The sequence below is a fragment of the Triticum aestivum genome, chromosome 1A (assembly GCF_018294505.1).
Source record: "Triticum aestivum cultivar Chinese Spring chromosome 1A, IWGSC CS RefSeq v2.1, whole genome shotgun sequence".
Lineage (NCBI taxonomy): Eukaryota > Viridiplantae > Streptophyta > Magnoliopsida > Poales > Poaceae > Triticum > Triticum aestivum.
This window is the reverse complement of record NC_057794.1, coordinates 210,961,549-211,033,637: the sequence shown is the minus strand read 5'-3', so window position 1 is coordinate 211,033,637 and position 72,089 is coordinate 210,961,549. Positions and strand designations below refer to the sequence as shown.

Sequence of the window (72,089 nt, the reverse complement as noted above, 5' to 3'; positions counted from 1 at the left end):
TGATTGCATGTGATGTTTATCTTTTATACATCTTATCTTGCTTTGATTGATGGTAGAATTATAAGATGATCTCTCACTAAATTATCAAGGTATAAGTGTTCTCCCTGAGTATGCACCGTTGCGAAAGTTCTTCGTGCTGAGACACCACGTGATGATCGGGTGTGATAGGGTCTACGTTCAAATACAGCGGATGCAAAACAGTTGCACACGCGGAATACTCAGGTTACTCTTAACAAGCCTAGCATATGCAGATATGGCCTCGGAACACTGAGACCGAAAGGTCGAGCGTGAATCATATAGTAGATATGATCAACTTAGTGATGTTCGCCATTGAAACTACTCCATCTCACATGATGATCGGACATGGTTTAGTTGATTTGGATCACGTGATCACTTAGAGGATTAGAGGGATGTCTATCTAAGTGGGAGTTCTTAAGTAATATGATTAATTGAACTTAGATTTATCATGAACTTAGTCCTGGTAGTATTAGCATATCTATGTTGTAGATCAATAGCTCGCGTTTAGCTCCTCTGTTTTATTTTTGATATGTTCCTATAGAAAACTAAGTTGAAAAATGTTAGTAGACATGATGCGGATTGGATCCGTGATCTGAGGATTATCCTCATTGCTGCACAAAAGAATTATGTCCTTGATGCACCGCTAGGTGACAGACCTATTGCGGGAGCAGATGTAGACGTCATGAATGTTTGGCTAGCTCAGTATGATGACTACTTGATAGTTTAGTGCACCATGCTTAATAGCTTAGAATCGGGACTTCAAAGACGTTTTGAACGTCATGGATCATATGAGATGTTCCAGGAGTTAAAGTTAATATTTCAAGCAAATACCGGAGTTGAGAGATATGAAGTCTCCAACAAGTTCTATAGCTAAAAGATGGAGGAGAATAGCTCAAGCAGTGAGCATGTGTTCAGATTGTCTGGGTACTACAATCACTTGAATCAAGTTGGAGTTAATCTTCCAGATAAAATAGTGATTGACAGAATTCTCTAGTCACCATCATCAAGTTAGTAGAACTTCGTGATGAACTATAGTACGCAAGGGATGACAAAAACGATTCCCGAGCTTTTCATGATGATGAAATCGATGAAGGTACAAATCAAGAAAGAGCATCAAGTGTTGATGATTAACAAGACCACTAGTTTCAAGAAAAGGGCAAAGGGAAAGAAAGGGAACTTCAAGAAGAATGGCAAGCAAGTTGCTGCTCAAGTGAAGAAGCCCAAGTCTGGACCTAAGCCTGAGACTAAATGCTTCTATTGCAAAGGGACTGGTCACTGGAAGCGGAACTGCCCCAAGTATTTGGCGGATAAGAACGATGGCAAACTGAATACTACTATATTTGATATACATGTTATTAATGTGTACATTACTAGTGTTTATAGCAACCCCTCGGTATTTGATAGTGGTACAGTTGCTAAGAGTAGTAACTCGAAACGGGAGTTGCATAATGAACAGAGGCTAGTTAAGGGTGAAGTGACGATGTGTGTTGGAAGTGGTTCCAAGATTGATATGATCATCATCGCACACTCCCTATACTTTCGGGATTAGTGTTAAACCTAAATAAATGTTATTTGGTGTTTGCGTTGAGCATTAATATGATTTGATCATGTTTATTGCAAAATGGTTATTCATTTAAGTTAGAGAATAATTGTTGTTTTGTTTACATTAATAAAACCTTCTATGGTCATACACCCAATGAAAATGTTCATTGGATCTCGATCGTAGTGAAACACATATTCATAATATTGAAGCCAAAAGATGCAAAGTTAATAATGATATTGCAACTTATTTGTGGCACTGTCGTTTAGGTCATATTGGTGTAAAGCGCATGAAGAAACTCCATGCTGATGGGCTTTTGGAATCACTTGATTATGAATCAATTGATGCTTGCGAACCATGCCTTATGGGCAAGATGACTAAGACTCCGTTCTCCGGAACAATGGAGCGAGCAACTGACTTATTGGAAATAATACATACTGATGTATGCAGTCCGATGAATGTAGAGGCTCGTGGCGGGTATCGCTATTTTCTGACCTTCACAGATGATTTGAGCATATATGAGTATATCTACATGATGAAACATAAGTCTGAAACATTTGAAAAGTTCAAAGAACTTCAGACTGAAGTGGAAAATCATCGTGACAAGAAAATAAAGTTTCTACGATCTGATCGCAGAGACAAATATTTGAGTTATGAGTTTGGTCTTCAATTAAAACAATGCGGAATAGTTTCACAAAATCGTGCCACCTAGAACACCACAGCATAATGGTGTGTCCGAATGTCATAATCGTACTATTATTGGATATAGTGCAATCTATGATGTTTCTTACCGATTAACCACTATAGTTTTGGGGTTATGCATTAGAGACAGCTGCATTCACGTTAACAAAGGGCACCATCTAAATCCGTTGAGACGACACCGTATGAACCGTGGTTTGGCAAGAAACCAAAGTTGTCGTTTCTTAAAGTTTGGGGTTACGATGCTTATAAGAAAAAGTTTCATCCTGATAAGTTCAAACCCAAATCGGAGAAACGTGTCTTCATAGGATACCCAAAGGAGACAGTTGGGTACACCTTCTATCACAGATCTGAAGGCAAGACATTCGTTGCTGAGAATGGATCCTTTCTAGAGAAGGAGTTTCTCTCGAAAGAAGTGAGTGGGAGGAATGTAGAACTTGATGAGGTAACTGTACCTGCTCCCTTATTGGAAAGTAGATCATCACATAAATTTGTTTCTGTGACTCCTACACCAATTAGTGAGGAAGCTAATGATGATGATCATGAAACTTTTGATCAAGTTACTACCGAACCTCATAGGTCAACCAGAGTAAGATCCGCACCAGAGTGGTACGGTAATCCTATTCTGGAGGTCATGTTAATTAACCATGACGAACCTACGAACTATGAGGAAGCGATGATGAGCCCAGATTCTGTGAAATGGCTTGAGGCCATGAAACTGAGATTGGATCCATGCATGAGAACAAAGTATGGACTTTAATTGACTTGCCCAATGATCGGTGAGTCATTAAGAATAAATGGATCTTCAAGAGGAAAACGGACGCTGATAGTAGTGTTACTATCTACAAAGCTCGAATTGTCGCAAAGTGTTTTCGACAAGTTCAAGGTGTTGACTACGATGAGATTTTCTCACTCGTATCGATGCTTAAAAGTTTGTCCGAATCATGTTAGCAGTTGTCGTATTTTATGAAATCTGGCAAATGGATGTCAAAACTGTATTCCTTCATGGATTTCTTAAAAAGAAGAGTTGTATATGATGCAACCAGAAGGTTTTGTCGACCCTAAAGGTGCTAACAAAGTGAGCAAGCTCCAGCGATCCATCTATGGACTGGTGCAAGCATCTCGGAGTTGGAATATATCCTTTGATAAAGTGATCAAAGTATATGGTTTTATACATGAAGGAAATATGCCCTAGAGGCAATAATAAAGTTATTATTTATTTCCTTATATCATGATAAATGTTTATTATTCATGCTAGAATTGTATTAACCAGAAACATGATACATGTGTGAATATATAGACAAACAGAGTGTCGCTAGTATGCCTCTACTTGACTAGTTCGTTGATCAAAGATGGTTATGTTTCCTAGCCATAGACAAAGAGTTGTCATTTGATTAACGGGATCACATCATTAGGAGAATGATGTGATTGACTTGACCCATTCCGTTGGCTTAGCACTTGATCGTTTAGTGTGTTGCTATTGCTTTCTTCATGACTTATACATGTTCCTATGACAATGAGATTATGCAACTCCCGTTTACTGGAGGAACACTTTGTGTGCTACCAAATGTCACAATGTAACTGGGTGATTATAAAGGTGCTCTACAGGTGTCTGCGAAGGTATTTGTTGGATTGGCGTATTTCGAGATTAGGATTTGTCACTCCGATTGTCGGAGAGGTATCTCTGGGCCCACTCGGTAAAACACATCACTATAAGCCTTGCAAGCATTGTAACTAATGAGTTAGTTGCGGGATGATGTATTACGAAACGAGTAAAGAGACTTGCCGGTAACGAGATTGAACTAGGTATTGAGATATCGACGATCGAATCTTGGGCAAGTAACATATCGATGACAAAGGGAACAACGTATGTTGTTATGCGGTCTGACCGATAAAGATCTTCGTAGAATATGTGGGAGACAATATGAGCATCCAGGTTTTGCTATTGGTTATTGACTAGAGACGTGTCTCGGTCATGTCTACATAGTTCTTGAACCCGTAGGGTCCGCACGCTTAAAGTTTCGATGACGGTTATATTATGAGTTTTGATGTACCGAAGGCTGTTCGGAGTTCCGGATGTGATCACGGACATGACGAGGAGTCTCAAAATGGTTGAGACATGAAGATTGATATATTGGAAGCCTATGTCTGGATATCGGAAGTGTTCCGGGTGAAATCGGGATTTTACCGGAGTACCAAGGGGTTACCGGAACCCCCCGGGGGATTAATGGGCCATAGTGGGCCTTAGTGGAGAAGAGGAGAGGCGGCCAGGGCAGGGCCGCACGCCCCTCCCCCTAGTCCGAATGGGACAAGGAGAGGGGGGCAGCGCCCCCCCCCCCTTTCCTTCCTCTCTCCCTCCTCTTTCCCCCTTCTCCTAATCCAACAAGGAAGGGAGGGAGTCCTACTCCCGGTGGGAGTAGGACTCCTCCTGGCATGCCTCCTCCTGGCCGGCCGCACCTCCCCCCTTGCTCCTTTATATACGAGGACAGGGGGCACCCCATAGACACAACAATTGATCGTTTGATCTTTTAGCCGTGTGCGGTGCCCCCCTCCACCATAGTCCACCTTGATAATACTGTAGCAGTGCTTAGGCGAAGCCCTGCGTCGGTAGAACATCATCATTGTCACCACGCCATCGTGCTGACGAAACTCTCCCTCAACACTTGGCTGGATCGGAGTTCGAGGGACGTCATCGGGCTGAACGTGTGCTGAACTCGGAGGTGTCGTACGTTTGGTACTTGATCGGTCGGATCGTGAAGACGTACGACTACATCAACCGTGGTGTGCTAACGCTTCCGCTTTCGGTCTACGAGGGTACGTGGACAACACTCCCCCCTCTCGTTGCTATGCATCACCATGATCTTGCGTGTGCGTAGGAAATTTTTTGAAATTACTACGTTCCCCAACAATATAGACTTGCGGTGAAGCCTGTATTTACAAGAAAGTGAGTGGGAGCACTACAACATTTCTGATAAGTATATGTGAATGACATATTGTTGATCGGAAAGAATGTCAAATTTTCTGTAAAGCATAAAGGAGTTTTTGGAAGGAGTTTTTCAAAGAAAGACCTCGATGAAGCTGCTTACACACTGAGCATCAAGATCTATAGAGATAGATCAAGACGCTTGATAAGTTATTTCAATGAGTACATACCTTGACAAGATTTTGAAGTAGTTCAAAATGGAACAGTCAAAGAAGGAGTTCTTGCTTGTGTTGCAAGGTGTGAAGTTGAGTAAATACTCAAAACCCGACCACGGCAGAAAATAGAAAGAGAATGATAAGTCATTCCCTATGCCTCAGTCATAGGTTCTATAAAGTATGCTATGTTGTTTACTAGTAATATTGTATACCTTAGCATCTTTTTGGCAAGGGAGTACAATAATGAAAAAATAGTTCGTCGTAAAGAGTTACGTCGATACAAGCTTTTTACATCGATCTAGATGACTCTAAGTCTCAATCTGGATACATATTGAAAGTGGGAGCAATTAGCTAGAGTGGCTCCGTGCAGAGCATTGTAGACATAGAAATTTGCGAAATACATACGGATCTGAATGTTGCAGACCCATAGACTAAACTTATCTCACAAGCAAAATATGATCACTCTTTGGGTGTTAATCACATAGCGATGTGAACTAGATTATAGACTCTAGTAAACCCTTTGGGTATTAGTCACATGGAGATGTGAACTGATCACATAAAGATGTGAACTAGATTATTGACTCTAGTGCAAGTGGGAGACTGAAGTAAATATTCCCTAGAGGCAATAATAAAGTTATTATTTATTTCCTTATATCATGCTAAATGTTTATTATTCATGCTAGAATTGTATTAACCGGAAACATGATACATGTGTGAATACATCGACAAACAGAGTGCCACTAGTATGCCTCTACTTGACTAGCTCGTTGATCGAAGATGGTTATGTTTCCTAGCCATAGACAAAGAGTTGTCATTTGATTAACGGGATCACATCATTAGGAGAATTATGTGATTGACTTGACCCATTCCGTTAGCTTAGCACTTGATCGTTTAGTTTGTTGCTATTGCTTTCTTCATGACTTATACATGTTCCTGTGACTATGAGATTATGCAACTCCCGTTTACCGGAGGAACACTTTGTGTGCTACCAAACGTCACAACGTAACTGGGTGATTATAAAGGTGCTCTACAGGTGTCTCCAAAAGTACTTGTTGGGTTGGCGTATTTCAAGATTAGGATTTGTCACTCCGATTGTCGGAGAGGTATCTCTGGGCCCACTCGGTAATACACATCACTATAAGCCTTGCAAGCATTGTAACTAATGAGTTAGTTGCGGGATGATGTATTACAGAACGAGTAAAGAGACTTGCCGCTAACGAGATTGAACTAGGTATTGAGATACCGATGATCGAATCTCGGGCAAGTAACATACTGATGACAAAGGGAACAACGTATGTTGTTATGCGGTCTGACCGATAAAGATCTTCGTAGAATATGTGGAAGCCAATATGAGCATACAGGTTCCACTATTGGTTATTGACCGAAGACGTGTCTCGGTCATGTCTACATAGTTCTCGAACTCGTAGGGTCCGCACGCTTAAAGTTTCGATGACGGTTATATTATGAGTTTATGTATTTTGATGTACTGAAGGTTGTTCGGAGTTCCGGATGTGATCACGGACATGACGAGAAGTCTCGAAATGGTCGAGACATGAAGATTGATATATTGGAAGCCTATATTTGGATATCGGAAGTGTTCCGGGTGAAATCGGGATTTTACTGGAGTACCAAGGGGTTACCGAAACCCCCCGGGGGATTAATGGGCCATAGTGGGCCTTAGTGGAGAAGAGGAGAGGCGGCCAGGGCAGGGCCACGCGCCCCTCCCCCTAGTCCGAATAGGACAAGGAGAGGGGGCGGCGCCCCCCCCCCTTCCTTTCTCTCTCCCTCCTCTTTCCCCCTTCTCCTAATCCAACAAGGAAGGGAGGGAGTCCTACTCCCGGTGGGAGTAGGACTCCTCCTGGCGCGCCTCCTCATGGCCGGCCGCACCTCCCCTCTTGGTCCTTTATATACGGGGGCAGGGGCACCCCATAGACACAACAATTGATAGTTTGATCTTTTAGCCGTGTGCGGTTCCCCCCTCCACCATAGTCCACCTCGATAATACTGTAGCAGTGCTTAGGCGAAGCCCTGCGTCGGCAGAACATCATCATCGTCACCATGCCGTCGTGCTGACGAAACTCTCCCTCAACACTCGGCTGGATCAGAGTTCAAGGGACGTCATCGGGCTGAACGTTTGCTGAACTCGGAGGTGTCGTATGTTCGGTACTTGATCGGTCGGATCATGAAGACGTACACTCTCCCCTCTCGTTGCTATGCATCACCATGATCTTGCGTTTGCGTAGGAAATTTTTTGAAATTACTACGTTCCCCAACAGTGGCATGCGAGCCAGGTTTTATGCGTAGATGTTATATGCACGAGTAGAACACAAGTGAGTTGTGGGCGATACAAGTCATACTGCTTACCAGCATGTCACACTTTGGTTCGGCGGTATTGTTGGATGAAGCAGCCCGGACCGACATTACGCGTACGCTTACGCGAGACTGGTTCTACCGATGTGCTTTGCACACAGGTGGTTGGCGGGTGTCAGTTTCTCCAACTTTAGTTGAACCGAGTGTGGCTACGCCCGGTCCTTGAGAAGGTTAAAACAACACTAACTTGATGAACTATCATTGTGGTTTTGATGCGTAGGTAAGAATGGTTCTTGCTCAGCCCGTAGCAGCCACGTAAAACTTGCAACAACAAAGTAGAGGACGTCTAACTTGTTTTTGCAGGGCATGTTGTGATGTGATATGGTCAAGACATGATGCTATATTTTATTGTATGAGATGATCATGTTTTGTAACCGAGTTATCGGCAACTGGCAGGAGCCATATGGTTGATTGTATGCAATGCAATCACCCTGTAAATGCTTTACTTTATCACTAAGCGGTAGCGATAGTCGTAGAAGCATAAGATTGGCGAGATGACAACGATGCTACGATGGAGATCAAGGTGTCGCGCCGATGACGATGGTGATCATGACGGTGCTTCGGACATGGAGATCACAAGCACAAGATGATGATGGCCATATCATATCACTTATATTGATTGCATGTGATGTTTATCTTTTATGCATCTTATCTTGCTTTGATTGAGGGTATCATTATAAGATGATCTCTCACTAAATTTCAAGATAAAAGTGTTCTCCCTGAGTATGCACCGTTGCCAAAGTTCTTCATGCCCAGACACCATGTGATGATCGGGTGTGATAAGCTCTACGTCCATCTACAACGGGTGCAAGCCAGTTTTGCACATGTAGAATACTCAGGTTAAACTTGACGAGCCTAGCATATGCAGATATGGCCTTGGAACACTGAGACCGAAAGGTCGAGCATGAATCATATAGTAGATATGATCAACATAATGATGTTCACCATTGAAAACTACTCCATTTCATGTGATGATCGGTTATGGTTTAGTTGATTTGGATCACGTGATCACTTAGATGATTAGAGAGATGTCTATCTAAGTGGGAGTTCTTAAGTAATATGATTAATTGAACTTTAATTTATCATGAACTTAGTCCTGGTAGTATTAGCATATCTATGTTGCAGATCAATAGCTCGCGTTTAGCTCCTCTGTTTTATTTTTTATATGTTCCTAGAGAAAACTAAGTTGAAAGATGTCAGTAGCAATGATGCGGATTGGATCCGTGATCTGAGGATTATCCTCATTGCTGCACAGAAGAATTGTGTCCTTGATGCACCGCTAGGTGACAGACCTATTGCAGGAGCAGATGCAGACGTTATGAACGTTTGGCTAGCTCAATATGATGACTACTTGATAGTTTAGTGCACCATGCTTAACAGCTTAGAATCGGGACTTCAACGATGTTTTGAACGTCATGGATCATATGAGATGTTCCAGGAGTTGAAGTTAATATTTCAAGCAAATACCCGAGTTGAGAGATATGAAGTATCCAACAAGTTCTATAGCTAAAAGATGGAGGAGAATAGATCAAGCAGTGAGCATGTGCTCAAATTGTCTGGGTTCTACAATCGCTTGAATCAAGTGGGAGTTAATCTTCCAGATAAAATAGTGATTGACAAAATTCTCTAGTCACCATCACCAAGTTAGTAGAACTTCGTGATGAACTATAGTATGCAAGGGGATAACGAAAACGATTCCCGAGCTTTTCATGATGATGAAATTGATGAAGGTACAAATCAAGAAAAAGCATCAAGTGTTGATGATTAACAAGACCACTAGTTTCAAGAAAAGGGCAAAGGGAAAGAAAGGGAACTTCAAGAAGAATGGCAAGCAAGTTGCTGCTCAAGTGAAGAAGCCCAAGTCTGGACCTAAGCCTGAGACTAAGTGCTTCTACTGCAAAGGGACTGGTCATTGGAAGCGGAACTGCCCCAAGTATTTGGCGGATAAGAAGGATGGCAAAGTGAACAATGCTATATTTGATATACATGTTATTAATGTGTACTTTACTAGTGTTTATAGCAACCCCTCGGTATTTGATACTGGTTCAGTTGCTAAGAGTAGTACCTCGAAACGGGAGTTGCAGAATGAACAGAGGCTAGTTAAGGATGAAGTGACGATGTGTGTTGGAAGTGGTTCCAAGATTGATATGATCATCATCGCACACTCCCTATACTTTCGGGATTAGTGTTAAACCTAAATAAATGTTATTTGGTGTTTGCGTTGAGCATGAATATGATTTGATCATGTTTAGTGCAATATGGTTATTCATTTAAGTTAGAGAATAGTTGTTGTTCTGTTTACATGAATAAAACCTTCTATGGTCATACACCCAATAAAAATGATTTGTTGGATATCGATCGTAGTGATACACATATTCATAATATTGAAGCCAAAAGATGCAAAGTTAATAATGACAGTGCAACTTATTTGTGGCACTGCCGTTTGGGTCATATTGGTATAAAGCGCATGAAGAAACTCCATGCTGATGGGCTTTTGGAATCACCTGATTATGAATCAGTTGATGCTTGCGAACCATGACTCATGGGCAAGATGACTAAGACTCCATTCTCCGGAACAATGGAGCGAGCAACTGACTTATTGGAAATAATACATACCGATGTATGCGGTCCAATGAGTGTTGAGACTCGCGACGGGTATCATTGTTTTTTGACCTTCACAGATGATTTGAGCAGATATGTGTGTATCTACTTGATGAAACATAAGTCTGAAACATTTGAAAAGTTCAAAGAATTTCAGAGTGAAGTGGAAAATCATCGTAACAAGAAAATAAAGTTTCTACGATATGATCGCAGAGGCGAATATTTGAGTTACGAGTTTGGCCTTCAATTAAAACAATGTGGAATAGTTTCACAAACTCATGCCACCTGGAACACCACAGCGTAATGGTGTGTCCGAACGTCATAATCGTACTATTATTGGATATAGTGCAATCTATGATGTTTCTTACCGATTTACCACTATAGTTTTGGGGTTATGCATTAGAGACAGCTCCATTCACATTAAAAGGGCACCATCTAAATCCGTTGAGATGACACCGTATGAACTGTGGTTTGGCAAGAAACCAAAGTTGTCGTTTCTTAAAGTTTGGGGTTGCGATGCTTATAAGAAAAAGTTTCATCCTGATAAGCTCAAACCCAAATCGGAGAAATGAGTCTTCATAGGATACCCAAAGGAGACAGTTCGGTACACCTTCTATCACAGATCCGAAGGCAAGATATTCGTTGCTAAGAATGGATCCTTTGTAGAGAAGGAGTTTCTCTCGAAAGAAGTGAGTGGGAGGAAAGTAGAACTTGATGAGGTAATTGTACCTGCTCCCTTATTGGAAAGTAGATCAACACAGAAATCTGTTTCTGTGACTCCTACACCAATTAGTGAGGAAGCTAATGATGATGATCATGTAACTTCAGATCAAGTTACTACCGAACCTCATAGGTCAACCAGAGTGAGATCCGCACCAGAGTGGTACGGTAATCCTGTTCTGGAGGTCATGTTAATTGACCATGACGAACCTACGAACTATGACGGAGCGATGATGAGCCCAGATTCCGCGAAATGGCTTGAGGCCATGAAATCTGAGATTGGATCCATATATGAGAACAAAGTATGGACTTTGATTGACTTGCCTGATGATTGGTGAGTCATTAAGAATAAATGGATCTTCAAGAGGAAGACGAACGCTGATAGTAGTGTTACTATCTACAAAGCTCGAATTGTCGCAAAGTGTTTTCGACAAATTCAAGGTGTTGACTACGATGAGATTTTCTCACTCGTGTCAATGCTTAAAAGTCTGTCTGAATCATGTTAGCAGTTGCCGCATTTTATGAAATCTGGCAAATGGATGTCAAAACTGTATTCCTTCATGGATTTCTTAAAAAGAAGAGTTGTATATGATCCAACCAGAAGGTTTTGTCGACCCTAAATGTGCTAACAAAGTGAGCAAGCTCCAGCGATCCATCTATGGACTGGTGCAAGCATCTCGGAATTGGAATATATGCTTTGATAAAGTGATCAAAGTATATGGTTTTATACAGACTTGCGGTGAAGCCCGTAGTTACAAGAAAGTGAGTGGGAGCACTACAACATTTCTGATAAGTATATGTGAATGACATATTGTTGATCGGAAAGAATGTATAATTTTCTGGAAAGCATAAAAGAGTATTTGAAAGGAGTTTTTTAAAGAAAGACCTTGATAAAGTTGCTTACACATTGAGCATCAAGACCTATAGAGATAGATCAAGACGCTTGATAAGTTATTTCAATGAGTACATACCTTGACAAGATTTTGAAGTAGTTCAAAATGGAACAGTCAAAGAAGGAGTTATTGCCTGTGTTGCAAGGTGTGAAGTTGAGTAAAGACTCAAAACCCGACCACAACAGAAAATAGAAAGAGAATGATAAGTCATTCCCTATGCCTCAGTCATAGGTTCTATAAAGTATGCTATGCTGTTTACCAGTCCTATTGTATACCTTAGCGTCTTTCTGGCAAGGGAGTACAATAGTGATCTAGGAGTAGATCACTAGACAGCAGTCAAAATTATCCTTAGAGGACTAAGGAAATATTTCTCAGTTATGGAGGTGATAAAAGAGTTCGTCGTAAAGAGTTATGTCGATGCAAGCTTTTTACATCGATCTAGATGACTCTAAGTCTCAATCTGGATACATATTAAAAGTGGGAGCAATTAGCTAAAGTAGCTTCGTGCAGAGCATTGTAGACATAGAAATTTGCGAAATACATACGGATCTGAATGTTGCAGACCCGTAGACTAAACTTCTCTCACAAGCAAAACATGATCAGACCTTAGTACTCTTTGGGTGTTAATCACATAGCGTAGTGAACTAGATTACTGAATCTAGTAAACCCTTTGGGTGTTGGTCACATGGTGATGTGTACTATGGGTGTTAATCACATGATGATGTGAACTATCGATGTTAATCACATGGTGATATGATATAGATTATTGACTCTAGTGCAAGTGGGAGACTGAAGGAAATATGCCCTAGAGGCAATAATAAAGTTATTATTTATTTCCTTATATCATGAGAATTGTTTATTATTCATGCTAGAATTGTATTAACCGGAAATATGATACATGTGTGCATACATAGACAAACAGAGTGTCACTAGTATGCCTCTACATGACTAGCTCGTTGATCAAAGATGGTTATGTTTCCTAGCCACAGACAAAGAGTTGTCATTTGATTAACAGGATCACATCATTAGGAGAATGATGTGATTGACTTGACCCATTCCGTTGGCTTAGCACTTGATCGTTTAGTGTGTTGCTATTGCTTTCTTCACGACTTATACATGTTCCTATGACTATGAGATTATGCAACTCCCGTTTACCGGAGGAACACTTTGTGTGCTACCAAACGTCACAACATAATTGGGTGATTATAAAGGTGCTCTACAGGTGTCTCCGAAGGTATTTGTTGGATTGGCGTATTTCGAGATTAGGATTTGTCACTCCGATTGTCGGAGAGGTATCTCCGGGCCCACTCGGTAATACACATCACTATAAGCCTTGCAAGCATTGTAACTAATGAGTTAGTTGCGGGATGATGTATTACGAAACGAGTAAAGAGACTTGCCGGTAACAAGATTGAACTAGGTATTGAGATACCGACGATCGAATCTTGGGTAAGTAACATATCGATGACAAAGGGAACAACGTATGTTGTTATGCGGTCTAGCCGATAAAGATCTTCGTAGAATATGTGGGAGACAATATGAGCATCCAGGTTCTGCTATTGGTTATTGACCAGAGACGTGTCTCGGTCATGTCTACATAGTTCTTGAACCCGTAGGGTCCGCACGCTTAAAGTTTCGATGATGGTTATATTATGAGTTTTGATGTACCGAAGGCTGTTCGGAGTTCCGGATGTGATCACGGACATGACGAGGAGTCTCAAAATGGTCGAGACATGAAGATTGATATATTGGAAGCCTATATCTGGATATCGGAAGTGTTCCGGGTGAAATCGGGATTTTACCGGAGTACCAAGGGGTTACCGGAACCCCCCGGGGGATTAATGGGCCATAGTGGGCCTTAGTGGAGAAGAGGAGAGGCGGCCAGGGCAGGGCCGCACGCCCCTCCCCCTAGTCCGAATGGGACAAGGAGAGGGGGGCAGCGCCCCCCCCCCTTTCCTTCCTCTCTCCCTCCTCTTTCCCCCTTCTCCTAATCCAACAAGGAAGGGAGGGAGTCCTACTCCCGGTGGGAGTAGGACTCCTCCTGGCACGCCTCCTCCTGGCCGGCCGCACCTCCCCCCTTGCTCCTTTATATACGAGGACATGGGGCACCCCATAGACACAACAATTGATCGTTTGATCTTTTAGCCGTGTGCGGTGCCCCCCTCCACCATAGTCCACCTTGATAATACTGTAGCAGTGCTTAGGCGAAGCCCTGCGTCGGTAGAACATCATCATCGTCACCACGCCGTCGTGCTGACGAAACTCTCCCTCAACACTTGGCTGGATCGGAGTTCGAGGGACGTCATCGGGCTGAACGTGTGCAGAACTCGGAGGTGTCGTACGTTTGGTACTTGATCGGTCGGATTGTGAAGACGTACGACTACATCAACCGTGGTGTGCTAACGCTTCCGCTTTCGGTCTATGAGGGTACGTGGACAACACTCCCCCCTCTCATTGCTATGCATCACCATGATCTTGCGTGTGCGTAGGAAAATTTTTGAAATTACTACGTTCCCCAACAATATAGACTTGCAGTGAAGCCTGTATTTACAAGAAAGTGAGTGGGAGCACTACAACATTTCTGATAAGTATATGTGAATGACATATTGTTGATCGGAAAGAATGTCAAATTTTCTGTAAAGCATAAAGGAGTTTTTGGAAGGAGTTTTTCAAAGAAAGACCTCGATGAAGCTGCTTACACACTGAGCATCAAGATCTATAGAGATAGATCAAGACGCTTGATAAGTTATTTCAATGAGTACATACCTTGACAAGATTTTGAAGTAGTTCAAAATGGAACAGTCAAAGAAGGAGTTCTTGCTTGTGTTGCAAGGTGTGAAGTTGAGTAAATACTCAAAACCCGACCACGGCAGAAAATAGAAAGAGAATGATAAGTCATTCCCTATGCCTCAGTCATAGGTTCTATAAAGTATGCTATGTTGTTTACTAGTAATATTGTATACCTTAGCATCTTTTTGGCAAGGGAGTACAATAATGAAAAAAGAGTTCGTCGTAAAGAGTTACGTCGATACAAGCTTTTTACATCGATCTAGATGACTCTAAGTCTCAATCTGGATACATATTGAAAGTGGGAGCAATTAGCTAGAGTGGCTCCGTGCAGAGCATTGTAGACATAGAAATTTGCGAAATACATACGGATCTGAATGTTCCAGACCCATAAACTAAACTTATCTCACAAGCAAAACATGATCACTCTTTGGGTGTTAATCACATAGCGATGTGAACTAGATTATGGACTCTAGTAAACCCTTTGGGTATTAGTCACATGGAGATGTGAACTAATCACATAAAGATGTGAACTAGATTATTGACTCTAGTGCAAGTGGGAGACTGAAGTAAATATTCCCTAGAGGCAATAATAAAGTTATTATTTATTTCCTTATATCATGCTAAATGTTTATTATTCATGCTAGAATTGTATTAACCGGAAACATGATACATGTGTGAATACATAGACAAACAGAGTGCCACTAGTATGCCTCTACTTGACTAGCTCGTTGATCGAAGATGGTTATGTTTCCTAGTCATAGACAAAGAGTTGTCATTTGATTAACGGGATCACATCATTAGGAGAATTATGTGATTGACTTGACCCATTTCGTTAGCTTAGCACTTGATCATTTAGTTTGTTGCTATTGCTTTCTTCATGACTTATACATGTTCCTGTGACTATGAGATTATGCAACTCCCGTTTACCGGAGGAACACTTTGTGTGCTACCAAACGTCACAACGTAACTGGGTGATTATAAAGGTGCTCTACAGGTGTCTCCAAAAGTACTTGTTGGGTTGGCGTATTTCAAGATTAGGATTTGTCACTCCGATTGTCGGAGAGGTATCTCTGGGCCCACTCGGTAATACACATCACTTAAGCCTTGCAAGCATTGCAACTAATGAGTTAGCTACGGGATGATGTATTACAGAACGAGTAAAGAGACTTGCCGGTAACGAGATTGAACTAGGTATTGAGATACCGACAATCGAATCTCGGGCAAGTAACATACCGATGACAAACGGAACAACGTATGTTGTTATGCGGTTCGACCGATAAAGATCTTCATAGAATATGTAGGAGTCAATATGAGCATTCAGGTTCCGCTATTGGTTATTGACTGGAGACATGTCTCGGTCATGTCTACATAGTTCTCGAACCCGTAGGGTCCGCACGCTTAAAGTTCGATGACGGTTATATTATGAGTTTATGTGTTTTGATGTACCGAAGGTAGTTCGGAATCCCGGTTGTGATCATAGACATGACGAGGAGTCTCGAAATGGTCGAGACATGAAGATTGATATATTGGATGACTATATTCGGACACCGGAATGGTTCTGGGGGTTATCGATACATACCGGAGTACCGGGGGGTTACCGGAACCCCCCCGGAGGTTAATGGGCCTCATGGGCCCAATTGGTGGAAGAGGAGAGGCGGCCAAGGGGCAGCCGCGCGCCCCTCCCCTCCCAAGTCCGAATTGGACTAGGAAGGGGGGCGGCGCCCCCCCTTTCCCTTCTCCCTCTTTCTCCTTCCCTCTCCTCTCCTACTCCAACATGGAAAGGGGGGAGTCCTATTCCCGGTGGGAGTAGGACTCCTCATGGGGTGCGCCAAGGGTGGTCGGCCCCCTCCCCCTCCTCTACTCCTTTATATACAGGGAGGGAGGCACCCCCTAGAGACACAACAATTGATCTCTTAGATCTTTTAGCCGTGTGCGGTGCCCCCCTCCACCATAATCCACCTCGGTCATATAGTAGCGGTGCTTAGGCGAAGCTCTGCGTCGGTAGAACATCATCATCATCACCACGCTGCCGTGCTGACGGAACTCTCCCTCAAAGCTCGGCTGGATCGGAGTTCGAGGGACGTCATTGAGTTGAACGTGTGCAGAACTTGGAGGTGTCGTGCGTTCGGTGCTTGATCGGTCGGATCGTGAAGACGTACGACTACATCAACCGCGTTGTGCTAACGCTTCCGCTTTCGGTCTACGAGGGTATGTGCTACCAAACGTCACAACATAACTGGGTGATTATAAACATGCTCTACAGGTGTCTCCAAAAGTACTTGTTGGGTTGGCGTATTTCGAGATTAGGATTTGTCACTCCGATTGTCGGAGAGGTATCTCTGGGCCCACTCGGTAATACACATCACTTAAGCCTTGCAAGCATTGCAACTAATGAGTTAGTTGCGGGATGATGTATTACGAAACGAGTAAAGAGACTTGTCGGTAACGAGATTGAACTAGGTATTGAGATACCGACGATCGAATCTCGGGCAAGTAACATACCGATGACAAAGGGAACAACGTATGTTGTTATGCGGTTTGACCCATAAAGATCTTCGTAGAATATGTAGGAGCCAATATGAGCATCCAGGTTACGCTATTGGTTATTGACCGAAGACATGTCTCGGTCATGTCTACATAGTTCTCGAACCCGTAGGGTCCGCACGCTTAAAGTTCGATGACGGTTATATTATGAGTTTATGTGTTTTGATGTACCGAAGGTAGTTCAGAGTCCCGGATGTGATCACGGACATGATGAGGAGTCTCGAAATGGTCGAGACATGAAGATTGATATATTGGACGACTATATTCGGACACCGGAATGGTTTCGGGGTTTATCGGATACATAACGGAGTACTAGGGGGTTACCGGAACCCCCCCCCCCCGGAGGTTAATGGGCCTCATGGGCCCAATTGGTGGAAGAGGAGAGGCGGCCAAGGGGCAGTTGCGCGCCCCTCCCCTCCCAAGTCCGAATTGGACTATGAAGGGGCCCCCCCCCTTCCTTTCTCCCTCTTTCTCCTTCCCTCTCCTCTCCTACTCCAACATGGAAAGGGGGAGTCCTACTCCCGGTGGGAGTAGGACTCCTCATGGGTCGCGCCAAGGGTGGCCGACCCCTCCCCCTCCTCTACTCTTTTATATACGGGGAGGGAGGCACCCCCTAAAGACACAACAATTGATCTCTTAGATCTTTTAGCCGTGTGCGGTGCCCCCCTCCACCATAATCCACCTCGGTCATATAGTAGCGGTGCTTAGGCGAAGCTCTGCGTCGGTAGAACATCATCATGATCACCACGCTGTCGTGCTGACGGAACTCTCCCTCAAATCTCGGCTGGATAGGAGTTCGAGGGACGTCATTGAGTTGAACGTGTGCAGAACTTGGAGGTGTCGTGCGTTCGGTGCTTGATCGGTCGGATCGTGAAGACGTACGACTACATCAACCGCGTTGTGCTAACGCTTCCGCTTTCGGTCTACGAGGGTATGTGGACACACTCTCCCCTCTCATTGCTATGCATCACCATGATCTTGCGTGTGCGTAGGAAATTTTTTGAAATTACTATGTTCCCCGACAGGAACAATATGAAGATGCATAATGGGTTGTGATCAACGATCGTTACCGACTTCGGGAGTGCAGCAGACGAATCGGTGCGGATTGTGCTTGGAGTCCCTCAAACGTCGATGACGATCCCGCGAACCGCCCTCGAACGATCCCTCGAACATAGGACGAAAGCACGGCCTCTCTACTTGGTTGCAAGCGTACGGTTTTCACGATCCGGCAATGCTTCGCCGTCCAGAGCTAATCGACGCCAGAGAATTAGAGGGAGAAGATTAGAACCACATTGGGCTTCTAATTATGAGGATTAGAGGTGGCTAGGGCTAACTCTAATTAGTCAACTAGGACCAACTAGAACTAGAACTAGATCAACTAGAGGATCCAAAACTTGTGTATCCAATAGGGTGAAATCCTCTAGTATATATAGGTTGGAGGGGAGACGAAGGGCAGGCACCAGAGGGGAAGGAGTCCCCTTGGTGCGCCAGCCTTGGGGGGGAGTCCACCCACCCCAAGTAGGATCCCCCCCCCCCGTCCCCCCTCCCCTTGATGGGAAAGGGGGCGCCACTTCCATATGGGCCTTTGTGGCCCATATCTCCCTCCACCTCTTGGCCTTATTAGGCCCATTGGTATTAAATTAAATATATGTTTATTCTAAAAAATTCAGAGTATTATATATATAATTTAACATCCTCAGAAACATTTTCCACACACACACACACACACACACACACACACACACATATATATATATATATATATATATATTAATCGATACTACCCGGTATTACCTGATATTCACTTGAACCCTTCCGGTGACCCCGAAACGCTTCCGGAACCTCTCGAAACTATTCCAGATATTAACGAAACAATTTCACAAATATATTCTCATCACTCCCGCACTACTAACACTCAACAGATCGTGATTACCTTAAGCTTGTGACCCCGTAGGTTCAGTAAATCATATACATGAACGAAACCCCTTCGTTCAATGACCGATAGCGGAATCGTGGACATCCATATCGGTCCCTATGGTTACATGAATGATCGAGTGAACCTTTGGTTATCATGTGATCTTGCCTTTGCTTCGCGATACTTTACAAAACCCGGTGTGCATCGGTATCCTCCTGAGTCATCATCATGCTCACAATATCGTTGCTCCCATTATCGGTTTTGTTTTTCTTTCTCGTTGACGTGTTCCGGCGTCCCCATGACGTAGTCGCCTGTGTCTGGCCAGATGATGATGGATGTCGTCACACCGAGAGGGCCCTAAGAATATATCTTCATCGTCGGAGGAGCAGATCCCACTCTCGAGCTATCTGGCCACTTGTCAAACTTTCCGATGAACCTATAAATTATTGTTATGATCACCGTATTACAGGTGACGTTTGAGCAATCTCGAAGCCCACCGTACGGTAAGAAGTGACCATGATACTCTCATGGTCTAAAGAACAATATCACACGCTAACACTCCGTATTATTACAATTGAATGTAGACAATATTTACTCAATTCATAGCAAACAAGATTGGGTTGATTCAATATGATTGTTCTTTCAAGGTCATAATCTCAATGTTGTTTTGGGACTATCGTTACACTTAACGATATCCTAAGATCCGGAAAACGTGATCACCAACAACACTTGAGCTGGTCTTAGTGGCGAGACTAGGAACCTTTTATTTGTCGTTTATCATTACACACGTGCATATGAGTTTTCCACTGAGTCGCATATTTCAGGATCATAGCAGTTATAGCATAGAATATAAATTATTAATTATGAATATGGAAATATAATAATGCAAATATTATTGCCTCCAGGGCATATTTCCAACAAATGCGTCTGCGCGTTAGGCGCACTGTCAACCCAAACGCAAAAGTGAACGGACACGCCGACCCAAACGGACAAACCGCGTGTCCGTTTAAATCGCCGCGTTGAAGTTGCTCTCAGGTTCTCCCTAACAAGGGGCCCGCGAGCCGTCGAGCCGAAGAAGTGGGTGTGTAGCTAGGCTATAAATATGTAGTGACCTTGTCGTTGTGGCGTCGGTCAATTGGTAAACAGTAAAGTGTTGTTGGCTTGTAACTGTCCTTTCCTATTCAGCAAGACAGCGATAACCACATGGTGACCCTGTCGTTGGAACACACATCCACCACTTGCACGAGCCATGACACTACACAACACAAGCTACCCCGGTTGTCCAGCCACAGATACGACCGCCACGCCAACTCTCAAGGTCGCCACCTCAACATCCAAAACTCGCACGAAAACGAGTGATCGAAGGCAAAATTCCTAGCGGCGTGGATGGCCTTCCTAAATCCTAATTGGCTAACCACGTCCTATGTTATCGTGGTGGCGGTGGACCCCTTTCCTCAAAGGGGAGGGCATTATTTGATAGTCTTGGGGCGGCGGACCAAGTATTAAGATGGATGGACTTTTGGGAAGTCCTTGTGTTGCACTCTTTTTGCTTTTAAGAAAATGATCCAATGATGGTAGCATGCCGCAACCCGAACGGCTGGAGTTGTGGTGTTGTGTGTCGTCATAGCCTGGGTCATCCACGAGAACGATGCAACTCCACAGCCTAGGACCAGCGCAACCGTGATTTGGCAGTTGTTGCCCCCCTCCCATGCCACTTCTCTCTCATGCTTAATCCTCCGCATCAACTTGTTTGTAAATAAGGTAGAGTAACCTTTTGTAGATGTACCATTGCTCGGTGTTGGACAGTGGCAATGATGGATTTGCCAGGGGGAGGTGGATCTTGCCATGTTGGGCATTGACTCTGGGTGGTGGATCCTCAAAACGAAAGTCGGGGGCGAATCGGAATATCGGACAACAATGGCTCTATGGGATCGGGTTGTGGCCTTGCTCGGAGTGGATGTCAATTCTACGCTACAGGTGGGACGTGATTCTGGAGTAGACAATGGCAACGCTTCGGTGTCGTGGTCCTTGGAGGCGCCATTTTGGAGTGGTCTTGGCTTGAGAGGCGTCGGCTCGGGTGGTGCTCTGCCTCGGGGCCGGCGTGAAAGTCGGAGTGGCGGCTCCGGATCTCGTCGTCATGGAGGGGTGCCGGCATTGGTCTCGTAGGTGGTATGTCGCTGGCCAGTCTGGTACGCGACCTCGGGGTTGGCGTGGATGTCGGAGTGGTGGCTCCAGGTATGATTGTTGGGTGTCAGCTCCGGTTGTTCGGGCGGCGAAGCTAGCGGCTCGCCTGGTGCACGGCCTCGGGGTCGGCGTGTGGGGTTTTCGTCTGTACATCGAAACGGCAACTTCGGAGATGGTTGTAGGATGTCAGCTCTAGTTGCTCAGGCAGGCGGCTCGCCTGGTGCACGGCCTCGGGTCGTTATGGATGCCGGAGTGGCGTGTCAGCTACAGGTTGCTTGGTGACGGAGCCAGCGGCTCGCCTGGTGCATGTATTGTTGACAGTGACCTGTTATAACGGTTTTTACCTAGGTTTTCGTTAATTAACAAGACAACTCTCGTCTACCTTTTTTAACAAGCCAGGTCCTAAGGAACTGCGTTTCAAAAAAAATGTGGCCCGCTTGGGTCTAGGAGGGAAAGAGAGGGGAGCCATTCAGGAGTCCCTCCCAATCCACCAGCTCATTTTCCGACCACCGTTCAATGATCATCTCTGCCCAAATCAGTGAAGAGGCATCAGGCTAGCAAAACTGCAGGGTCAAAGCACTTGGGGGCATGTTTAGTTACATGCATGGATTTTGGCCTCCTTGCATCTGTATTTCGGTTGGGCTTGCTTAAGTAAATGCAGGCAAAAAATAATGTTCTATACATAGTTTGGTTGCCACACATGCAGCCACATGCACTCGCTTGCATCGCTCAGGTTTGGCTCGCTGGAAATGGCCTATTCGAACGTTCCTCGTGAGCTAAGCTCAACAATGCTTTAGGCTGGTCACAATGGGCAAGAACATAAGAGCATCTCTAGTGGCTTGTGTATCTCATAGTCTATGTCAAATATAGACCATCAGAGGCCAAAAAATGTGTCCAGCGGCTTGTGTATGTGCTAGTCTAAATTTTAGACATCCACCCGAATCGCTACGCATTGTCCATATTTAGACGACGGAGCGAGGACGTCCAAACAGAGCTGCCCCTTCGCGAGCTCGCTCCCTCGCCGATCTGGAGAAGTTGGAGACAAGAAGACGGCCACGCCACTGCCCCGAGGAGCTCGCCGTCGCTGAGGTACGCTCTGGTTTTTCCGATTCGAAGAGAGGGAGAGTGATTGAAGAGACAGGGCAGGGAGATGGGGCCGATGGATCTGAGGCCAAATCCGGCCACCGCCGCCGGCCACTGTCGCCCTTGCGGATGGGGCAGGGAGATGCGAGAGAAGGGGCAGGGAGATGGGGCTCCGGTTGCGAGCGCGGCGCTGGCGGCGAGCATGTGCGCGAGCGGCTGGTGTGAGGGGGATGCGCGAGCTGCGGGGGCGAGCGTGTGCGCGAGCGGCTGGGGCGCCGGCTGCGAGCAGCGGCTGTGAGGCGCGAGCGGGTGGGGCACGAGCGCGAGCGGCTGTGAGGCGCGAGCGACTGGGGCGCCGGCTGCGAGCAGTAGCGTGTGCGCGAGCGCCAGCTCTCTGAATATTGATGCTGCTCCCTGTATCTGAATATTGCTGCTGCTCCCTGTATCTGAATATTGGTATTGTTCTCTGAATATCTGAATATTGCTGTTGCTGCTGCTCTTTGTGTGCAGATGGAAAACTCATATGAGTTGGACTCACAGATCAACAACTCCTCATTTCTGGACATGATGAATGTAGGATCGAGTGACACAAATTGTTATGGAACAGCAGATTGTAGCCCACTTGCGGAACAAGTGACGATGCCTCCACAAAAGGGGGGAAAATCTGCGAAACCAAAATCAGCAAAAGGAGCCTCCACAAAAGGGAAAAATTGGTCAACTGCTGAGGACTTGGTGTTGATTCAAGCATGGGCAAACACTAGTCTGGATGCGGTGACCGGGACCGATCAGAATTCAAGTACATATTGGGGTAGGATTTCAGATCACTACGACGCTCACAAAAAACCGTCATGGCCGGAGCGTGGTTCTAATGGACTCACTTGTCGTTACAACGTTATTTCAGCACTCACGAGCAAGTTCTGTGCATGTATTCAACAGATATTAAATAGAAATTGCAGCGGAATGACTCTCTCTAATAAGGTATGCATCTATCTTCTAATTCGCTTCTAATATACCATGTGTTGTATGGAAGTGTTAACTCTTCATTTCCTTTTTCAGGAAAGAGATGCACACCGCATGTACATTGAACTGGATGAGAAAAAGAAGCCATTTACATTAATGCATTGCTACATAGAGTTTGAGAAGTATTCAAAGTGGCAGACACGTCCGCTTCCTCATAAGAAACAAAAGAAGACCTCGGATGCAAGTCCGGGTACAACCTCCAACGATGAAGACTTCGGCGCATGCACTGATGCTCTTGAAGAAGAGCTAAGACCTCCTGGTACGAAGCATGACAAGAATGAACGTTTGAGGAAAGGTAAAACTTCTGAATCCAATGATAGTGGTTGCAAGTTATCATTAGAAAGTGTGTGGGCACAGAAGATAAAGAAGGATGATATCAAAGAGGCCACTACGCGAGAGCTTTTGAATTGCAAGAGAAGCAGATTGCATTGCAAGAGAAGGAGGATGCACGGAAACAGTTTGAATTAGATGAGAAAATCATGCTCATGGACACATCTCATATGAGTGATGCACAGAAGCAATTCTACAAGAATAAACAAGATGAGATCATTGCTCGCTGCCAGAACACATCTGGTTGACCTTCATTTGTTGTTCTGTCTGCTATTTCTTATCACTTGAACTATTTGTCACTTGAATTATTTGTCACTTCAACTATTTGTGACTTGAACTATTTGTCACTTCAACTATTTCTTATGCATACATGAAAAACTAGATGAAAGGAAATAGACTACAAAGTTACTTGTACTACATCATTCGTGTCCAAACTTCTGCCAGAGGTGCTCAACCAGATCATCTTGAAGCTGAGAATGTTCATCTTTATTTCTAATTTGCTGATGCATCTGAATAAATGCACTCAGCTCTTCCGCATGAGTAGAGGACACCCTGACTCTTTCTCCCATTGCCTCATAAGTGTTGTTTTGCTAACCAGTGTGTCGTTCGTCTTCAACTATCATATTATGCATTATGACACAAGCTTTCATGACATCACCGATTTCTTTACGTTTCCATCCTTTCGCAGGTCCTCGAACAATGGCAAAACGGGATTGCAGAACTCCAAAGGCTCGTTCCACATCCTTTCTAGCCGCCTCTTGCCTTTGGGCAAAATGTTTCTTCTTTCTTGTTTGTGGAGATGGTATGGTCTTCACAAATGTTGCCCATCGTGGATATATGCCATCTGCAAGGTAATACCCCATTGTGTATTGATGACCATTAATGGTATAATTCACTTCTGGAGCTTCACCTTCAGCTAGCTTTGCAAACACATGAGAACGTTGAAGAACATTCAGATCGTTGTTTGACCCTGGTAAACCAAAGAAAGCATGCCAAATCCAAAGATCTTGGGAAGCAACTGCTTCCAAGATCATTGTGGGCTCTTTCACATGACCTTTAAACATGCCATGCCATTTTCTTAGGCAACTTTTCCAACCCCAGTGCATACAATCTATACTCCCTAACATACTAGGGAATCCTCTTTCCTCCCCTATTGCAAGTAATCTTGTAGTATCTTCTTCATTTGGAGATCTCAGGTATTGGTCCCCAAAGACTTCACAAATTTTGATCACAAACTTCTTGCAAGCCTCTAGATTAGTAGCTTCTGCAGACCGGATGTAGTCATCGGCACTATCAGCTGCTATTCCATAAGTTAGCATTCGCATTGCTGCGGTCATCTTTTGCAACGGATGCAACCCAAGAAGTCCGCAAGCACTTCTTTTTTGCGTAAAATAACCATCATAATCATGTTGAAGTATAGTTTCAACTATGCGATTAAACAAATTACGGGACATCCTAAACCTATTCGTAAAAATGTAAATGAGATAGGGAGGTGAAAAATAGGCAGACATTAAGTAAATGTACTAATTACGAACCTTCGCCGAAATAAGTTTTCGGGATAGCGAGGACTTTCTTTGAAGTAGTCATTCCATAGTAGAACAAATCCTGCATCTCTTGCTCTTTGAAGTAGTCATTCCATAGTAGAATAAATCCTGCATCTCTTGCTCAATTGATTGTCTGATGTCCATGCTTGGAACCGCCATGGCGTCGACGATTCCTCTGCTCTTCCTTCTCGCGCTCTGCGAATGCTACAAGAATGAGTTCGTCGTCGTCAGATGAAGACGACGACGAATTCATGAGCATATCCAAAGAAGAAATGTTTCCACTCATCATTCTGTTGTGTGAGAGAAGACAAAGGAATTCAGAAGAGGAATGAGAAGGCACAACCAGGATTGGTGAATGAGAGGTGGGAGGGGTGGTATATATAGACCTGGAATATAGCCGTTGAAAATATAGCCGTCGAAAATAGTCGTTGGAAAAGTAGCTGTTGAAAATATAGCCGTTGGAGACATAGACTATCAAATTTAGACAATCCACTGAAAAACTGAGGTTGTCTAAAATGAAAAAAAAAATACACCATTGTGTATGTGAAGATATAGACTACCAAATTTACACAAGCCACTAGAGATGCTCTAAGCTAGTAACTTACACACTTCCCTAGACTATGTTACTACCTCCATAGTGGGTAGGAACATCTATGTAGTGTCATGCAACAATGTATTTATTAGGTTATAGACTCATTGTTTCTTGGAGTGTGTGATGTTCCGGTAACTTAGCTAGTTACCATAAGCACCTCTCTCTTCATTAAATATGTGCTACATAAGCAAAGTTGTGTTGGAGTGTGTGATGTTACTCCTAAGTTCCTCCCCATTGTGACCAGCCTTAAACATTATGCCATGCAGGCCACACAGTAAAAGTAGACATCCAAACAGGCCAAATTGGGCTCCCCAGAGCATGCATGGCCCACATGCAGCCTACCAAACATGCCATTGGGTAATCTAATATAACTATTGTCATTTACAATAATATAAGTGGCCACAAAATTTCTATAGCTATGGAGACAAGTTATATTTGATCAAATGACATTTTTTATCTCTTTGAACAGATAAGTAACAGGCTATATTTCATCTCCTTGGGTAGCAAAAACTGTCAAAGTTTCAGAAGAATGGCAAGCTGAAAATGTCATGCCGAAGTTTTGCTGCCCCTCGCAATTGGTTGTTCACCTTCAAACTCTGATATCACGATGAGTGAATCTGTCATCTCAAGAGAAAGTGGCTGCAACTTGTTCGTAGGATTTATATGCTGCCATGGTTAAACAATAGATGAATTATGGTTGCCAATATTCCCAAAGTGAAAACTGAAAAGAGCGCCAGTCCACAAAAAATAGATCTAAAGAAGCTAGATAGCTTCTGAATAGTGAAGTTAGAAAGAACCTTATGTTAGGATCTTATATACTTAGGGAACACCATTTCCTTATTATATCTAACAAATAAAAAGAGAGTATTAACCTGCTTCTGGTCCTTAACATAACCAATGGCAACTTCACGACGCAAAACTGCCCTTTCAGACAGCTCAGTGAATGATATTTTCTCTCCTTCCTTCATGTACAGTCCTACTTCCTACAATGAGCACATGCAGCAGGACAGATGATTTACTGACCACAAGCAGAGAATGCACAGGGATACCATTACGATCATATTACCTTAATATAAATCTCATCTCCTTCAGCATCCAGAATATCCTTCCATACTTCATTCAGCTCACTACATTCCGCAACTACATTTCATTTTTATCATGAGATAGAGCCCTTTTTAGGAAAATAAAGAGACAACTAATAAGTACACAACCAACCTTGTGCCGTCACAAGACTCATAACTTCCTCTGCTCCAATAAATGAAAGGGAGGGTCTTATTCTAGTTATCTGCATAAAATGCAGAGGTAGGAACTTATTTCCAAAATTTAAATACATTTGATGAACTGGGCAGTTGAGATATAATAAGATTCTTACTTGCTTTCCCAGCCCCGTGTCTACAATTTCTGATACAAGATGCTGAACCTATAGGACGCATTAAAGTGAGAATTTGTAAATTCGAGCAAATTGGTATTTCTTTTAGCATGGGAGTATTTATCAGATAACATGACTAACTGAACCAGGCCAGATTAAGTTTAAGTCCAGGGAGCACGAAACAAAGTAGCCTTGGAGAATGGTCTATTTTGTTGAGCCACTAGCAACGCAAAAGAGGAGTGATTTGTTGATTCAGGGTCAAGTTTTAGTCTTTCCAGACAGTTCACATTATCAATATGTTACATGCCCTACAAGAAATGCATAGCAGCGCTTTGATGAGAAACGCGGAGGTTCAGTTTCACATTTCTTAACATTATTTGCAGTGAGAACTGACCTTAATGTCATTTTTCTGGCAAATATTTTCAGCAAGGAGAAGGGTATATGCCAATTGCTTATCAGCCTGTACAGTATCTGCAAAGCCACATACACAGATGAAACTTCTCCATATATAACAGGGAAATAGTACAGTAATTCAAAGGTGCACTAGAGAGCACGTGCTCCTGGACGCAGAAAACCTATTTTCCAAATGTCAAACGTTTCTGAAAACAATTACACATGTAGAAGTTTGAGCCCTTATTGTGCATGCAAATTTTCTGCAAAAGAATATCAGTTTTGCACCCGGTGTAAGGAAACAAGTTTAGTGATGTACCTTTTTAGAGCTGAATTTGTTATTTTCAAAGAGCAAAAAAGTTCCTTTTCCATACAAATATACACACATACAAATGACTCCCGACATATGTAACATATTTTTTTTGTAGAATTGCATGCACCAGCCAATTTTTTCATCCAAAGGTCCGAACCGAGAGAGATGGGAGACACGTGGGCAGTGAAAGCCGGGGCAGACCAGAATTATTTAGGGCATGTACAGTGGTTGATAAGATAGTCTTATCTTAAATCTTGCATGTAATTTAGAGAAGACAAAAAAAAACATGTACAATGGGTCATCTCTTAGCCTTATCTTCAATAACTGGTAATTCCTAAAAACATGGTGAGACATATTGTGCTAAGAGATCATCTCTTGTCTTCTCTTAAATAAGAGAAGACAAGCCTTATCTTGTGACTTCTCTCTCCTCCACCTCATCATCTATCCTACATGGCACTCTTAAGATAGCACCATTGTACATGCCCTTATAGCATTAATTGGGTTTTGAACCCTAGACCTCTTGGTTGGAAGTTGTACGCAACCGACCATTTCACACGTGGAACTGATGTAAGCCGCAATGGTTCTTATTAATAGGGTTTTGGCAGGGTCTTCAGATCGAGACCTGTTGGCTCTAACACCATATAGATTTGCATGCACCAGCCAATTCACTTAAAAGTCCAAATTGACGGAGAAGAGTAGGTACTTCAACACTTCCCACATGTCTAGGCTATGTCAGGTCTTAGACATGGAATTGATGTAATTCAGGACCTCTTGGCTCTAATACCTCATATTGAATTGCATGCACCTCTCAGTTCACCCAAGAGTCCGAACTAATAGAGAAGGGCAGACATAGTTCAGAACCTGGCTACTGCATTTTTAAATAAACAATTGCAGCCCACTTTTGAGGGGCGAGGGGGGGGGGGGGGCTATAAGTACATTGCACACTTTTCCCGTCAACTTGAGTTTTTTGGGTGAGCTGGCTGTGCATTCAATACTATATTTTGATGCAAAAAAAATCGAATGTACTGTTCATCCGAGGTGCAGGTGCAGCTTGTAGTCATTTACTGATGTAAGAAATAGCATATTTCTGTTGTTCGCATGTTACTTGTACCTCCAATGAGCCAGTCTCTATCGGATATCACCACGACTGAAAGAGGAACATTTTTGTCACACTTGGCAGATTTCCTAATGTTAATAATCGCTTCCTTCAAAGTATCATAGTTCATAGGACATCCCACCTGTATGAAACATCATCACATAAAAATTAGGAAATAATAAGAGTAGGGCTAAGATCAAGTCCATGGAGCATTCTGTCCGTGAGCTTCAAAGGTTACTGCATAAAAGAGAGAGAGGACCTTATGAGTAACTTTAATATTTTTAAGTTGGCTCTGCATAAGGGGGTTGACAACACTCGTCCTCTCTGTAATAGGGGTTTCTGACAATATTTCCTGCACATTAAGTGAATTTGTAATACAAGTTCCACCCTAAGCACTAGTATTAAAACTGAGAGCAGTATATTAATTTCTTGTACCCTCTGAGTCTATACATACCAATACACTACCAGGTCCAAGGTAATTATCATATTCTCGAATCATATCGGTAATTTTTGGCCTCCAACCAACAATAAGTATGCATTCCCTTGGTCCCAGTGTACATTCGCTGCTCTGCATAAAGCTAATTTGATGAACCAAGTAATTTGACAAGGGGGGAATTTTCACCAATACATCATCACACTGAATTACCTTAGAGAGTGATTTTGACGGCCGCTCTACAATGTTCTTTAGCCGCGTTTCCTTCAGCTCAGTAACCACACTAGAAGATCTTTGACCCTCTTTTGGTTCTGAGTAATTAACTGAATTATCTGTTCGTTCAGATATATTTAAAACTGAATACTGTGATTTTATCCTCCCGCAGACAGGAGAAATAAGAAGCAACTGTGAAGCAACGAAATGAAGAGTGCATCAGGGAATCCACTAGGAAATTATAGGCCAAGCATCTTGTCAAGACTGATGGTACAAATGCAAAATAATGTAACATCGACCCATCATAATGTTTCCTATAAATAATATAGTTCATGCTGCATTTTCCTTGTTTCCCAAAAAATAATACTTCATGGAAAAGGTCCAAAGATATCTGTAACATGTTCATAGCATCGCATATGCTTATATCAGTGTTAAGTAAGAACTAAAAGGATATGTAACATAAAGCAAGGGTGCAACAAAATATGGTAATGAACATATTTAACAGAAAATTGTAATAATTTTTTGAACTGGCAAAATTTGAGTAGTTACTTCCACAAATGGTTTAGGAAAACCAGTTATGAAAAAAAACTAACAACAGATTTTTCTTGTGGAATCTTAGACCTGGAGAAAAGGCTTTGATTGGTAGCCCCTAATATAGAAAACAAAAGCCAGAAACTACATACTTTATCTGTTTCTTTCAATACTTCAACGTCACCTGGGTGGAAGTGAATCCCACCAGACCGAAAAATACCACAAACGACTGCCTGATGATGAGCATAAAGGGGAATCACAACAAAGAAGTGATGCAGACTGCTGAGTTTAGGCATTCACTTATTTGAAACAACATTACATCTTGGACTTTAAGTCTCACGTCCTTAAACTTCATGCCTCCTACTTCAGGAATGCTGAAAATGTTGAAAACATTCTCTGCAGGATAAAACAAAACAAGTCACAAGACCAAGTAGGATAATGGTCCTATCATCTAGGCTAAAAACAAGGCTGATACAGGTAAACAATTAATGCAAGGCAAAAGCATGCATACGAACCAATAATGAGTTTTAGTCAGAAATGTGTACGGGTAGGTTATGAGCTGGACTTGGAGAGGTTGTAGTATTGTGATAGGGTACTGCAACGAGTATGGATAGGGTAGGGATAGAGTTTGAGTCGGACTCATGTATCCTAGACAAGTAGCATAAGGATGTGAGGGGGCACACATTGTAAATAAATCATGAGAGGCTGTTCGGCGAGTGTGTCAGTCAGATCAGATTGCCGGATTTGCCAAGAGTGGATGACGACTTGGTGGCCAAGTCTGCAAGAGGAGGCGGTCAGACCAGTGGCTGGGACCGGTCTGACCAGCCATCAATCCAGAACACTGGTGGAGGTCACGCATATGGGGGAGTGTCGATGATTAATTCACCGTTCATCTTACGATTGTGCTAGAGGTCATGAAAGACAAACGATAAGAGCCCAGAGTTAGCGTCCATCCTTATCGTCTCCGATAGTTTAGCTCTATTCACCTATTACAAGCTGGACCTTGTATTGCTATGGGCCAAACAGGCCAGAGTATACACATGATACATATGCAAATATACTCCCTATAGAAAGGAGGAACCACACAAATCTATGGTGGGTCTACAGCACTCACTTTGGAAAGAAAATAGCTGTGCTGAGCTCGATTTTGTGCCTTCGTGAATGAATGTGCTATTTGAAGCTCGGAGGGCATGAACTGGTGAGTCCTTCTAAGCACATGTGATAAAGTCCAGAATTTGTTGAAAGATAGCAAAAGGTTGAAGCTGGTCTTGAGTCATTTAAGTTTCGCTTACTAGGAGATAGGAGTGTCAACTGTCAATGTTCCGGATCCGGCAGTGCTATCAGGGGTGTATGATGGATAGCTAATTTGTTCGGAGTGTAAAAGTGCATCTAATCCCCTTGGTGGATTTTGGTAATTAATGTCAACATATCTGAAGGAACTAATGTTTTAACTAGCTTATCTTAGTAAAGTTCCATTCGGTTGCAACAAAGAAGATGAAAGGTAACCCCACTAAATTTGCATGAAGACAAGTTTTGGCCAAGCCAAGGACTTAGTTTTTACATTTTAGTTATCCAAGATCACATTGGGTCATAGGTATGCCAATACTATCAAAAGGGGAATGTGGTGGCTAAGTTGAGTCTCTTGCCATATGTGCTTAAAGATGAAAGTCCAAAGTCCTCAAAAGACTTACATTTCTCCACTATATGTACCTAAGTTTCATTCCTTCAGAGCCTCTGAGCCACTATCCAGATATAGCCGTTCCAAAACCCTAGTTGACCACTTGGAACCACCGAGATAGTTGACCACTTCTCTGTATCCTCTTCAAAACCTCTAAACGACCCCGCTTGCAAACTCTGAAGGCGTTCTAGAGAGAGTGCTACATGCAAGGTAGTCCACTCGGAGCCATTTGAAAGTTTCCACGTTTAGCATTGTTCAGAACTTCTGACCTGATCACTCCGCTTCCTCTGAGCTGTGTTAAAAGTGCATGACAGTCCGATTTCTGGTCCCTCCTATTTATACGCCCACCTATCCCAACAGTTCACTCGAAGCAAACTCCACCCCATCATATTTTCTGAGAGAACACCACCTTCTTGTGTTGAGTTCAAAGAGCTTTCTACTCCAACCAACAAGCCAAGTCTTTGATCTCTAATCCCGTCCTTGTTTTCCACTCCTACCTCTCCAATCTAAAAGCCATATCTTGAGAGAGTTTGAGTGTGGAGGAGATAATCTTTTGTAGCACAAGAGCAAGGGATTCATCACCAACCTCAATCTTGTTATTTTTGGAGGGTCTGCACCTCCTAGACCGGCTAGGTGCTTGGAGCTCACCGGGTGGGCAGTGCCCGGCGTGGCTGCTTCCCTTGGCGGATCGGTTGCGGCGGCGGCTGGATTTTCGGCGTCGGCTCGTCTTTAGTCAGCCCGTTGCGACCTTCGAGCTCTCTCCTCGTCATCCGGGCGCAACCTTCGTCGAAGGGTTGGCCCTCCCCCAGCTGCGGTCCATCACTCGTCTCGCACCCGGCAGCAGGATCGAGCTCGTCTCGCGCCCGGCAGCAGGACTGACCTTGTCTCGCGCCCGGCAGCAGGACCGAGCTCATCTCGCGCCCGGCAGCAGGACCATGCTCGTCTCGCGCCCGGCAGCAGGACCAAGCTCGTCTCGCGCCCAATGCCGCAGGACGGGGCGATGGAGGCCAGTTTCGGCCGGCCTATCGGGTCTTGGCACTGGGGGCAGCCCAGGGGTGTGAAAGGCGGGTCCTTTCAGCTCATGTCTTTGGTTGGGGTAGCGGTGGATCTCGGGTGAGGTGGTGTCAAGGTCTTGAATGCCGGGCGGCGGCCCTGGTGGTGGGTCCGCGGTGCTCATGGGCAGAGCCCGTGGCTTGGTGCTGCCCGGTTGCCATGGCCGTGTGGGCGGCATGGTAGCCGGGGTGTGGCGTTCGGCGGTGGTGAATGGTGGCCGGGGTGAAAACGTGCTCTATCTTCGGACGGACCGGCGGCGGCGAAGCTCGTTCCCTTCTTGAAGGCGTCGTCGCGGCTCTCATTGCCCATAGTTGCTCCAGGGGAAACTCTGATCCTCGGATCGGGCGGTGGCGGCGCTACGGTGGCGGCCCCTTCGTGAAGGCGTCGCCTAGGAGCCTACGGTTCGTCATATGTGGCTTCACCTCTTCGCGTAGTGCTAGGGATGGTGTTGCTGCGCTCAGCGCCTATGTATCCTGCCTTGGGTGTGTGTGTGTGTTGTGGGGGTGTGTGTTTGTACCGGGTGCTGTTGTTTGGTGCTTTATATATAAAAGCGGGGCGAAAGCCTTTTTCGGTAAGTCTTTAAGTTGTGAAGAAACCAAGAAGTTTGTATGGGCTTGGAGATAGCCTACATCATGAAGATCCACCCTGAGCAAAACTAGACCTTTGTGATCGTGTTGGTTGCTCCTTCGTGGATTCTTAGTGGGTGATAGTGTGGAGGGATTTTACGTCGATCCTAACAGCAGTGCTAGCGGGTAACACTGAAAAAGATAACAAAATATGTAAGTGGCAACCGTGTGGCAGATTGCAAAACTGCCACACCCTCCCAATCTCCTCCTTCCATTCCATTCCATTCCATTCCATTCCCGCACGTCCTCCCGATCTCCTTCCTTTCCTCTTGATCTCCTTCCTTTCCGGTCCTCCTGATTTCCTTCCTTTCAATCACCAGTTACGGCCCCACGCGCCTTTCAGATTTTTGGGCAAAAACAATGCTTTAATTGGGATTTGATCTCTGGTCTGCAGGTAATCAACAAAGGGAGCCAACCATCTCACCTATGGCACTCATTGTTGAACAAGCTAAGGAAAATACTGTTTTTGACATGTTTTGCCTTTAATATTTTATCACTGAAAAACTTTTATTTCACCTATCAAACCGGACACATAAACTTTTCCCGTGGTAAATTCTCCATCACCACCACGATAAATGACGCACCACCAACATGATAACTTTTGTATACCACACGGTACATTATGTGTAAGTAGCATGGTCATAAGCATTGAAGGCGTGATAACTTTGGTGAAAGCATCATGGTAACTTTGATCATTGGGAAGAAATTTGTTGAACCCCGGCCCCGGATAATTTCTATAAATAGCACGATAACATTCACGCCATAGACCTGATAATTTAGATACAAACATCGTGGTAACTTTAACCATTAGGGAAGAAAAATGTGAAAATATACCAGATAATTTATGTGTAAATAGATGGTAATATACGCAGCGCACATCTGATAACTGAGGTAGAAACACCATGGTAACTTTGACCATAGGGATTTTTTTTTGAAAAGATACTCCGGTATCTTCTGTGTAAATAGCACGGTACTATACCTCCCTCCCCTGGTATTTTTATGTGTAAATAGCATGAAAACATATGCACCGCGATAACTAAACACCATGATAAGTTTTTGACCCGTGGGGGGGAAATTTTGCTGAAACATACCCTTGATAAATTTTGTGTAAATAGCATGATATTTTAAGCACCGCGGGCTTGATAGGTTACCTAGAATCAACATGATAACCTTTTGTCCCGGGGAAAAGTTGTTCAAAACATCCCCGATAATTTTTGTGTGAATAACATGATAATATAAGCACCGCATAACCGATAAGTTACAATATAAACATGATGGTAATGTTTTACCAAAGGAAAACAAGTTGTTAAAAACATACACTCGCCTCGCGAGGCCTCTTAGATGAACACAACACATGATGTGCCACAGAAAAGCCACATAATGTTTAGTGTCATGAGGAGGCACATGTGCTCGTGGGTTGGCCCAGAAAAATGGCCCATCTTGACCCGCTATAGGCGTGATAAGTTACGCAAAAACATCGAAAAAGTTATGAAAAAAGTTACCGAAACACACTCAGGTTTTTAGGTGTAAGTACCATGATAATATACGAACTGTAGACCTGGTAACTCATGTACAATCCCTCATGGTAACTTTGACCAAGGACGAGGTTGATGTACACATACCCTGATAACTTATGTGTAAGTACCACGATATTTTACACATCGAAGACCTTATAACACAGTGGTAATTTTGAAAGGGGTGTAGTTGTTGAAACATAGTACCTGGTAAGTTCTATGTAAATAGCACGGTAACTTACGCAACACAGGTCTGATAACTTGCACGCGAATACCATGGTAACTTTGTCCTGAGGGAAAATAGTGGTAATTTTCTATACTTTTTTGTAGTAACACAATTGTAAAAAAAAGATCAAAACGATTAGTTTCTTTAGTTTGAGCAACAAATACCTAAGGGTGAGGTTGTTGTGGTGGCGCGCTTTGGTGCCAAGGAGGTGCGGGTTCAAATCCCACATGCGCAATATTTTTTTATCATATGGTAGACATGAAGAAGTGGCAGTTTTCTCGGGGGTGGACGCGCGAATGTGCGGGAGAAGCAGATTTCTCAGGTGAGTCTGCAAGGTCGTTCGGGAGAAGATGGGGTCGAAGGAAGGGGGACCGTGTGGTACTTTAAAGTGAAAGAAGTAGAGGTGTGGCAGTTTTGCTTATATGGCACACATGTGCCAAATATCACAGTCCAAAAGATAATTCCACGTACTTCTAAGAACCATAGATAGATATAGAGCGTCAACATAGGGTTGATAACACTAAAAGGACAGACCCAGTGCATAGAAGCTCCCACACAAGGTGGGGTCTGGGAAGGGATTATAGGAACCTAGTCTTACCCCTGCAAAGTGCAATGCAGAGAGGCTGGTTCGAACCCAGGACCTCTTGGCACAAGTGGGGAGGACTTCACCACTGCGCCAGGCCTGCCCTCATAGGGTTGATAACACTGATAAAGATAATTCCACATAGAAAAAGGGCGTATAGTATCCCACTATCTTAGGAAAAAAACCAAGAGGACACTAGCAATGAGGACAGTCGCACAACATGGATCATCATCAAGCCATTGAGCATACGCGATCAGTTGATCCTGGTATGACTCGAGACCGCCTAGTAGTCGGAACCCGCCTAACTGTACACAAAGAGCGGCATCATCAGAAACCTTGGCAGCATCAATATCAACCTTGTCAACACCAGGTGCAGTAGTCTCCACGGGGGGGGGGGACATAAAGGTGCGGCGGACAGGAGACCTCGCCAAAGAGGAAGCCCCAGAGACGAAGACCACACATGTGTACTTAACATCGTCAAAAAACACTACGTAAGGAGTATGGAAACAGAGGCCCATGACTACTACATTGGAGCTGTTTTCTAATATGTGTCCAACCAGCTACTAGTTAGCTCGAAACATAGCAGCCCAACACTTGACGCACGCGGGCCGGGGGGGGGGGGGGGGGGGGGTGCTGACAGGGAGATGTGGAGGTGGAGGGATGCGCCCGGGAGAAACCAGAGCTATGACAGGCGGCGTGCATGGAAATCAGCAAGCAGAGGCAGTGAACGATGCCGATGGAGAATAGCGACGTGGCACAGAAATATAGTCCTACTACAACAAAATTATCGCAGTTAGATGCATTTATTTGTTCATTTCTCTGTGACCTCTCGGTTGCTAAACCCTAAATATAATAGCAATAGCCATCTGCACCCTTCCCAAACTTATTGTATCCGAAAATGCATATCAGGAAGATAAGAGCAGTACTGCGAGAATTAAGCAAGTGTCTGTAGATTTTAAGAAGGCCCCTTTGCCTAGAGCACTGCACAAACAACTTAGAGGCAACCATCTCCACCGGTTGCACATTTAAGCCTGTGATTGATTTCAGAAGTTCGATGGTAGTCGAGTTAGAAGCCTACATTGATAGAACATGATGAATAAATAAATGCTTAAATGTTTGATATATCAAAACTAGTATACATGGTGGATCTTGTATATACCTCAACAATGGTAGGAACCAATGCAATTCGTGGAAGAGACTGGAGAGCCAACAGAGAAAGAAATGCATCTGTATCCACTTCATATCTGATCATGTTCAACAAGATGAGCTTTACATAAATAAATAAATAAAACAAGTCATCAAACAACAACAGCAGTTCTGGTATGGTACATGTGCCCTATGGCAGTGGTCTTATTATGCAATATTGGCTATTAATTGCAGATAAGATGTTTAGTATTTGTGGGCTACTCCCTCCATTCCAAAATAATTGTAGTTCTAGGTTCGCCTTAAGTCAAACTTGTTTCAATTTGACCAAGTCTATACAACAACAACAAATTCTTTCAGTCCCAGACAAGTTGGGGTAGGCTAGAGTTGAAACCCATAAGATATCAATGTTAGAGTTATAATATCAGTCATGTACCCCTTTGTGTTTATCCCGTTGTATAAGGGGTTTCCTGCATATGTTCCACATCTGTACATGTATATATATCGGCCTATGGCCTCATGGGAATACAAGTTGCATATTTCCTAACATGGTATTAGAGCCTTAGGGTTTTTTTTTACGCACGCGCAACTCGTGCTCTCGATCCAATCTCTTCTTCGAGCGGCCGTCCTTCTCCGAGCGGCGCTGCTGTCCGGCGTCTTCACCAACCGCAGGTTCACCCTGCTCCGGCGCTGCTCTCTCTCGTGCCCCTGCCCCCCTCCTCATCGAGCGCCCAGGCCGGCTGCCTCCGCCCTCGAGTTCGTCCGCCAGGCCTCTGCTCGATCCGGCTGGCTAGTCCGCTGGTCAATCCCATCCGAGCGTCCCTGCTGCTGCTCCAGGCTGCTGCTGCTGCTCGTTTCCAATTCACCACCAAGGAGAGCCGCATGAGCGTCCCTGCTGCTGCTGCTTGTTCACGATCCAGGCTGCTGCTACTGCTCGTTTCCAGTTCACGATCGGGGTTCTGCCCGCACGAGCCACTCGCCCTCCAGATCGGGCCTCGACCTCTCGCCCCGGACTGCTGCTGCGGTTCTAGTCCGGACCCTCCGCTGGTTGCCTCCTGTTGAAAAAAAAATGTCTGCTGCATCGGGCTATGTTGCTGTCCCTCGCTGTCCGGTGATCTTTGATGGTACTAACTACACCGAGTTCACTGGCTTCATGCGCATTCACATGCGTGGCATCCGTCTTTGGGGTGTTCTTTCTGGCGAGGTCTGCTGTCCGCCACGTCCAGTTCCTCTGGTGGCCCCTACTCCGCCGACTCCACCGGTTCTTCCTACGGATGCTAATCAGGCCGCCAAGGATGCGGCTAAGCTTGTTGATGAGGCTGCTGCTCGTACTTATGATGAGAGGGTTTTGGCTTATGAGGAGGCTCTTCAGACGTATCATGGTGCTCTGTCTGTTTACACCCAGTGGCTTGATGATGATGCTCGTGCTGCAGCTGTTCTCACTGCTAGTGTTCTGGCTCAGTTTGCTTCTGAGTTTCTGGGTCTTCCTACTGTCTTTGAGATGTGGACCCGTCTTCGTCAGCGCTATCAGCCCTCTGGTGATGCCTTATACCTTTCTGTGATCCGTCAGGAGCATGCTCTTCAGCAGGGTGACTCTACTGTTGATGACTTCTATGCACAGAGTTCTGCTATCTGGCGCCAGCTTGATTCTCTCCGCAGTGCTGGTTGTCGTACTTGCCCCTGTTGCCAGGCTGTCCAGGCCAATTTGGAGTTTCATCGCGTCTACGAGTTCCTGTCTCGGCTCCGTAAGGAGTTTGAGCCCCGGCGTGCTCAGTTGTTTGCTCGTGGCCGTATTTCTCTCATGGAGGCGCTTTCTGAGATTCGTGCTGAGGAGACTCGCTTACGTGGTGCTGGTTTGCTGGAGGTTCCCTCTGTGCTCGCTACTCGGTCTTCTTCCACGCCACCTGCTGCACCACCGACCCCTTCTCGCTCGAGTGCTCCGCCGCTCTTGCCCACTCCTTCTGGAGGCTCAGGTCGCCCCCGTCCACATTGCGATTACTGCAACAATGATGGTCATATTGAGTCCCACTGCTACACGAAGAGGAAACACCTGCGCAAGGCGCGATCATCCTCCTCAGGGACTTCGTCATCTACCTCGACAGCTTCAGCCATTGCTTTGACTGAGCAGGATATTCTGAGACTTAAGCGTCTGCTCGCGGCTTCAGGTTCTTCCTCGACGGGTACTGCTGGTTCTGTGACTGATGCTTCCCGCACTGAGCAACCGCCCTCTACACAGTCAGGTACATCCCCATGGGTTCTGGACTCTGGAGCTTCTTTTCATATGTCTTCTCATTCTTCCACTTTGTCCTCTCTTCGATTGCTGGATTCTCCTGTTCATGTCTTCACTGCTGATGGTACTCCACTTTCTGTTGCTAGTAGGGGCAATCTTACCACTCCTTATTCTGTTCCTGATGTTGCTCATGTTCCTCGACTTACCATGAATCTGTTTTCTGCTGGTCAACTTACCGATTCTGGTTGTCGCGTCATCCTTGACGTTGACTCTTGTTCTGTCCAGGACCGTCGCACGCACACTCTGGTTGGGGCTGGCCCTCGCCGCCGTGATTCTCAGGGTCTTTGGGAGTTGGACTGGCTTCATGTTCCTTCCGCTGCCACCACCATCGCCAGTTCCTCCGCTTCAGTCGCCTCCGTTACTGGTTCCTTCAAGCAGTGGCATCATCGACTTGGTCATCTGTGTGGTTCTCGGTTGTCGTCTTTAGTTCGTCGAGGTCTTCTGGGGTCTGTCTCAGGAGATGTCTCTTTAGAGTGTCAGGGTTGTCGTCTTGGCAAGCAGATTCAGTTACCATATTCACATAGTGAGTCAGTGTCTAAGCGTCCTTTCGATTTAGTCCATTCTGATGTATGGGGTCCGGCTCCTTTCGCTTCGAAAGGTGGTCATAAATACTATATTATTTTCATAGATGATTTCTCTCGTTACACATGGCTTTATTTCATGACTTCTCGTAGTGAGGTGTTGTCTATTTATAAGCGTTTTGCTGCCATGGTTCATACTCAGTTCTCTTCACCCATTCGTGTTTTTCGTGCTGACTCCGCTGGCGAGTATATCTCTAAGATGTTGCGTGGTGTTCTTGCTGAGCAAGGAACTCTCTCTCAATTCTCTTGTCCTGGTGCTCATGCTCAGAATGGTGTGGCTGAGCGAAAGCATCGACATCTTCTTGAGACGGCTCGTGCATTGATGATTGCTGCCTCTCTCCCGCCTCATTTTTGGGCTGAGGCCGTCTCCACCTCCACCTATCTTATCAATATACAGCCTTCCGCTGCTCTACAGGGTGGTGTTCCTTTCGAGCGTCTTTTTGATCGTTCTCCCGATTATTCGATGCTTCGCTTGTTTGGTTGTGTTTGTTATGTTCTTCTTGCCCCTCGCGAACGCACCAAACTGACCGCTCAGTCTGTTGAGTGTGTCTTCTTAGGCTACAGTGATGAGCATAAGGGCTATCGTTGTTGGGATCCTATCGGTCGTCGGATGCGTATCTCTCGAGACGTGACTTTTGATGAGTCTCGTCCCTTCTACCCACGCCCATCTTCCTTGATTTTTTCAGTGGAGGATATCTCTTTCCTCACTTTTCCTGACTCACCTATCACCCCCGTCGCGCTTGTGCCTATTCGTTCCACTCCCTCTGCTTCTCCACCTCTGGTCGATTTGCAGCCACCATCTTCTCCGGTCTCCTCGCCTAGCATGTCACCGGATTCTACACCTTCATCTCCGGTGACTTCTTCGTCGCCACCCCCCGATTCTACCTTGGCGATTCCTCCTTCTATTGTTCCATCTTTTCCTCAGCATTACACTCGTCGTTCACGACCTGTGGATGCCTTATTGGATGAGTCGTCATCTTCCTCTCAGCCTACTTATGGCTTGCGTTCTCGTCCTCGTCCGCCTGTTGAGTTTGGATTTCCCACCGCTGGTGCTGCTGTTCTTGAGCCGACTTCTTATCGTCAGGCTGTTGTTCATCCTGAATGGCAGTTTGCGATGGCAGAGGAGATTGCTGCTCTTGAACGCACTGGTACCTGGGATCTTGTTTCTCTTCCTCCCGGAGTCCGTCCCATCACTTGTAAGTGGGTCTACAAGGTTAAGACTCGCTCCGATGGTTCTCTTGAGCGCCACAAAGCTCGTCTTGTGGCTCGTGGTTTTCAGCAGGAGCATGGTCGTGATTATGACGAGACTTTTGCTCCTGTGGCCCATATGACCACTGTTCGTACACTTCTTGCCGTTGCCTCTGCACGCCACTGGTCTATATCTCAGCTTGATGTTAAGAATGCTTTCTTAATGGTGAGCTGCGTGAGGAGGTGTACATGCAGCCACCACCTGGGTATTCTGTTCCTGATGGCATGGTATGTCGTCTTCGTCGCTCTCTCTATGGCCTTAAGCAAGCCCCCCGCGCCTGGTTTGAGCGTTTTGCCTCTGTGGTCACTACTGCTGGTTTTTCAGCCAGTGCTCATGATCCAGCATTGTTTATTCACCTTTCTCCTCGTGGTCGGACTCTTCTTCTTCTCTATGTTGATGACATGATCATCACTGGGGATGACCCCGAGTATATTGCCTTTGTAAAGGCCGTCTTAGTGAGCAGTTTCTTATGTCTGATCTTGGACCTCTTCGCTACTTTCTTGGGATTGAAGTCTCTTCTACCTCTGATGGCTTTTTTATATCCCAGGAAAAGTATATCCAGGATCTTCTTGCTCGTGCTGCTCTTACTGACGAGCGCACTGTTGAGACTCCTATGGAGCTCAATGTTCACCTCCGTGCTACTGATGGTGATCCTCTCCCTGACCCGACGCGTTATCGTCATCTCGTTGGCAGTCTTGTCTATCTAGCTGTCACTCGTCCGGACATCTCTTATCCGGTTCATATTCTCAGTCAGTTTGTCTCTGCTCCCACATCGGTTCACTATAGTCATCTCCTTCGTGTTCTCCGATATCTTCGGGGCACGATCTCCCACCGTCTATTCTTTCCTAGCTCCAGTTCTTTACAGCTTCAGGCCTATTCGGATGCTACGTGGGCTAGTGATCCTTCCGATCGCCGTTCACTTTCTGCTTACTGTGTTTTTCTTGGCGGTTCTCTCATTGCCTGGAAGACGAAGAAACAGATTGCAGTTTCCCGTTCGAGTGCTGAGGCTAGGTTGCGAGCCATGGCTCTTTTGACGGCAGAGGTGACTTGGTTACGATGGTTACTTCAGGATTTTGGTGTTTCTGTCACTACACCGACTCTGCTCCTATCTGACAGTACAGGTGCTACTAGCATTGCGCGCGATCCTGTGAAGCATGAGCTCACCAAGCATATTGGTGTTGATGCTTTCTATGTGCGCGCTGGTGTGCAGGATCAGGTTATTGCTCTTCAGTATGTGCCTTCCGAGTTACAGTTGGCGGATTTCCTGACGAAGGCCCAGACTAGAGCACAACATGGCTTTTATCTCTCCAAACTCAGTGTTGTTCATCCACCATGAGTTTGAGGGGGGGTGTTAGAGTTATAATATCAGTCATGTACCCCTTTGTGTTTATCCCGTTGTATAAGGGGTTTCCTGCATATGTTCCACACCTGTACATGTATATATATCGGCCTATGGCCTCATGGGAATACAAATTGCATATTTCCTAACAATCAAGACCAAGTCATGGTTCTAGCACGTGGATAGCTAACTTCCATACACCCTGTCCATGGCTAAATCTTTGGTGATATTTCAGTCCTTCATATCTCTCTTTACATACTCCTCCCATGTCAAGTTTGGGCTACCCCGACCTCTGTTGACATTATCAGCATGCCTTAACTGTCCGCTATGCATTGGCGCTTCCGGAGGCCTGTGCTATATATGCCCAAACCATCTCAGGCGATGTTGGACAAACTTCTCTCAATCGGTGCCACCCTAACTCTATCGCGTATATCATCATTCTGGACCTGATCCTTTCTTGTGTGGCCACATATCCATCTCAACATGCGCATCTCTGCTACACCCGTTTTAGTTGGCCAACATTCAGCTCCATACAACATCGCAGGTTGAATCGCCGTCCTATAGAATCTGCCTTTTAGCTTTTGTGGCACTCTCTTACCACAGAACGCTTGCGCCACTTCATCCATCCAGCTTAGATTCGATGGCTTACATCTTCATCGATATCACCATCCTTCTGCAGCATTGACACCAAATATCGGAAGGTCTCCTTCTGAGGTAGCACCTGCCCATCATGACTAACTTCCTCCTCCTGCCTAGTAGTACTAAAATCGCACCTCATGTACTCATTTTTAGTTCTACTACCTTTTGATTCTAAAGTCTGTCTCCACAGCTTATCGGCAAAGAGCATACACCATGGGATATCTCCTTGTATATCCCTTGTGACCTCATCCATCACCAAAGCAAAACGACAAGGGCTCAAAGCTGACCCTTGGTGCAGTCCTGCTTTAACAGAGAAGTCATCAGTGCCGCCATCACTTGTTCGAATCCCAACATTATCATACATGTCCTTGATAAGGCTAATGTTGTTGGGACTTTGTGTTTCTCCAAGGCCCACCAAATGACATTCCGCGGTATCTTATCGTGGGCCTTCTCCAAGTCAATGAACACCATATGCAGGTCCTTCTTTTGCTCCCTGTATCTCTCCATAAGTTGTCGCACCAAGAAAATGGCTTCCGTAGTCCACCAATTCTATATAAAAATACATTAACATCTAGAATGCCAAATTAGTCTCATGAGATTCTTTAGAAAATATATTAACATCTAGAACAACCTCCCCAAGCCAAAGACCCATGAGATTCTTCCTCCATTTGCACAAGAGGGAACTGAAGTAGGGTGCGTGTGGCGTGGAGTGCAGTCATTAGGCTCGGCTCCTTGAAGTCCAGCCGACGGCAGGCCGGTCGACAAGCGTGGGCGGGCCCCCTTGGCCACCGGCTGACATGGCGCCGTTTGACTAGGACTCACGGGTCATGCATGTTCTCCCACGTTGTGAGGGTTCGAAAGCGCCATAGGTGATGATTGCTGAGTCGGCCGTGGCATGCTCCCCGAACACTGCCGCCTCCCTTGGCGAGGATTCATCTATGGCGCGGTCACCTTCCTCCACACGGGAGGGCTTGAGCGTGCCGACGAAGAGGCCCGTGTTTTCGACTGTGCTCCATGCTTGGGCATGGTTGATGAAGTGCTAAAGAAAACAGAAGCCTTAGCCCCCTACCTGGCCTGCCAGATGTCGGCATGTGATTGCCGAGATCAGGGATTATGCTAACTCCCTTTTAGTCGTTTGGAGTTCGGACAGAAACTAAAACACTTAAGCAAACTTCGTGTCAGAGACACGGGTTTTTTACCCATGTTCAGGCCACCGTGAGGTGTAATACCCTACGTCCTGCTCTAGTTCTTGATTTGCTTATATGAGTGATTACAAGCTACTGCTTGGGATAGCTCTATTGTTCTTCTCCAAGCTCTAGTCTTCTATTGAGCTCGTAGCGAGAGCTAATGTCATCAAAAGTCCTCCTCCACTATGGCCTCGGCCCTCCCCTTATATAGGCCTGGGGGGTACCACAAAAGCCTCTACAAACATCCTTATATGTTGAAACGTTTGAGGGTACAAAACTACACGTCCCACATGGGCCCGGCAGACAGTTGCGACGTAGTGGACGATAGGCCAAGGCGGTTCCTTGAGCAAAATGTCCATCCTGCCATTGATAGCTCACTGGGGTCCCTGGGGCAGTAGCACAACGCTGTTGTAGATACATCGCTGCGGTGGCGTCGAAGTCAAAAAGATAGGGCGCATGTCACGTATTTGATGAACATCAGGAGATATCATCTTGGGACGAGAAGAGCCGTCGTACTGTAGACTGATGATGAGTATCTACGAAGTGTAGACCGTCGTAGGCATGCGAGGCCTACGTCGGTCGGCCCAAGAAAAACTCTTAAGTGAACCTCTCGAACCTGTTTTTAGTACCTTACCAGTGGTGGACCTCCTGGATAGCCCACCGAAGCATGGTTGGTGCTCGGGAAGTACTGGCATTCGGGGATGGACCTTGATCACCAGCCTTCCTTTGGTCGGCCCCGAGTTCAACCTGTGGCGACTTGCGTACTTGGGGCTCTGCTGCTAGGACGAGCTCGGGCTTGCGCTTCTTGGCCTTCTCAGAAGAGCCGCAATGATCTGCACCTCCATCTTTTGGCTGATCGAAGCATGTGTGGTGGAAAGCCAGGCCCTCGGCGGCCTTGGTGCACTTGTCCGCTAGAGCGAAAAGTTCAGCCACAGTTTGAACTTTGTGGGTGCCAAACTTCTGCAACATCTTCTCATCGTGCTCCCTATGGCGGAAGGCTAAGATGACGGCATGTGGAGAGACCTTCAGGATAGTGTTGCGTGTTAAGCTTCATGCACTAGCCAACGCAACCAAAAATCCGAACTGATGGAAAGGGCTAGGCAATCCACATATACACTTCAACACCCCCTCTCACGTGTGACACAGGAAGTCAACACATGGATAGACTCAGAGGTATGGCTCAAGAGGCCTATACGTGGACACAAAGGGGGCAGCAACAATTTTTAGATAAATTGCGAAAGTCGGGACTTGAACTCAAGACCTTAGGCCCTGATACCATGTTAAGCTTCATGCACTAGCCAACGCAACCAAAAGTCCGAACTGATGGAAAGGGCTAGGCAATCCACATATACAATTCAACATTGCGAACCTGGCTGAAGCATTGAATGTGCTGCCTCACCGGCTTGCTCTTCTGCTTAACAGCATGGAGGTCGATCTCCATGCCAGGGCGTACAAACGTGCCCTAGAAGTTGGCCATGAACTGATGACAAAGCTCTTCCCACGAGGTGATCGAGCCTTGAGGCAGGTTCATGAGCAAGGATCGATTGGACCCTTCCAGGCCCATGGGGAACTAGTTGTCCATAACCATCTCGTCACCGCCGGCTGCTTGGACAGCGGTGGTATAGACCTGGAGGAACTCCGTTGGATAGAAAGAACCGTCGTACTTCTGTGGTAGGTCGGGTCGGAACTTCTCCGACCAGATGACCCGCCGGAGCTCGGAGGTGAAGGCATGACAACCTGCTACGTAGGGCAAGAAGTCGATGTCGATGGCCAGTGGTACGTGCAAATGATCCACTATCGATCCCGATGAAGCCCGGTCCTCGCCAGCCTCAAGATCATGCAGGCTCTTCCACCGTCGGTCGAGCTTGATGCGTGCGTCCTCGCCCTTTCTCTTGCGGACTTTTTGGAGGTCATTGGCGTCAACTGGAGCAGAGGTGACGAGGTGTAATCTTGAACGGTGAACCCTTGCCTCACCACGTGGAAGGCTCGGCGGCCACGACAATGGCAAGCCTATCGTGGGTCCCGAGCGAGTGGGCAGATTTCCACGAAGCCTGGACGCTTGCGGCTATCTGGCGATGGTGGGCAACATCCACGAAACCGACAACCTCCCGAAGCCAAAGGCCCATGAGAGATTCTTCCTCCGTTTGCACGGGAGCGAACTGAAGTAGGGTCTGTGTGGTGTGGAGCGGAGTCTTTAGGCTCAACTCCTCAAAATCCAGTCGACAACAGGCCCATCAACGAGCGTGGGCGGACCCTTGGCCTGCGGCTAACGTGGCGCCCTTTGACCGGGACTCATGGGCCATGCCACGATGTTCTCCCACGCTGTGAGGGTTCAAAAGAGACGGAGGCGATGATTGCTGAGAGCCGGCTGCATCATGCTCCCTGGACACCGCCGCCTCCCTTGGTGCGGATTCATCCACAGCACGGTCGCCTTCTCCACACGGGAGGGCCTTGAGCGTGCCGGCGAAGAGGCCCTCGTTTTGACTGTGCTCCGCGTTTGGGCATGGCTGATGAGGAGGTGAAGAAAACTAAAGCCTTAGCCCCCTACCTGGCGCGACAGATAGCCCCCTTTTAGTTGTTCAGCAAACTTCACGTCAGAGACACGGGTTTTTTACCCAGGTTCAAGCCACCGCGAGGTGTAATATCCTATGTCCTACTCTATTTCTTGACCAGCTTATATGAGTGGCTACAAGCTACTGCTCAGGGCAATTCTATTGCTCGGTATAGCTCTATTGTTCTTCTCCTAGCTCTAGTCTTCTATTGAGCTCGCAGAGAGAACTAATCCTTATACGTTATATAGGCCTATGGCCTCCGTCCTCCCCTGCCATTGACAGCTCACTGGGTCTGTAAATGGCACAAGGTTGTTGTAGATACATCACTTGCAGTGGAGTTAAAGTCAAAAAGATAGGGCGCTTGTCACATCCCTAATGGGCACCGGGCATTATCGTCTTGGGACAAGACGACTCGTCATGTTGTAGACTCATGATGAGTATCTACGAAATGTATACCACCATAGGCATGCAGGCATGCATTAATTACGTTGGTCGACCCCAAAAAAACTCCGTGAGCCTCTCAAACCTGTTTTTACTGCCTCGCCAGTGATGGGCCTCCTGGATGGCCCACCGAAGCGCAGTTGGTGCTCGGGGAGTACTTGGGTTCGGGGATGGACCCTGATCACCTCGCCGAGCTCCATGAATCGTTGTTGACCGAGATTGAAGCTTTCATGCTTGAGGAATCCCAAGCACTACTCCTTGTGTCTTCTCGTGCTATGCCAGGCACATCTTTAGAGGGTCGGGGGACGCTCTCTTGTATCGCTCACATTGCTATTTTACATCTTCACACATTTTTCTATAAAGTTGGTCAAGCTTAAACAAGTTTGACTTAGGACACACCCAATACTTTAATTATTTTGGAACGGAGGGAGTGTATTTTAGGAATAAGATTTGATTGGTTAGATACTAGCCGATACTATAAAAGAACAACCATCTTGAACATTGAGAATTAGGCAAACACTAATCATAAATTATAGTGTCTCCCTCTCTTCTCAACCTGGCAGGGCGTCATGGCCAGCCGTGTAGGGGCGAATGCCTACATTCGATCCTCAGACCTATGTTTTTAAAGCGTCCCTAAGGCGACGCCTAGGCGTCGAAGCGCTCCCCCTCCACTTTGGAAAATCGACCGCTTTGGGCGCCTAGGCGTCCAAAGCGCCCGCCTAGGCGTCGCCTAGGCGCCAAAGCGCCCCCCTCCCTAAGGCGGTAAGGCGTCGCCTTAAAAACATAGCCTCAGACAATACCAAATCAGGCACATATTTGTTTTCACATAAGTGTTGGTACTCAGAAATAATATATCAAAATGTAGCATATGGCATCGATGTTCAATAGGAAAATACATGAATTTTCTTTAAAGAGTTCGTCTTGGTATGTTTTCTAATAATAGCCACGGCTTCTTTTCAAGTTATTCACCTCAAACCATTGAAATGAAAAGTTTCAATTGTCCTATCCAACACTAGAACAATGGATTCACATGCACACAGGAGTTTGATGGCCCACAAAGATAGCATGCACTAGTACATAAAAACACAACAACCCTCCCTTCTCCCAAATTATTTCCAGTCAGCAAACATAAAGGCATATGCCTATATGGTTATATACATACCGTTCATTTTTTGATGGTAAGATGATTATAGACTTTGCTTTGTTTGCTGCTGCTCTCTCGAATGATTTTGTCAAGCTAAGGCTACAACTGAAATTTTAAGTGAAGTCAGTTTTCACATATCAATTGGAACATCTGTTCTAAGGGTAAAAAACTGAAAACAAGTTGCATGCATTCAGAAAGCATCACAAGAAGAATTGCATAACGTTGTACCTCTTGGTGAATACATCAACATGATTTAAATCTTTAGATATGGTATCTCCAAGCTTCTCAATATGCTTTCTGGGAAGTTCCGAGAGAAGGAGAATTCTCTGCTTCCTTCACATTGTTCAAAGAAAGTAAATGGCTGTATAAAATTGTGTAAATACATATTGCCAAAATGCTATGTTATCCGTCAGTTACCTTGCTGTAGCAGTACCTAGGCGAATTGCTGATTCCTGAAACTTATTCAACTGATTCAATATGGACGTCAGATGACTATTGACTCCACAGATAACGATATGATCCTCCTCAAGGACCTGCAACTGGGCTCCTTCCCTTACCTTATGCATTTGGGTCTGTAAAACCAGGTGACAGATAAAGACTTGCTCTGTGTAAAGATTTTTCACCTCAGTTTTGTAGAATACTTAAAAAAAACTCACTCTAAATTGTTCTGTCATCGCGCTTAACAAACGAGAATAGAACAATATACCCCAGATAGCAAGAAAGAACCCAATAAGACGCTCAATACGTGTCCTTTGCTGTGAAAACAAGCAAAAGAATGTATCAAAAAGAGTCCTCTAAAAGGGAAATATCTACAGAATGATTTGTCAAAGATATTACCTAAGAAAAGACAGTATTGAATAACTAAGTGCACATATTGTTCTGAACCCAGAAAGCAACTAGCACTTACTTTCAGATGAGTAGATGATGAACATAGACATGCCCAAGCTTCCCATAAGCAGTCCTCCAGAGGCTGTTCTTTCTTCCTAAAATAGAAACCAGTATATTTCATTTATGTTAGTACTGACTAGTGAAGATGTAGGATATCCTCTCTGACAAATAGAGAAGAATAAATCAGAAAATTCAAGCCCTTTCAAATAAGAAAGTTACAGACCTGAACTTATGAAATAGCAATCCTCCAACGAACACAATAGAAAAGCATGTGACGAGCAAAGTGATAATAGACCTTTGAAGATATAGTGAAGACAAAGTACCAGGTTAATTCACCATGAGCAAGAAACTTCAGTTATTATGCGTAACTTAGGATGAACTTTTGGAATGCGCAGAAAGGTGGCAGCCTGGCAAGTGTAGTAGTACGATCAAAGAGGCATTGCACATTACCAAATATACATGTCTAGCTAGTAAAAACTAGATATACTCACTTACAAGGCAATGTTTCGGTCAAGCTGTGTATTGAATAGATAGTACAAGCGTGAAATACTCCATCTGACATCAGGCAGTGGTGGAAGAGTCACATCTAGCTTAAGAGGCACAGGTGTTCTAATAGGATCAGATATGCAAGCAAATGGCAAACTTGTAATATTTTGTGATATCCTGGGGAATGATTTCATCATTAACTGCATCTGGCCTATAACAACTCTGTGTAGAAGGCAGAATGTGATGCTTACTATATTCACCATGTTGTTTCCCTGCAAAGTTGAACAGGCATGGGATATTCAGGAAACAGAAGGTACATTGATAGTATATTTGTTGCAAAGTGTAATGACCCATTGTGAAAACCTGCTTATCAGGAGTTGTAATAGAGTATGGAAGCATCATGTAACATAATGCATTTCATGGCATGATCTCATCATATAGTTTCAAAGCCAAAACCCTAAAAAACTTTGCATTAGTCTCAAATCTGCCCCAAGTGAATGTTGTGCATGAGTAGTCATCAAACCTCTGAGCTAGTAGTTTTGCTAGCTCACAGTTGTCATAACCAACCCCTGCTTTTAACCCCAAAACTTCTGGCTTAGTTTTGGTATTTCAATCAAGTGCTTTTGTTCAAATTCAAAAAATTGGAAGAACTGTAATCTAATTGTCTGGTGATGATTCTCTTGATAAAAATTCATGAAAAATAATATCTGGGGATAATAAGATGCCCATAACCTCCAGTAAAATATTCATGACTTGTGGAGCCATATTTCGCCTACTTGCAGTTCAAACCCAAATTGGGGCAAAATTGGGTTTGAATCAATATGGCAGTCAAATACCCATTTGAAAATCCTTGAAAATTTTCATAGTAGTGTAAAGTGCTATACTAAACCATTTGTGCAATTGGAGGGGACAAAGACAATAAGAATAATAAGAATAATAAAAAGAGAAATAGTCAGCCAAACCCTAACTGGGCCAAATTCGGCCCAGGTGGCCTTTCTCTTGCCTCTTTCCCTAGCTGTCTGGTGGGCCCGCTAGTAAGGCTGCTCGCCAGCGCACGAGCCTTACCTCGTCTTTTACCTCCCTTTTACTTCCACTTCTTCCTGCCACCACACAGATTCCCTCGTATCTCTCGTCCTACGTGCAACATCCTGGGGCAGTAACCTAAATAGGAATTGATTTTTATTTTTATTTTTGCATCATGTCAGCATGCTTTAATTTGAAATGAGGTTGATTAAAACCTCAACCTTATTAAAATTGCCAACCTAATTAAATCCAATTAAATAAATTGCATAGATCTTTTATCTATTTAAACTGAAGGATTTCACATGGTGAATTCTCTTGAAAACACTATCAATATTCTTCCAATGGTATTAGGAAGCTATAATAAATATCTTCAATAATTTACATTGATATTTTATTTATTAATAATTAACTTGAGCCTTCTCCCTTTCGGTCTTTTGGTGTGAGATAGACTCTCATACTTTGCACATAGCCTTTATGTCACATCTAGAGGCTCCCCAATTTATCTCACTATTTGATCCCTCTTCCATCACCTACCCCCAATTCAAAACCCATTTATGTGTTATTAAATAATGCATATATTTTCCTTGTCGAAAATTCCTGAAATGTTTATGGTGGCTTGGAAATATTCCAGCAAGGTCCACAACAAGTTTCAGAATTTTCTAAATTGTTTTGGGGCCTCAATTAATTCCTATACTCTGCTTTTTCTATTTCTGGGAAAAGAAAAGAGAAGAGAATTGGGAGAGGCAGCAGCACAACACAGCCCAGTGACCCACCCAGCCCATCTCTTCTCTCTCCCTTCGGCCTCTCTTCCAACCGCCAGGAAGCCCACCTCCCCACCTAACCCGCTAAAGCCCAGCCTAGACCACCTGCCTTGTGCTTGTCGTCTTCCTCCCGGGAGAGACATCCCCCTCCGCTCCGACGTCGGCCATGAGCGCCGACGGCCTGCACCTCATATAAAAACCAGGCAAAAGGTAATTGAGAATCATATAATGGGGGGAAAACAGTGGGGCCTCATATATAAGTATATGAAACTAGCACATGCCCACACCCCATTTCACACCATCAAAAAACTTAAGTACCGACGTATTCAAACAAAAGCTCATGTCAAAGAGGCTGGTTCGGATAGGTCTCAACGAATTCCTTTCGCGCAGTTGTAATCAACTCTCTTTCTGCCCTTTTCCTCTAGCCAGAACACTTAACCTCGGCTATACACTCAAACAAAAGCTCATTGTCAAAGAGGCTGAGTTGCCAACAAATCCGAATATAACCGATCTCTCGCCTTTGATGACTCGTTGAAAGCCTCCTCAACCCAAGCTTCCATCTCCTGCTCTAGACATCGGCGCATGCCCGCGCCAGTTCATGAAAGGTGGATGAAGGTGAGTTTGACTACGAACTCGAGGATGCTGGGAACGATCTCTTTTCAGGGAATCACTCCCGTCGAGAGGCCCTCTTCCTTCCTTTTTCTGAATCTGGGAGAGAGGCATTTGCATCACAAGTAGTGATTTTGCTGGCAAGAGCTCTCTTATCATCGCCCACCATAAAACCCCCTTTCCCCTCCAACCCTAACCTTAGCCTCTCCCCTCTCTTCCGCGGCGCTGATGAGCCCCTCCCCTATTATTTCCTTCTTCCCCAAGCCAACCGAGCATAGCCAACAGCACGAGCTCGTCGCCGGAGTGGCCACCGTCCTCCTCCGTCCTTGCGGCCATGTCCAGGGGATACGCCACAACTCCTTCTTCCTCTTCACCAACCAGATCAAGCCCAGACGCAAGGAGACGAGCGCTTCATCCTCTTCTTCCCCTTCGGGTAATGCCGACTTGCCGCCAATTTCGCCACCACCGGGCGTCCTCCGCCCCATTTGACTACGCCAACATCCCCGCGGTGAGCTGCCACATCTTTCCTCTCACTTCCCCTTCCCGGTTTCATCCACCTGCACCGCTTCCACGAGCACCACCGTCGGCGGCCGCACTGCATGGTCGCCGGCGTTGTTCTGGTGACCATCTGCTCTTGTCGGTTGCGCCATCCGCCTCGCAATCACTCGTAGCCCACTCCCAGACATCCACCCACTGGTTAGCAAGCTCCCGCACCACGCATCACACACACCCGAGGGCACCTGCCGCTACACCTCGCCGACGACGACTTTCACATCCTCATCCGATTGCGTGCGTTGTGCTGGTAGACGCGGCTCGCTTCGCTTGTCCGATCGCACATGTCAAAATTGCTGGCCAGGTCCATCCGCCACTCTATAGGTCACCGTCGTTCAAATCCAACGCGCCACCGCAACCTAAGTCACCAACTCATAGGCCCTGTCCTTGCGCCTGTCAGCTCTCTCTCTCTCTCTACACACACACACACTTCCAGCCGATCCGGTCGATTCGCTGCGCATCCGACCGTGAGGGTCCAAGGTCCATCGCTGACCACGACATGTGGCAGTTAGGCCCCACCCGTCAGCGAATGCAGCTAGTTATAGCCTCGGTAGCACCTAACACATAGCCAGAACCTACCATATGGACCCCTGGTCCCACCCATCAGCGTCCCCGGCTAGCCACCATGCACCCACACCTCCGACTGTGGGCCCCTTCCTCCCACCAATCAGCCACCGTGGCTTAGGTCTAGCCCCGATGAGGAAACCCCACACCCACGCTACTGCACCAACGCCTCGTCAACCTCCCCTTGGTCCCACTAGTCAGTTGTTATGGCTAGCTAGGCTCCGGTGCATTTAGTTTCTAGGCGTTATACCTTGAATTCTTTTGAATTATAAATTCCAAAAATGACCTGAACTTCTATAATTCATATCTTTTAATCCATAGCTCCAAATTAAACATATTATATATGAATCTTGATCAGAAAAATGTATAGATCATGAATTGTCATTTGCATCCGTGTTAGGGCATTTTAAATTGTTGCATCCATGTTAGAGCATTTTAAATTGTTGCATCCATTTAATTAGCATTAATGCATTATTTAAAATGCCTAATTAATAACTAAATCATCCTATCTTAGCTTAACATGATTCAATATGCCATTTTGATCAGCATGGTGCAAAGATCAGTAATATGTCATTTTCATGGATGTTGCATCAACTATTGGAGTTAGGCTTAATCCATAATTAACCTTTCTTTATATGAGGTAATTGGAAATGCTTTATATAAAAAAAATTCCACTCCATGTAATATGTGTAGATAGATTTACTACAATCCATCTCCATCTTATGCCATGTACACCCATGTTCACCACACTTAATGTAATGCTAAGTATAATCAACATTCAACCATCATCCTTAATTGTTGCATTAATTGAACATGTGTTATCCATTACATGTTAATTCCATTGAACCTTGATTCATGTTGCATTAGGGTAATGTTGCTTATCATCCATGTCATGTCATGAATTGCATTCCATGAGCATGTTGTATCTTTGTCGTAGTTATAAGATGCATCCATTGATTGCTTTCCATTGTTTTGCTTCTTCGCGGATAGGATCCGGAGATGACATTGGATATGAGAAAGGTCTGCAAATGTACCAGGTATGGATTCTAGGCAAGCTTTCCAGTGTTTAGCCGCGCTTGTCGTGGTCATGCTTAGGGTTTTGCCCTCATATTGTAGCTCTTATCTTGCGTTGTTGGTGGATAGTATTAACTTGGCTCTGATACAATCATTTATTGTTATAAAGTTTAATTATGCACTGTTGTGGAATGTGATGGTAAGTTAGGGAGGTAACGGTGGGAGGCCAGGCTTTATGTCCCGGTGCTTTGTTCCACTCGAGCCGACCTAGAAACTTAGTTCCCATTATCTTGATCCAAGATGAGCATGCCAGACTTCCGTTGGGAGGGGGGAATATGGGCCCCTCTCACGACCTACTACCCGAGACCACAAATTTGTCCAAGGACCACAAATTCGGGCTTTCCATTTGGCATACGCATGTTACATGTTTATATTATTGTTACGATGATGATTATGATGGATGAATGGTATGCCAACGTATACATGTAAAACAGCCGCATCGGTGAGCAGTTACCTTTGTGGGGCTCTAGCCGACCTCACCATGTACACAATGGTTGAGTCCGACTCGGAGCTAGGGCCGAACTCTCGATTTATGTTAAACTTAGTTAGGTTGTTCCTTGGACTTGTTTGCAACGTCAAGGAAGTGTTTGAGGGCTATCGATCTGCCAGCATACAATTGAGGTGTGATTTTCGCGGAATATGTGTTTTGGCACACGACTTTAAGAGTGGTAGTCACGTTACGGTTTAACAGTGGTATACCCTGCAGGGTTAAATTTATTTGAATAGTCGTGTCTGCGGTTATGGATGACTTCGACATTACATACTTGACCATAGCACAACTTCAACTAATAATTGCTAAAACTTGCCCACCCTTAATCTTGATAGCTGATAGATTATAATACAACTTCAACCTTGATAAATAAAACTTGCCAACCGGGTGAGTGCCTTAGGATTCTTCTTCATGGGTGGCACGAAGGGGAATACAAGGTTGGGTTATGTTTGACAGTAGGACTAGATGACTCATATGTGATCTCTTTCCTTATGTGATCTCTTTCCGTATCTCTAGTAGACGCAAGTTGTAGTTGTTGAAGTGTATATGTGGATTGCCTAGGCCTTTCCATCAGTTCGGACTTTTGGTTGTGTTGGCTAGTGCATGAAGCTTAACATGGTATCAGAGCCTAAGGTCTTGAGTTCAAGTCCTGGCTTTCGCAATTTATCTAAAAATTGTTGTTGCCCCCTTTGTGTCCACGTATAGGCCTCTTGAGCCATACCTCTGAGTGTATCCACGTGTTAACTTCCTGTGTCACACGTGAAAGGGGGTGTTGAAGTGTATATATGGATTGCCTAGCCCTTTCCATCAGTTCGTACTTTTGGTTGGTTGGCTAGTGCATGAGGCTTACTATTCCCTCAGTCGTCTTTCGCAGGCTATGTTAGTTGATCTACTTGGTTTTGGCCCTCGCCCTCATGATTTACTTCCTCTGCTATCACATCTAGTCTAGTTTGCTATATTTTTTGATGTGTCCACCAAATCCGTTGATATTTTGTGTTTCTCATGCCATGCGAGTCCACCTAACTTTTGTCCGTCAGCCTTTCTCTAGTCCTGATCCTTTATATACAACTTTTGTGGCCTACTTGCCCTTGTTGTTTTATATAGGATTTGCTGGACTCTTTTTGCATTGTTGATCTACACCCATTGTGCCTTAGCCGTCGAGCTTCTTTTGCCGTCGGTTGTCATGGGCCATGATTTTTTTCCGCAATGCTTTATTCATTGATGTGCCATCTTATTTTGATAACCCATCTTCTCTTGATACTTCAGTTGTATCTTCAAGTGATGCAATGTCTTTCTTTGATGTGCCATCTCTTTGTTATCCCCCTTTGGTTTGACGCGACAGGTTTTGAAGACTCTTCATGCTACGACGGCACTCTCTAGACATGGATTTGAATTATCATTTTTTCTAGTGTTACACTTCTTCAAATACAATGCTATTGCATACGCTTTGCAGGGGTGTGAGGAAGTATTAGTATTGGTCTAGGAGTCCTTCTTTTCTTGTATCCCAAGTCATGTGTAATATATATATATATGCCCCATGGACTATGTAATAGAGACAAGTTGCTTTCATAACACAAATAACCATAGAATCATTTAGATGCTCTCACAAGCAATCAATGGCTCCATGCACTCACATTGTCCACATAAGCGAAAAATCACATGTCCCCTCCATGATCCATCTATCGTTAAAATTATGTACTGAACTCATAGAAACAACATGGTATGCCCCTGGAACCTTAACAAGACTACAGGCAGTGGCAGATACAGGCGCCAGGCCCCCAGGGCCCAGGCCCCAAACCCAGTGCAGACTGTAGCAATTACTGTACACAACTGCTACAGTGCACAATGGCGGCCCGGGGCGGCCCGCTGGGCTGGCTCCGCCCCTGACTACAGGTTGGATTTTTTCAGACTAAGCCCATATGCCCATGCATCAGGCCAGGTGATCAAACAACTGAATAGTACTCCCTCCGTTCCTAAATACTTGTCTTTCTAGGCATTTCAACAAGTGACTACATACGGAGCAAAATGAGTGAATATACACTCTAAAATATGTCTACATACATCCGTATGTAGTAGTCATTTGAAATGTCTACAAAGACAAATATTTAGGAACGGAGGGAGTACACCAGTGAAACAATAAAAAAAGATCACCTTAACAGGAAAGTGTAGGTGATTTTCTGCCTCCGACGTGGTTGGCGTGTTCACATTAGACTCCGTCTCCTTTCCGCATGTTCTCTTTGCCGATTTGAACACTCTTGCTCCTCCTATGATAAGGTAAAGCTTAAACAGAGAACACGTACATAATCGATAACGATCTATGATGAAAACCCAATTCGCGCGGGGGGGGGGGGGGGGGGGGGGGGGGGCAGGGAGGCACCCCCAACCCCCCGCTAACTCATACTCCCTCCATCCCAAAAAATAAGTGTCTCAACTTAGTACAAAGTTAAGACACTTATTTTGAGACAGAGGGAGTATATTCTATTTGGCCCCCCGAAACAACTTTGTCAACCTCCGCCACTGCTATTACAACTCTCTGCCTAGAGTTGTAGACAGCTGCTCCCTCTAAGACGTTTTGAACACTACTACTTTAGTGATCTAAAACGTCTTATATTAGTTTACAGAGGTAGTAATTGGCTAAGTATCGAAGGAAGAGTTTGCTGCATTTAGTACCACGAACCTCGTTTGATGCCGCTCGGAAGATGGCTAGCCGAGCAGCTAACCCTCATCCCGTCACTGCGCCTGACGCGGAACCGCCCGGGGAACGCGCAAACCCTAGAGTGCACGAGCAGGAATTAGGATGTGGATAAGAGCAGCGATAGATCAAATCATCGCCGCGTCAAGGCCGCCGCATGCGTGCAACATAATGTAATCAACAGTACCGGGTGCACCTAAGGAGGGCCCGAGGCGGACAGGGGCGGAGAGCGGACGCCGGCGGCGAAGACGCAGTGGCGGCGGCATCAAGCTGCGACCTCATCTCGGCAGCAATCGGCGGCGGGCGGAAGAACCGAAGCCGCGAGAGGGGAGCGCGCGGGAGTGGAGTGGTTGACTTACACTGCCCGGATGCGGGATGGCTTACAAGGAAGATACTTTTCTCAAAGAGACAAAAGGAAAACGAATGCCTTCCAAGAGAAAATGTTTGGCGAGAGATAGAACGGCTGCACGCGAACGGCTAGCCGGAGGATAAGGTGACTAGTGCTCCTATTAGGCGACTACATCTCGCTTATGGCGACCCGTACCATAATAAGCTTTCTCCCAGAATTGCCCCCTCCCCAGCTTCTCCTAAAATCGTCACTTCATATATTTTTTATGATCCTAGCTAATTAGACTTTAACTAAATATAAAGTGAAAAAAACTGGCCCTAAAGAGCATCTCCAATAGGCGCGTCAAACTAGCGCCGCGCCGCAAAATCCCCCATTTTAGCGTGCGCGCAACCGGAATAGTTGCTCCAGCGGGCGCGTGAAAACAGCGCGCGCGGCATACGTAGTCCAGCGCGCGGGCCGAAACGCAATCGCGCGCCGCTTATTTGCTGCGCCCGCTCCCGCACGCTGGACTCTCCCGCGCTCGCTCGCACCTCCCACCCCACTCCAGTCGCGCCACCGCCGCCGACCGCGCCACCCGCCGACCGTTCCGACGCTTCCCCGGCCTATCCCCGCCGCGCGCGCGCTTTCTCCGGCCCCCCTCTAGTCCCGCCGCCCCGCGCGCGTGCTGGTCCTCCGACGAACAGCGCCCGCGCGCTCGCTGCCGCTCAGCGCCCGCAAGGTGTTCGACAAAACGCCTAGAAGGTATGTATTGCTCAAAAGCCATGAATTTCGTGCATGTTGATTGTAGTTTTTTATTTATAGCATAGCATTCAACATTGTAGATGAGTTCGTCGTATGATTCTTCCGAAGAAGAATTTGATATGGAAGAGGAGGAGGATCTTGCAATGATCCTAGCTGTGCATATTAATAAAAAATCGAAGCACGGTGGTTCGGTTATGAGTCGGCAAAAAAAATGGAGGGATAGGATCGATGACCACAACAGATTGATCAGACATTATTTTGCGGAGAATCCCACATATCCAGAGTCGTATTTTCGTCGCCGATTTAGGATGAGCACCGAGTTGTTCAGGCGAATTGCACAGAAACTAGCGAGCCATGACCGCTTTTTTCAGCAAAGGAGGAACGCCGCCGGAGAGCTCGGGCATAGCACCTTTTAGAAGGTGATAGCCGCTTTGCGTATGTTGGCATACGGTATACCGGCTGATCTAGTTGATGATCACTTGGCTATGGGTGAGAGCCAAGCCATCATGTGCGTCAAGCGCTTCGCAGTCGGAATTGTGGAAGTGTTTGGCGAGGAGTATTTGAGATCTCCCAACGCTGAAGACGTCGCAAGGCTTTTGGCGATGAACAAAGCTCGCAGCTTTCCTGGCATACTTGGCTCAATAGATTGCATGCATTGGACTTGGAAGAATTGTCCAAAGGCATGGCATGGGCAATTCCACGGCAAAAAAAGGTTCCACTATAATCCTTGAAGTGGTGGCCGATCAAGAGACTTGGATTTGGCATGCATTCTTTGGAATGCCTGGATCTTTGAATGACATCAATATTGTCAACCGATCACCATTGATGAGTAAGATTGTAAATGGGGAGTTGCCACCGGTGCAGTTTGTAGCAAATGGCCGTACATACAACTATGGCTATTATCTAGCGGATGGCATCTATCCAAAGTGGCAAACCTTTGTCAAGCCGTTGAAAAAGCCAGAAGGTAAGAAAAATCTTGATTTCCACAATGCTCAGGCGGTGGCTAGAAAAGATGTGGAGAGAGCTTTTGGGATTTTGCAAGCCCAATTTGCTATTGTGAGAGGACCGGCTAGATTTTGGGATCAGAAGATGCTTTGGTACATAATGCACGCTTGTGTGATCATGCACAACATGATCATCGAGAATGAGCGTGGCCAAGATGTAGACTACTCTTAGTATGAGCTCTTGGAACATCCAGTGCGAGTGCGACGGAGGGCTGAAAGGGTGGCCCGTTTTGTTGCCTCCTATCATGCCATTCGACGTCCCGCGGCGCATAATGATCTTCAGAAGGATCTCATTGAGGAGTGATGGGCATGGAATGGACGACAAAGAGCATCATGATTTGTGCGTTCGTTATTGTATTGTTGAACTATTTGTTGTGTTTAATTGCACTATTTGTTGTATTGAACGATAAACTGTTTTTGTTTAAGTTGTAATAAACGAAATTCAACTATTTATTTTTGTTTGTTTTGATCTTTTTGCTTCTGTTTTCGAATGCATATGTTGTTTGTGCGAGTCGCGCGCACTGCATTTTAGCATGGCTGCTGGAGCCAGCGTTGCGTGCCGCGCCAAACTAGGCGATGCATGCGCGGCATATCTGTTTTTTGCGCGCGGCGCGACCGGCGCTTGTTGGAGATGCTCTAAGGGCGTGTTTGTTATCCGCGCTAGTTTTGCCTGCATGTATATTTCAGTTGGGTCCGCGACTTGCAGGGTGACAATGCCGGCGGGATGGGCGGTGGCCGGAGGTATGCCAGCGGCGTGGCCCGCAGCATCGTGCCACCGTCAGAGTGGAAGATTCCCCCCATGGCTCAGGCCAGAGAGAGAAGCCGTGGTGGGACTGGGGTCCGCGTTCACGATAGGCTGACGTTGCGTCAGTTTGCTTTTGACCGGATCGCTTCTGGGCCCGGTCAAGTGGAGAAGGATGCGGCGGAGACGGTTCGAATTTTGAATTCCTCTGGCGCGTGCGCTTCGACGAGGTAGGTGGTGGGTCCGGTTGTTCCAGAACGGACTGGTGGAGAGGGGGCGAGGAGTCCGGCACCAATCATGCAGCAAGCAGATCGGATGGACACCCAGGCCCCAATCATGAGTCGTGCTGTTCGGATAGATGTGACCTCGGTGGATAACGTTGGCGAGCCCGAGGTGATGCGGCTACAGGCTGTCCGGCCGAGCATGACCACGGACGTGATTGGCGGGTCAGGTTTGTCGCCGCAGTTGGATGGCCCCACTGCGGATGTGGCAACACCAGCGGCCCCCACTTTGGCGGCGGTTGCGGGACAGGAACACGGGACAGAGCTACGCGACAGGGGAGACAAGGCTGCAGTTGCGTCTGGAAGTGCGGAGAGCCGCATGCAGGCTGTGATCTTGCCCTCCACACCGGATCCCATCAGGCTCGCGCAGGAGCCAGCCCCACCCGGGCCTATCGGAGACCAGGCGGGAGCGGTGGATCTGTAAGGATCAGTGCCCAGCCCATAACGCAGGGTGGGTTGGTGACAATGATTGGCACGGATCCCCAAGAAGGTGGGGACGAGGTGGTTTCTGGACAAGTGGCGGCCATGCAGGAGTTTGAGACTGGCCAGCAAAATGCTCACGTAAATTGCGACATGCAGAGCGGGGAGTTGGCATGCAATGGTGGCATGAAGCCACGGGAGGTCGCTGCTTTCGGAAAATTGAAGTGGTTATGTAATGCCCTAGTTCGCAAGCTGGTGCCCCCTCTCCTTCAGGAAGTTCAATCATCGCTGCGACCGGAAGCAGAGCCATTCACGTCGTGCCGCACTACTCGAGGTGCCAAGCATGCGATGTCTTCGATTCCCATGAAGGCTACGCAGGCGAAGAACGTGCTCATGCGGGCACTAGGTTTGGTCCCGGAAGATATAGAAGGAAATGAGGATTCTATTGCCGAGCTTGCGGAGATCTTCGACTCCCCTCTCCGCGAGTAGTATATCAAAGTGATCGTTGCCTTGTTTGGGAAGGAGGTGCCTCCGGCATGCGAACTGAGGGCCGACAACACGGTGGTGGCAAGCCCAACTTGATCACTGGGTTTGGAGGTGGTAGTTTTTCCTCGCAATGTCTATGGATCATAACCCACATGTGTTGTGTTGGAACGTGAAGGTCTTAACAACCCTGCCAAGAAGCATGTAGTTAGGGAGTTTGTAGTGGTGGCCAAGGTTAACCTTGTGTGTCTTCAAGAGACTAAACTCGGTGTATTTGATCCTTTCATCATTAAACAATGCATTGGCCCATCTTTCGATGGGTTTGACTATGTGCCGGCTGAGGAGACTCGTGGGGGCATTATTCTTGCTTGGAATAGCACGGTGCTATCTGTGAATAACATAGTGCATGACGCTAACTCTATCACAGGGCTCGTGCATGATAAGGGCGGATCAACTTGGTGGGTTATGGTGGTGTACGGCCTGCAAGGTGAGGGTCCCAAATCTCAATTTCTCTGTGATCTTCATGCCCTGCGTGCGGCCTGCCCTGGGCCATGGATGGTTTTGGGGGATTTTAACATGATCCTTCAGGCGGATGACAAGAGCAATAATAACATCAACAGACGCATCATGAGGAGATTTAAGGAGTTCGTGGATAACAATGAACTTAAGGAGGTTTACATGCATGGCCGAAGATTCACGTGGACTAATGAAAAGGAACAACCAGTGATGACGAAGATTGATCGTGTGTTGGTGACTGTGGACTTGGAGCTCTCTCACCCGGACGTCCTCCTCCAAGCTTTATCCACCAACATATCGGACCATGGCCCGCTCCACCTGTCTACTTCAGCTCCTTTCTACCACAAGAGAAGATTCTATTTTGAGATGTACTGGACCAAACTGGAGGGGTTTGATCAAGCTGTTCGGGATGCATGGGATATGCGGTGAGAACATAGTAGATCCTTTCGAGAGGATGGATGCGCTTTTGAGAAATATTGCTGTCGCGCTGCAAGCTTGGGGACAGAGGAAGTCTGGCAACATCAAGACGCAGATCACTATTGCCAACTATGTCATCCTCAGGTTTGACCGCGCCATGGAGGAGCGTGCTATCACCCCCGCTGAGCTTTGGCTTCGCAAGACTATCAAACTGGCGGCCCTGGGGATGTCCTCTCTGCAACATACCATTGAGCGCCAGTGCTCACGGCTGTGGTGGATCCGGGAAGGAGACGCGAACACCAAGTGAAAGCACAAGTGCTCCCTGGGTGATTTTGGTAATTAATGTCAACATATATCTTGTTGGACTAATGCTTCTACCTAGCATGTTTCAGATAAGTTCAACAATGGAGTGGCATGGACTAGAGGATGTGGAACCCCTTCAAGATGCTCAGGACAAATGATTGGCTCAAGCTCAAAGCTCAGGACTCTACATTTTATTTTAGTGATCCAAGATCACATTGAGTCCATAGGAAAGCCAATACTATTAAGAGGGGATGAGGTGTTGCTCAATGGTTTGCTTGCTCAAAGTGCTTAGTGATATGATCCAAAGCCCTCAACCACTTTCTCATATCCACATTTGTCCCAAACCAAAAGTCAAACTCGGCCCCACCGAAACTTTCTATCTGGCGCCACCGAGTTCAGTTGACATAGCCACTGCTAGAAACCCTAATCAATTCGGTCTCACTGGGATCTCGGTCTCACCGAGATGGGCTTGCAAACTCTCTGTTGCCTATTGCAATAATTTCGGTCCCACAGAGACATGCAATCTGTCCCACCGAGTTTGCTTGGCCAACTCTCTGTTTTGCTTATTACCCAAATCGATCTCACCGAGTTTGTGTAATCAGTCAAACCGAGATGAGGCTTTACCCTAACCCTAGCACATTGGTCCCACCGAAATGCCTAACGGTCACATTTCGAACTGAATCGGTTTGACCGAGTTTCATGATTCGGTCCCACCGAGTTTGGTGATTTGTGTGTAACGGTTAGATTTTGTGTGGAGGCTATTTATACCCCTCCACCCACTCTTCATTCGTGGAGAGAGCCATCAGAACATGCCTACACTTCCAACATACATTTTCTAAGATAGAACCACCTACACTTGTGTTGAGGTCAAGATATTCCATTCTAGCCACATAAATCTTGATCTCTAGCCTTCCCCAAGTTGCTTTCCACTCAAATCTTCTTTCTACCAAATCCAAATCCTGTGAGAGAGAGTTGAGTGTTGGGGAGACTATCATTTGAAGCACAAGAGCAAGGAGTTCATCATCAACACACCATTTGTTACCTCTTGGAGAGTGGTGTCTCCTAGATTGGCTAGGTGTCACTTGGGAGCCTCCGTCAAGATTGTGGAGTTGAACCAAGGAGTTTGTAAGGGCAAGGAGATCGCCTACTTCGTGAAGATCTACCCGAGTGAGGCAATTCCTTCGTGGGCGACGGCCATGGTGGGATAGACAAGGTTGCTTCTTCGTGGACCCTTCGTGGGTGGAGCCCTCCGTGGACTTGCGCAACCGTTACCCTTCGTGGGTTGAAGTCTCCATCAATGTGGATGTACGATAGCACCACCTATCGGAACCACGCCAAAAATCTCTGTGTCTCCAATTGCGTTTGCACACTCCAATCCCATCCCTTTACATTCATGCGACTTGCATGCTTTAGTTTTCGCTGCTCATATAATCTTGTCATGCTTGCTTGATATGTATTGTGAATGTTTAAACTTGTGCCAAAACTCTACTTAAACCTAAAGAAATTAAAAACTGCAACTTTTCTTGAGTAGAGTCTATTCACCCCCCCTCTAGACTCCACTTCTCGATCCTTTCAATTGGTATCAGAGCTTTGGTCTCCATTGCTTTGGTTTAATCACCATTGGAGGAAGATGGATGAGTCTACGTTGGGGAGTATTAGACGTAGAGTGCCTATTCTTGATGGAGAGTTCTTTCATGAGTGGAAAAATGAGATGCTTGAGATTTTAAATGAATATCATTTGAGCAAGTACATTACTAGCCCTTGTGCACCTCATGTTGATCCTTTGCATCCTACCCTTGACGAGTCTATTGACATGATCCGCAACCTTAGAACTGTTAATCTTATCACTAGAGGCTTGCCTAGAAACTTGATTGGATGTTTGCCTACTCTTGATTGTGCCTACACTATATGGAGATTTCTTGAGGAAAGATTTCCAAACTATTCCTTGCAAAACTTAGATGAAATTCTTCATAAGTCTATTGCCTTGAGTAAGATGAATTCTAGTGATCCTATGTTTGGTGATTGTCTATTTGAGCTTACCAATCTCACGCGTGCTAAAGGAGATGTTGGAATCATTACCAATATCATATCTGAAGCTATTAGAATTCATAAAGGTGACCATTGTGATGATCATTTATCTAATGAATTACCCTCTCTAGGAATTGATCAAATACAAGACGATGTTGAACATGGATACTATGATGAGGATGATGATAGTGACAGTGATCTTGACGATGTGATGAGACACTTTGGTCTTATGGCTAATATTCGCGGCTACATGGCTGGAGGAAAGGAATGGGTTCTTGATAGTGGATGTACTGATCATATGACCGGAGACAAAGATATGTTTCGTGAGCTTGCTGAAAACGACGACCCTCTAAAGTATGTCACTTTTGGTGATAACTCAAAGGGTAAGGTGGTTGGCCTCGGTAAGGTGGCCATCTCACATGATAGCTCCATACAAAACGTCATGCTCGTTGAATCTCTTGGGTACAAATTACTTTCAGTATCTAGACTTGCTGATTTCGGTTTCAATGTCCTATTTACTGAAGTAGATTGCTAGGTGTTTCGAAGAGACAATCATAAAATGGTCTTTACCGCTATACATAGAGGTGATCTTTACATTGTTGATTTCACTAAAAAGGCTCGACCTAGAACTTGCTTAATTGCTAAATCTTGTAAAGGCTGGTTGTGGCATAGAAGGCTAGGTCATGTGGGCATGCGAAATCTTGATAAGCTTGTTAAAGGTGATCATATCCTTGGAGTAAAAGATGTTATATTTGACAAGGATAGAATTTGTAGTGCTTGTCAAGCAGGAAAACAAGTTGGAGGGATTCACCCCGTGAAGAACATCATGACCACGAGAAGACCACTCGAGCTACTTCACATGGATCTCTTTGGTCCCAATGCCTACAAGAGTCTCGGTGGTAACTCATTTGGTCTAGTCATAGTCGGTGATTTTTCAAGATTTACGTGGGTGTCCTTCCTTGATGATAAATCGCAGGTCCAAAAGATCTTCAAAAACTTCGCTAGCAAGGTCCAAAATCAATTTTAAGTGAAGATCAAGAAGGTTCGGAGATACAATGGAACAGAGTTCAAGAACGCAAATGTGGACACCTTTCTTGACGAAGAAGGGATTTCACACGAGTTCTCGGCTACGTACACACCTCAGCAAAATGGAGTTGTTGAGAGGAAGAACCGGACTCTTATTAAGATGGCAAGAACGATGCTTGATGAGTACAAGACTCCAAAACACTTTTGGGCGGAAGTGGTTGAGACAGCCTGTCATGCAACAAATCACTTGTATCTTCACAAGCTACTCGGCAAGACGGCATACGAGCTCCTCACTGGTAACAAACCCCAAGTTGGATACTTTTGAGTATTCGGCTCAAAGTGCTACATTCTTGATATGCATCGTCGTTCTAAATTTGCTCCTAAATCTCATGAAGGTTTCCTACTTGGTTATGGTTCAAACTCTCACACTTACCGTGTCTACAACAATTTCACCCGAAAGGTTGAACAGACGGTAGATGTGAAGTTTGATGAATCTAACGACTCGCAAGTAGAGCAATTGACAATTGATGTAGGAGACAAAGACCCTTTGGAAGCAATCCAAGACTTGTCTATTGGCAAAATTCATCCAACGGAGGTGAAGGAGAGTACCTCGTCCGTCCAAGTGGAAGCTTCCACCTCACAACAAGGTGAACCAAGAGTTGATATGGAAGCATCCACAAGTGGGACACACCAAGACGAAGAAAACGAGGAAGTACACCAAGATGAACATCAACAACCTCCTTCTCCACCACCACAAGAGAACGACAACGTCAACAATGAAGAAGGCCAAGAAGAAGAACAAGATGAAGAGGATGTTCCACCCCGAGCCAAGCAAAACCTCCCACGAGTTCGAGCAAGAGTCGACAAAGACCATCCCGTCGAGCAAATCTATAATGATATCCAAACCGGGAGAATCACTCGCTCTAAAACTCTTTTGGCTAATTTTTGTGAACATTATTCATTCATCTCTAGCATTGAACCTATGAAGGTTGAAGAAGCATTAGAAGATCCATATTGGATAAACGCCATGCATGAAGAGCTACACAACTTTGAGAGAAATCAAGTGTGGACATTGGTTGAGAAGCCCGACAACGACCACAACATCATCGGTACCAAATGGGTGTTTCGCAACAAGCAAGATGAAGATGGACAATTTGTTCGCAACAAAGCACGTCTAGTCGCCCAAGGCTACACTCAAGTCGAAGGTATGGACTATAGTGAGACATATGCCCCCGATGCTAGACTTGAGTCCATTCGCATCTTACTTGCTTATGCTAATCACCATGATATCACCTTGTACCAAATGGACATTAAAAGTGCTTTTTTAAATGGTGAAATTGAGGAGGAAGTTTATGTTAAGCAACCTCCCGGCTTTGTCAATCCTAAGAAACCTAATCGTGTTTACAAACTTCACAGAGCTCTTTATGGTCTTAAACAAGCTCCTAGAACGTGGTATAAATGCTTGACCAAGTTCCTTATTGAAAAAGGCTTTGAAATTGGAAAAATAGATTCTACTCTTTTTACTAAAAGGGTTAATGGAGAACTATTTGTGTGCCAAATTTATGTCGATGATATAATATTTGGTTCGACTAACCCTCATTCTAGTGAGAAGTTTGGAAAGCTAATGTCGGAGAAGTTTGAGATGTCTATGATGAGTGAAATCAAATTATTTCTTAGCTTGCAAATCAAACAAACTAAGGAAGGTACCTTTGTCTCTCAAACAAAGTACACCAAGGACTTATTCAAGAAGTTCAACATGCAAGAATGCAAAGGTATGACTACACCCATGCCTACTAGTGGACATCTTGATTTGACCAAAGATGGTGAACCGGTTGATCAAAAGGTTTACCGCTCCATGATTGGCTCATTGTTATATCTATGTGCCTCTTGTCTCGATATTATGCTAAGTGTGTGCATGTGTGCACGATATCAAGCGGCTCCTAAAGAATGTCATCTTAAGGCTGTGAAAATGATAGTGAGATACTTAATACACACACCAAAATTTGGCATTTGGTATCCTAAGAGGTCTTCTTTCAATTTTGTTGGTTACTCCGATTCAGACTATGCCGGAGACAAGGTTGATAGAAAGTCCACTTCGGGTACTTGTCAATTTCTTGGTAGATCTCTTGTGTCTTGGTCTTCCAAGAAACAAAACTCGGTATCCTTATCCACCGCCGAAGCGGAATACATTGCCACTGGTTCATGTTGTGCTCAATTACTTTGGATGACCCAAACTCTTAAATATTATGGAATATATGTGAAACTTTGTGACAATGAAAGTGCTATCAAGATTGCTCACAATCCCGTGCAACATTCTCGAACTAAGCATATTGAAGTTCATCATCATTTCATTCGAGATCACGTTGCCAAAGGAGACATTGATCTTAAGCATGTCCGCACTAATAAGCAATTGGCGGATATATTCACCAAACCGCTTGATGAGAAAGTCTTTTGCCGTTTGAGAGGTGAATTGAACATCATTGATGCTTCAAACTTGGAGTAGAAACTCCATTTGGATACATGCAAGGCATGAGCCCTTGACTAATCCTTGATATTTCTTTCATGTTGCTATTTATATGTCTTGGATATATTTGCACCCTTGCATGCTATCTAACCCTCGTAGGTACTTGGATGAATCTAAATCCATGAGATTGCAACTCACTCATATCTTGAGCAATTTCTACATCACCAAGTCTCTACACAATGGTGGTTGAAGTCAAGGAAGCACCGCTACCTCTTGAGCATTGCGTTGGTTTTCCCCGAAGAGGAAGGGATGATGCAGCAAAGTAGCGTAAGTATTTCCCTCAGTTTTTGCGAACCAAGGTATGAATCCAGTAGGAGGCTACGCGCGAGTCCCTCGCACCAGCACAAAACAAATAAATCCTCGCAACCAACACAAATAGGAGTTGTCAATCCCTATAGGGCCACTTACGAGAGTGAGATCTGATAGATATGATAAGATAATATTTTTGGTATTTTTATGATAAAAGATGCAAAGTAAAATAAAGCCAAAGTAAATAGCAAAGTAAATAACTAAGTAGTAGGAGATCAATATGATAAAGATAGACCCGAGGGCCATAGGTTTCACTGGTGGCTTCTCTCAAGAGCATAAGTATTCTACAGTGGGTGAACAAATTACTGTTGAGCAATTGACAGAATTGAGCATAGTTATGAGAATATCTAGGTATGATCATGTATATAGGCATCACGTCCGAGACAAGTAGACCGACTCCTACCTGCATCTACTACTATTACTCCACTCATTGACCGCTATCTAGCATGCTTCTAGAGTATTAAGTTAAAAACAGAGTAACGCCTTAAGCAAGATGACATGATGTAGAGGGGTGGACTCACGCGATATGAAGAAAACCCCATCTTGTTATCCTCGATGGCAGCAATACAATACGTGCCTTGCCGCCCTTACTGTCACTGGGAAAGGACACCGCAAGATTGAACCCAAAGCTAAGCACTTCTCCCATTGCAAGAAAGATCAATCTAGTAGGCCAAACCAAACTGATAATTCGAAGAGACTTGCAAAGATAACCAATCATACATAAAAGAATTCAGAGAAGATTCAAATATTATTCATAGATAGACTTGATCATAAACCCACAATTCATCGGTCTCAACAAACACACCGCAAAAAGAAGATTACATCAAATAGATCTCCACAAGAGAGGGGGAGAACATTGTATTGAGATCCAAAAAGAGAGAAGAAGTCATCTAGCTACTAACTATGGACCCGTAGGTCTGAGGTGAACTACTCACACTTCATCGGAGGGGCTATGGTATTGATGTAGAAGCCCTCCGTGATCGATGCCCCCTCCGACGGAGCTCCGGAACAGGACCCAAGATGGGATCTCATGGATACAGAAAGTTACGGCGGTGGAATTAGGGTTTTGGCTCCCGTTCTGATTGTTTGGGGTACGTGGATATATATAGGAGGAAGGAGTACGTCGGTGGAGCAACAGGGGGCCCACGAGGGTGGAGGGCGCACCTGGTGGGGTGGGCGCGCCCCCTACCTCGTGGCCTCCTGTTTCCTTTCTTGACGTAGGGTCCAAGTCTCTCGGGTCTTGTTCGTTGAGAAAATCACGTTCCCGAAGGTTTCATTCCTTTTGGACTCCGTTTGATATTTCTTTTCTTCGAAACCCTAAAACAGGCAAAAAACAACAATTCTGGGCTGGGCCTCCGGTTAATATGTTAGTCCCAAAAATAATATAAAAGTGGATAATAAAGCCCAATAATGTCCAAAACAGTAGATAATATAGCATGGAGCAATCAAAAATTATAGATACATTGGAGACGTATCAAGCATCCCCAAGCTTAATTCCTGCTCGTCCTCGAGTAGGTAAATGATAAAAACAGAATTTTTGATGCGGAGTGCTACTTGGCATAATTTTAATGTAATTCTTCTTAATTGTGGTATGAATATTCAGATCCGAAAGATTCAAGACAAAAGTTCATATTTACATAAAAATAATAATACTTCAAGCATACTAACAAAGCAATGATGTCTTCTCAAAATAACATGGCCAAAGAAAGTTCATCCCTACAAAATCATATGGTTTAGTCATGTTTCATTTTCGTCACACAAGAATGCTCTCATCATGCACAACCCCGATGACAAGCCAAGCAATTGTTTCATACTTTAGTAATCTCAAACCTATAAACTTTCACGCAATATATGAGCGCGAGCCATGGACATAGTACTATGGGTGGAATAGAATATAATGAGGGGGTTATGTGGAGAAGACAAAAAAGGAGAAAGTCTCACATCAACGAGGCTAATCAATGGGCTATGGAGATGCCCACCGATTGATGTTAATGCAAGGAGTAGGGATTTCCATGCAACGGATGCACTAGAGCTATAAATGTATGAAAGCTCAACAAAAGAAACTAGTGGGTGTGCATCCAACTTGCTTGCTCACGAAGACCTAGGGCACTTGAGGAGGCCCATTGTTGGAATATACAAGCCAAGTTCTATAATGAAAATTCCCACTAGTATATGAAAGTGACAAAACAAGAGACTCTCTAACATGAAGATTATGGTGCTACTTTGAAGCACAAGTGTGGCAAAGGATAGTAACATTGTCCCTTCTCTCTTTTTCTCTCACATTTTTATGGCCTTTCTCTTTTTTATGGCCTTTCTCTTTTTTTGGGGGGGCCTTCTCTTTTTTTATGGCCTTTCTCCTTTTTTATATATTCCCCACTTGGGACAATGCTCTAGAAAATGATGATCATCACAGTTCTATTTATTTACAACTCAATGATTACAACCCGATACTAGAACAAAAGATGACTCTATATGAATGCCTCTGGCGGTGTACCGGGATATGCAATGGACCAAGAGTGACATGTATGAACGAATTATGAACGGTGGATTTGCCAAAAATACTATGTCAACTACATGATCATGCTAAGCAACATGACAATGATGAATGTGTCATGATGAACGGAATGGTGGAAAGTTGCATGGCAATATATCTCGGAATGGCTATGGAAATGCCATAATAGGTAGGTATGGTGGCTGTTTTGAGGAAGATATAAGGAGGTTTATGTGTGAAAGAGTGTATCATATCACGGGGCTTGGATGCACCGGCGAAGTTTGTGCCAACTCTCAATGTGAGAAAGGGCAATGCATGGTACCAAAAAGGCTAGCAAGGATGGAAGGGTGAGAGTGCGTATAATCCATGGACTCAACATTAGTCATAAAGAACTCACATACTTATTGCAAAAATCTACAAGTCATCAAAAACCTCGGTACTACGCGCATGCTCCTAGGGGGATAGATTGGTAGGAAAAGACCATCTCTCGTCCCCGACCGCCACTCATAAGGAAGACAATCAAATAACACCTCATGTTTCAAAATTGTTGCATAACGTTTACCATACGTGCATTGCTACGGGACTTGCAAACTTCAACACAAGCATTTCTCAATTTCACAACTACTCAACTAACATGAGTTTGATATTATTACCTCCATATCTCAAAACAATCATCAAGCATCAAACTTCTCTTAGTATTCAAAACACTATTAAGAAAATTTTACTAATCTCGAATACCTAGCAT

General features: G+C 45.1%; 2 protein-coding genes across 10 annotated transcripts; one reads left to right on the top strand and one right to left on the bottom strand.

Annotated features, from left to right (window-relative positions):
- The first annotated feature begins 22,213 nt into the window (after window positions 1-22,213).
- Window positions 22,214-23,983, top strand: LOC123179851 (uncharacterized). Its single transcript, XM_044591778.1, has 4 exons — window positions 22,214-22,501; window positions 23,006-23,303; window positions 23,397-23,473; window positions 23,552-23,983. The coding sequence occupies exons 2-4, from the start codon at window positions 23,006-23,008 to the stop codon at window positions 23,981-23,983; spliced, it is 807 nt and encodes a 268-aa protein (XP_044447713.1). The 5' UTR covers window positions 22,214-22,501.
- LOC123043410 (putative ion channel POLLUX-like 2) lies at window positions 23,422-58,212 on the bottom strand. Of its 9 annotated transcripts, none has more exons than XR_006419179.1 (25): window positions 57,898-58,188; window positions 57,696-57,790; window positions 57,170-57,282; window positions 49,955-50,217; window positions 49,683-49,754; window positions 49,479-49,554; window positions 49,228-49,326; window positions 48,989-49,143; window positions 48,800-48,904; window positions 48,590-48,676; window positions 37,166-37,250; window positions 36,933-37,080; window positions 30,646-30,722; window positions 30,479-30,559; window positions 29,796-29,987; window positions 29,604-29,717; window positions 29,409-29,501; window positions 29,165-29,291; window positions 27,745-27,821; window positions 27,197-27,401; window positions 27,048-27,121; window positions 26,854-26,964; window positions 26,569-26,647; window positions 25,381-25,829; window positions 23,422-23,771 (listed from the first exon to the last, which is right to left on the bottom strand). XR_006419179.1 is itself a non-coding variant. In XM_044465883.1 (25 exons), exons 1-25 carry the CDS (start codon window positions 57,990-57,992, stop codon window positions 25,675-25,677), a joined length of 2,682 nt encoding a protein of 893 aa, XP_044321818.1. In that variant the 5' UTR covers window positions 57,993-58,187; the 3' UTR covers window positions 24,048-25,674. The 9 variants fall into 9 exon arrangements, 6 of the variants coding, with proteins under 6 accessions (XP_044321818.1, XP_044321816.1, XP_044321811.1 ...); XR_006419178.1 differs by lacking the exon at window positions 23,422-23,771 and adding an exon at window positions 24,048-25,306; XR_006419180.1 differs by lacking the exon at window positions 23,422-23,771 and adding an exon at window positions 24,048-24,689.
- Between the last annotated feature and the right edge of the window lie 13,877 nt (window positions 58,213-72,089).

Bases quoted from the DNA above. Each gene is read 5' to 3' on its own strand.
- LOC123179851 (XM_044591778.1), top strand. From the start codon at position 23,006: ATGGAAAACTCATATGAGTTGGACTCACAGATCAACAACTCCTCATTT. The intron at 23,304-23,396 runs GTAGGATTTCAG...ACGTTATTTCAG, and splicing joins GAATTCAAGTACATATTGGG to CACTCACGAGCAAGTTCTGT. The intron at 23,474-23,551 runs GTATGCATCTAT...TTCCTTTTTCAG, and splicing joins GAATGACTCTCTCTAATAAG to GAAAGAGATGCACACCGCAT.
- LOC123043410 (XM_044465860.1), bottom strand. From the start codon at position 57,992: ATGAGGTCGCAGCTTGATGCCGCCGCCACTGCGTCTTCGCCGCCGGCG. The intron at 29,988-30,478 runs GTATGTAGTTTC...GTTGCTTCACAG, and splicing joins TATTGAAAGAAACAGATAAA to TTGCTTCTTATTTCTCCTGT. The intron at 26,965-27,047 runs GTAATATGATCG...TGCTCATTGTAG, and splicing joins GAGATGAGATTTATATTAAG to GAAGTAGGACTGTACATGAA.